At 38.3% G+C, this 72,089-nt stretch overlaps 2 protein-coding genes across 2 annotated transcripts; both read right to left on the bottom strand.

Annotated features, from left to right (window-relative positions):
• Positions 1–49,120: 49,120 nt before the first annotated feature.
• On the bottom strand, positions 49,121–50,212 carry LOC149202860 (putative disease resistance protein At1g15890). Its single transcript, XM_089401707.1, has one exon. It carries the CDS (start codon positions 50,210–50,212, stop codon positions 49,121–49,123), a length of 1,092 nt encoding a protein of 363 aa, XP_089257833.1.
• Positions 50,213–52,807: 2,595 nt separating this feature from the next.
• LOC149202859 (disease resistance RPP13-like protein 4) lies at positions 52,808–53,664 on the bottom strand. The gene is made up of 2 exons (XM_089401706.1): positions 53,235–53,664; positions 52,808–53,121 (listed from the first exon to the last, which is right to left on the bottom strand). The coding sequence occupies exons 1-2, from the start codon at positions 53,662–53,664 to the stop codon at positions 52,808–52,810; spliced, it is 744 nt and encodes a 247-aa protein (XP_089257832.1).
• Positions 53,665–72,089: the final 18,425 nt, after the last annotated feature.

Raw genomic sequence — 72,089 nt, 5'->3', positions numbered from 1 at the left:
ATCAATAGGGCTGGAGATATAGTGAAATAAAGGTCACAAAGCTACATGGACGAGAGAACGTAGATGGAGATAATGGTGTTGATCTGAAGTTAAATATTGTAGGTTTCTAGTGAAATTTTGCAAGCTAACTTATGTTTTATGGGCAATGGATCAAAATTGCAAAAGCACATAAGCTTAGTAAACTTAGTTAAGTTTTGCATATTTTAACAGTGAAAAATAGACAACATGCAACATCACAAAACAACAATTTGATCATAGAGTTTACCCCAACTGGGCTACATCTTCGAGTTCAGCTTCCAATGTTGGTCATTTATATTATATGTTCAAATTTAAAATTACATCCTCAAATTGCAAAAATAACACTCCCATTGTGTCTAGAACACCCAAAAACCCCTGTGTAGGCTCTTCTTAGGCTCAAAAGGTTGAAAAATGGCAAAGTTAGGCCTCTTCCTTCATTTCCCTGCTAACTGTCCTGCAAAAGTACCCCCTGTTAAAACTGACAACAAATTTTGCCTTTGGCGGAACCACCAAGCGACAAATTGGTGCAAGTTTGGCGACATTCCCGTCGACTTTGGTGCAAATTGTCGGATGTTTAGTCGGGCAACAAGCCCCTAAATTCCGCCCCTTGGTCTGGTTACATGGCAATCTATGTGACTGGGGGCGCAGGCCAGAGGCCATGCGCCCCGCCGGCCTTGACACTTGGTCGTGTGAGATGGTATGTGACTATGGGTTGGGTGCGAGCAGGATGCCACGCGCCTGCCCCTCCCGTTAACTCCGCTAGAGGTTTCGTGGTATTAAATGGGACCGAGGGTTGGTGGCCAACTCCCTGCCCCTCCACCTTGCGCTTTGGTCATATAACATATCATAAACCCTTGGGTTGGGTCAGTCGGGTAGCGCGCTAGCCCCCCCCCGCAAACAACGGATCGCTTAAACAATAAATATAACCATGCCATATACTTATAACAATAGGCATTATGGTGGAACGATAAGTCAGGTAGTTGTGTGCTGTGAGGTTGTGGGGTCAAACCCCCTCGAGTTCAGTGGGCCCATAACAAAATTTGCATGCCCTTCGAGGGCCACATGGTACCCTCTGATTGGCCGAAGCCAAACTTCACCAACCAATAAAAAATTGCCAATTGCCCCTGTATGATCATGCCACGTGTCAACACAAGATTGGCTTGTCTGACTACCATACTTGCACAGTAACTTGTTGATGTCAACACCATGCCATCGTACGATTTTCCTAGTCAGCGACCCAGTCAACCCTACAAATTGAGTTTTTAGTTGTTTGCCAAAAACTTCAAAACGCGATAGCTTTCTCATACAGAGTCGAATTGAGGCAATTCAAACGTCGTTGGAATCAGAATGACGAGATCTATGATTTATCAATGATTTTGGAAGAATCCGATCACTTTCTATTTTTGAGCATATTTTTGATCCCCTGGATCATTTCTCCCCACTATAAGCTTTTGGACCACCAAAAGTCTGTTTTTACTCAACAAGTAAGTGAGGGTACAACTCCCTAACTTTCCCGATCTCAATCCACTTTGCTTTACTTGGATTGGAACTTTTGAGTCCTCCTCAAAGATACTCCACATTACCTTTGCATGAAGTCCTAATCCTCCTATCAAGAATTGAGTCTTCTTGCAACTCATTTAAATATTCAGGAGCAAAATATCCTATAGATGGAATCTAAACATTCTCTTCATGATTATCAATCATTGGAGGCTCAAACAATCTCAAGTTTTCCACATTCACAACAAAATAAATTTGCATATAAGGTGGCAAATCTAATCGGAAAGCATTGTTACCATTCTCCTCCAAGATTTTGAAAAGACCATATCTGATTGGCTTGAGCTTTTTATCTTCACCTTGAAGTATTTCCTTGCTGATATACAACCAAACTTGATCTCCCACTTGGAAATCATGATCAACCCAATGCTTGTCATGGCTTGCTTTGTACTTGGCTTTGTTTTTCTCTAACTGCTCTTGTACTCTTTGATGCACTAGCTAAATTTGTTCAATGAAGTGCTTGACTTTGTCCACATCACTATGTCCATCTATTGCAACATCTTTACCAAAGATGAAATCCAAAGGAGACTTTTGCAAATAACCCAAACAATCTTCAAATGGAGATACTTGCATAGATGAGTGCTTGGCACAATTGTTGGCATGCTGGATGTAATGCAAATTCTTATCCCAAAGTTTAGGATGCTTACCACAATATCCTCGAAGACTACTATTCTGTTCACTACGTCTGTTTGGCCATTGGTTTGTGGATGAAATGCAGTGCTATTCTTCAACTTGGTGTCCATAAGTTCCCATCAACTTGACCAAAAATTCCAGACAAATCGATAATCTCGATCATAAATAATAGAAGTGGATAACCCAAAGTGAACAAAACATTTTGGAAGAACATCTTTGCAGTTTGTTCAGCTATAACTTATTTCTTACATGGCATCAACACCCACATTTTGTTGAAACGATCCACAACAACATATATATAATCATGACCTTTCTTAGACATTGGTAGTCCCCCTATAAAATCCATAAAAATACTTTACCAGGGACGAGAAGGAATAGGAAGTGGAGTGTACAAACCCAATTTCTTATTGCTAGGCTTGCTAGTAGCACACATGGAACATTCTTTTACATATCTTGAAACAATTTCATTCATGCGAGGCCAATAATAATACCTCTAAATTTGAGCAATTATTTTTCCTACCTCAAAGTGATTAGCGATAAGAGACGCGTGGGCTTCCCTTATGACATTGATTCTTTCACCCTGTGGAACACATAACTTGCCAAGATGATACAACAACTTGTTATGAACATGATAATCGAACTCTTCAACATGATGAACTTGACTCAAAGTTGCATAAACATCTTTAAAATCTTCATCTTGAGCATATTGTTCAATATAAATTTCATGCATGATTGAGTTATGCTTAAGAATAACAGATGCATTAACAATAGGCCTTGATAACATATCTGCAACTTTGTTGTATATACCTTTCTTGTACCTGATTACCAAATGAAATTGTTGTAGGAATTCCATCCACTTGAAATGTCTAGCTTGTTGTAGCTTGGTTTGTGATTGTAAATATTGCAAAGGTTGATGGTCAGTATGAATAATCGTTTATTTACCCATCAAATAATGCTTCCATTTCTTCATGCTTTGTACCAAAGCATACAAATATTTATCATAAGTTGGATAGTTAATTACTGCATTGGTAAAGGTTTCAGAATGATAACAAATTGGCTTACCATGCTGCATCAAAATTGCTCCCATAACATAATCGTTGGCATCGGTTTGAATCTCAAATTGTTGTTTAAGATCTGGAAGTGCTAGAATTGGTGTTGTATTAATTTTCTCTTTCAAAGTGTGGAAGGCTTTCTAATGTTTTCCTCCCCACTGAAAGACCCGTTTCACACTTGTCAAAGCATGTAATGGTGCTGCAATGAGTGAGAAGTTAGCGATAATTTTTTTCCAATATTGGGATGCTCCCAAAAAGATCCTAACTTATGTTACATTGTTGGGTTTAGGTCAATTCATAATAACATCAACTTGTGAGGGACCAATCTTTAATTCACCCCCTCCTACAATATGACCCAAATAAACCAAAGAGGTTTTCCCAAATTCACACTTACACAACTTCAAATACAAGTTCTCTTTTTTCAAGATATCTAAAACTTGTTTCACATGCTTGAAAATCAAAATCATCAAAGTAATGGTCGCAACATTTCTTTCATAACTCATGAATGTTGCAGGTGCATTGCAAAGTCCAAACGACATAACTAACCATTCAAACAAACGTTGTTTTGTCTTGAATTTTTTTATTTCCAAATATCATCTTCAACAATCCTTATCTGATGATAACCGCTTCTCAAATTTAACTTAGTAAAGTAAGTAATATCTTTTAACTCATCTAACAAATCATCAATGTGAGGAAGATGATAACTATTCTTTACCGTGATCTTGTTCAAAGCCAGGAAATCCACACACATGCGCCATGCACCATCTTTCTTTGGAACCAAAATAATAGGAGACCCACAAGGAGATGTGTTAGGCCTGATGATCCCTTTGTCAAGCAACTCTTGAATTTTCTTCTTGATTTATGCATTCTCCAAAATTGACATTCTATACATGCCAATATTTGGAAGTGGTGCATCCTGTTGCAAGTGAATCTCATGTTGGATTCCTCTTTTAAGAGGCAACCCTTCCGGTTCATGAAACATCTTGTCATATGTGTTAACAAATTCAACCAATTCATGTTTTAGTTTTGAATCAAATCTTGTGAAAGCTTCAGATTCAACAATATCTTTAGCTTTAATCATCAACAACACAAAATTCTTACTAGCATTTACAAGTCTTTTCATCTGACTAGCACTTATAAGAGATAAGTTCATCTTCTTGCGATGTGCTCTAACAATATACTCAAATCCATCTTTAAAAATATGACATTTGTTCTCATGATGATAGAATATGGCTTTTCAGTAAATAAGTATGGACTCCCTAAAACAATTCCACATATGTCAAGTGGTACAACATCAAGCTCTACCACATCTATAAAATTTGTAGTGATGGTGAATTTGAGTTTACATTTTCTTGTCACTTGTAATTTTGCATCATTACATACCCAACCCAAAGGGTAAGGTTTAGCATGAGGTGGTTTTTGGATTAAGTTTCTTGACAATTCCTTCAGAAATAAGATTGACCTGGTATCCACTATCAAACAATGTATCAACTTTTGTATGTTTTGTAATGACCTTGATATGAAAAAGTTCACTTCCTTCTTTATCATTTTGAGACTCAATAAGCTTACTAAAAGAACTAGTACTTGCATTAGAAGCTATACCTTTCATTCCCATGGCTATGATTTTGGTTTCATCACCTGAATCAAATCCTAGATCGTGTTGAGTTGTAACAACAATGTTTTGTTTCCCCTTGTTATTGAGCTACTAATTTGGTCTCATTTCTGGATGTAACTTCCAACAATGATCTTCATCATGGCCTTCTTTTGAATATTGTTTACAAGTAATTTTCTCTCCCTCTTTCTTGACTATAGCATTCTTTTTTCCTTTGCCTTAAAACTTCCTCTTTTCTTTGTCTCCAGATTTGGAAGGTTTCTTGCTAGTTTCTTGAGGAACATTCTTGCCTCTTGATTCTAAAACACATATTTCATCTAGAATGGTGGGATTAAACATAAATATAGTATGTCTCAAATAACTATGTAATCCACCTATGTATTTAAGGAGAGTGTCTGGTGAAGACAAATCAACACCCAAGATTAAAATTCATCTTCTAAATTCTTGTGTGTAACTTTGTACACTCTGACCTTTAGCTTGTCTAAAATTTTTCCAATCCATAATTTCTTTTTGCATGTAAGCTAATGGATAAAATTGCCTTCTTAATGCATCTATAAAATCATTCCAAGAATAGATAATTTTACCACTTTTCTTCAAACCTTTTTGAGTTATGGGCTCACACTAGATGAGGGCTGCACTTTCCAAATGAAGAGAAACAAGTTGGATCTTTGTAACATCATCATCAATCTTTTGAATCCTGCAATAGACTTCAATTTTACGACTCAATTATCCAAATTTTCAACATTTACTTCCCCATTGTACATAGGCAATTCAAACTTGACATCAAGCTTAAGCAAAGGAGACTTAGCATGTCCTTTAATAAGGAATTCTCTGTCTGGTGCCTCACTGCTCATTGCTTTTCCACTAGATGACGTTCACCATGATTTTTCCCTTGCCAATGGGTGGTGGGTGGTGATCGATGACCCCACCTTCATAAAAATAGGAGCATCACCAAAAGTATTTAACACTGAAAACCCTTGAAAAACTAGTCCCTAGAATTGATCCCAAGGCATCCATAGTTGCCATGACAAGTCCAAGTGTACCAATCAAAATGTGAAACATGTTATCTAGTTCATTCTATAAAATCAATTAGGGCTTGCCACATTTTCTCTGCTAACGTGTATCTATCATGTGTGATTCGATGTTTAACTTGACAATCGTTCATTTGGCCATCCAAAAATACTAAATCCACTTGCCACATGTCACTCTCACATGATTCCATGTCAACATCGCTACCACCTATCATCCCATGTCATTTCCACATCATCATCACTGCCACATTTCGTGCCATGTCACTGCCAGATCATCGTCACTGCCACCTATCATGCCACGTCACTACCACCTATCATGCCACGTCACTACCATGTGTAACTTAGAAAAGATCCATATGGCCACCAGAAAATGCCAAATCCACCTACCACGTGTCATGATCATGGGGTGCCAAGTCTCATCCTATACACAACACTTCCACATGTTATCTCCTCACTAGGCCATGTCATTTACGTACAACCTGCCTCTTCCACTTGGAACCTTTAAAATCATGCCAAGGATTGCCTCCTACCACCTCGTCATTTTATTCTTTGTTTCCACATCGTTAGTCCCTTGTGGTCCAATAAGCAACTTGGTGCTTAGGCCAAGTACCCTGTGACCACGAGCTATGACTGGAGGCCTTGTCTCCCCACTGCTTGCCACTCACCGCCCGCACTCGTTGCTGCTATTTGCACATCGAAAGGAATACACAATTCGATAAGTTTAGGGGTTAGGACCAATGGCTTACCACTCCAATGGTCGCCACCCGTTACTACATTCCTCCTGAGTTTGCTATTGTATTTTGGTGTTGTAGAGGTCCTTTTGGAATTAAGAGCATTTGCGAACCATCACTGATCTTCAACTAAAGTTTTCTTCTCATCCCATGGGAGTTAGGTAAAATTCCATATACTATTGGAAAAATTTATGAGAAGGATATCTACCCAAACACTTAGTTTCCTCATTTGAGCTGAGGAGCTAAAGAAGAAATTCCTTCAAAGATATTATCTTCATTCATGGCCTTAACCTAGGCATAAACACATATTAACACATCATGCAACATTGTCAACATATTAACACAACAATGATAACACACATACCAAACTCCCCCTGAACTTGACCCAATTTTTTTTTGGACATCAATGACTTAGAATGGACATTAATGAAAACAAATGCCATCATGCTCAAGAATACCCCCCTTTGGAATTTGAAGAATTCTGTAAGAAGTGTGGTATAGCACGGAAAAATACTACTCCATACACACCTGATCAAAATGGAATTGCAGAAAGAATGAACAAGATGTTGATGGAAAGGCCAAGAAGCATGCTTAGTGGTGTTGGGTTAGGACAAGAATTCTAGGCAGAGGCAGTGGAGACAACATGTTACCTGGTCAATAGATCACCTTCATCAGCATTGGAGGATAAGACTCCACAAGAGGTATGGACTGGTAAGAAACCCTCTCTTTCACATTTGAGGGTATTTGGATGTGATGCATATGTACATGTTCCAAAGGAGAAAAGAACCAAGTTGGATAGTAAATTTGAAAAGTGCATCTTTATTGGGTATAAGGATGGTTTAAAGGGTTATAAGCTTTGGAACCCAGTGACAAGGAAGGTTCTGTACAACCGAGATGTGGTGTTCAGAGAGGTGAAAGATGTTATTAAACATGAAGTCCAACCAAAGGAACTTGTGAAGATAGAGTTTGAGCTTAAGAAGGAAGAATCAGACTCTACAACAGAGGAGGAATCAGAAGATGAAGAGCCACAAACTCTGGGTGTGAGAAGATCAGTTCAAGAAAGAAGACAACCAGAAAGGTATAGTCTATCTGCTTTCTGTTCAAATTTTGCTTTATCTATTACTGATGATGATCCCAGAACTGTGAAGGAAGCAGTAGATTTAGAGGATGACAAACTCTGGAAAGAGGCCATGGTTGATGAAATGACGTCTTTGCACAAAAATGAGGCATTGGATTTGGTGGAGTTTTCGGCTGAAAGGAAACCCATTGACAGCAAATGGGTGTTCAAGAAGAAGACAAATGCAAAAGGAAAGGTGGAGAAATACAAAGCTCGGTTGGTAGCAAAAGGTTATTCCCAGGTGTCGGGAATTGATTTTGGTGATATTTTTTTTCCTGTTGCCAAGGTAGCTTCTATTAGATTACTTTTATCTGTCGTTGTTGCTTTTGATTTTGAGATAGAACAGAGGGATGTGAAGACAACATTTCTTCACGGAGACCTTGAAGAGGAGATCTACATGAAGCAACCTAAAGGCTTTGGGGTGAAGGGTAAGAAAGAACTAGTATGCAAGTTAAAGAAGTCTCTGTATGGGTTAAAACAATCACTAAGGATGTAATATCAGAAATTTGATACATTTATACGGGGACTTGGCTTCACCGGAAGAAAAGCAGATCACTGTGTGTATTTTAAATTAATTGGTGACCGTGTTATTTATCTGGTCTTGTATGTGGATGATATGTTGCTAGTTGGAAATGACAAATAAATTATCTAGGATTTGAAGACCCAAATGTCTTCCAAATTCGACATGAAAGATCTTGGTGTTGCAAACTATATTTTGGGCATGGAAATTAAAAGAGATTGTGCAAAGAGGGACCTCTGGTTAAATAAGAGGAAGTATGTCGAGACAATACTTTAGAGGTTTAATATGCAGGATAGTAAACCGGTGAAGGTTTCTATTCCTGTAGGTTTGAAGTTATCTGCTGAACAGTGTCCCAAGACACAAGAAGAGGAAGAGGACATGTCTCGTGTTCCATATGCTAGTGCAGTCGGTAGCCTGATGTATGCGATGGTCTGTACTAGACCAGACATTGCACATGCAGTGGGAGTATTGAGCAGGGTTATGTCAAAACCAGGAAAGGAGCATTGGACAACAATGAAGCGGGTTTTCAGGTATTTGTGTGGCACTAGTGATTATGGTTTGTGAACCAAGGAAGACCTGGATTGGACAGAGTGTTGGATATTTGTGGCTTTTTTGATGCAGACTGGGCTGGAGATCTGGATCAGAGAAGATCTACAAGTGGGTATGTGTTTAACCTATTTGGAGGTGTAGTCAGTTGGATGAGTAAGAAACAATCTGTAGTGGCACTATCAACTACAGAGGCAGAATACATGGCAGCCACTCATGCAAGCAAGAAAGCAGTTTGGTTGCAGAGATTGTGTTCAAGTATGGGGTTAGTATAGGGAGCTATAAGGATAGACTGTGATAACCAAAGTGCAATTTTCTTGGCAAAGAATCCTGCTTATCATTCAAAGACAAAGCACATTGATGTTTAGTATCACTTTGTGAGGGATATGATAGAAGACAAAAATGTGTTACTGGTAAAGGTGGACACTTTGAAGAATACTGCAGATGCATTGACAAAATCTGTGAGCTCTGAGTTCTCTTGGTGTAGAGGAACAATGGGCGTTGCAGGGCTGGATAAATGACTAAGCTCTCCTGTGGCCCTTTGTGGAAAGAAAACAACAAGTGGGAGAATGCTGGGTTGTGTTATATTCTTTCCACGGCTAGCCAACGTAGTTAACCGAGGGGTTAGAGGGGGGGTAGAGCCCCTCCTTTGTTGTGCCGATTGCGCAGCGGGGGGGGGTCACAGGGGGGTGGGTAGGTCTCTATGGTGTCCGGGGCAGTGCCCTGTGGAATTTTTTTTGGAACCTATATTAGGTTGGGTGGACCTACCTATGGTTTTGTGCATGGTTTTCGCACATGGTTTTGGACGCGATGATTTTTGGTCCATGGTTTTGGACGCGATGAATTTTGGTCCATGGTATTGGACGCGATGATTTTTGGTCCATGGTATTGGATGCTTTGACATGTATAAATATGTATTGTAACATTAAAAAGAATATAATGAAAAATCAAGCTGGTAGTCCCAGTTTTGGAATCCAGGGGAAAATCTCTGTGTATATGTGTTTTATGTGTTATGCTCTCGCATTGTTTATTTTTTGTGTTTTAGAATTAATATGCAGGTAATTTCTGTACAGGTTTAAAACCTACAACATAAACACATATTAACACATCATGCAACATTTTCAACATATTAACACAACAATGATAACACACATACCAAACTCCCCCTAAACTTGACCCAATTGTTTTTTGGACATCAATGGCTTAGAATGGACATTAATGAAAACAAATGCCACCATGCTCAAGCATATCCCCCTTTGGCCTTGATAGAAACACCACCAAACATTGTTGGTAATTGATGGAAACACGTACCCTGTCAGGCTAAAGAAACTATTAGTATTTGCTCATTCTCCCGCTCTGTTGTTGATACCTTTCCCTCTTTGACATTAATGGAAAAGGGCTTAGGTACTCTCTCTTTGACCATGCTCCCTTTAACTGATATAACACGATAATGGTTATTTTCTCCCTTTGACTAAAACCAAATGATATTAATATAATATTACCATGTCACTATCCTTCAATTTACACTATGTTCAACCTAAATTTTGTTGAAGAAAAGTGTAACTAGGTTCGGTATTTGTAAATGTAATTTTGATCTTTGTACTTATCAAGAAAAAGAAATATTATTTTTGTAAATTATTCGAATGAGTTTCTTGCTCATTCCATAGGTCTAGGAAAGTCAAAGAATCAAAGTCATGTTAAAGGGCTCTTCTTGAGCATGAATATGGGTCAACCTCATGTCAAGTAGCCCTCCAAGACAAGCACCATCCTCCAAAGAAGAAGACTACTAGCAAAACGATGAAGAGATCAGTTAAGTCGACCTCAAAGTATATACAAATGACATGTTGGTTCAATAAAAGAGATACATCAGTTCACATTTACATGTCGGCTTATTATGGAGGCATAACACCTATAAATAGGCGGCTAAAGTCACCACAGAAACATAGAATTTCGGATAAGTATCTTTGCAACTTCAGAGGTACAGGAACTCGGATTTCGGATGGGTACATGACTGTCTATCTTCGCATAAGGCTCAAACTTTGGATGGCATCACTGTAGCTTTAGATGAGTGCTACAAAAATAGTAACACACTCGGCATAAGTATGCTGATAAGGGTTTCGGTGCAAGAGGGGAACACTCTGTCTCATCATTCTAGACAATATCATCTTAGCATAACAGTGTGACAAGAATCTTAGAGATCCCACATCATTCTACACAGTCTCGGCATAATTCGGAAAAGAAGGTCCTATAGTAACACTCTCTGCAGTCATGATCATAAGCATAGATATGATCTCAATGGAGACTCTATCACAAGGTTATGATCACAACGAAGGAGCAACAATCATGACCTTGATGGGCCTAAGGGCATACCTTAATAATATCTCGGTGGTACAGTTAAGACCTCGATGAAAGTGCAAAGATGTTGTAGCAACATTGAAGATCATGATGATGACCTTAGTGCTACATCAACGATGATTATCTCAACAGTGACAAAGAAGAGGATTGGTGTCTTGGTCTTGGAGTGGCATAATAAGTCAAGGGTCATGGTCTTGGTGTTCATCAATAGGAATCTCTATAAGAAGAATTATGTGATGGTTTTCCTCTCTAAGAGGGAGAGGTTTTGGCCCTGGAAGAATGCCAACATCTTGTGTTCTTGGATCTTTGTTTTTGGTTGCTATTTGATGAAATAAGAAACACACATTTTAATAATGTAAAAGAGAAGATTGTGCTAATAAGAAAATTAAAAATGCCTTACAAATAGTTATCAAGTCAAGAAGAATCTCATTAACTACATGTGCCCTAGATTCTTCAACATGGTATTAGAGTTAAGGTGCTAAAGTCTAAGGGTAGAAAATAGACATTCAAGGATCATGTTTGCATCTAAGCAAATCAAAAGATGAGTTTAAAAATATGTACAATGTTGCATCTCATCTTCATATCAAGAAACAGTCTCGGATATCATAGTCTTGTTGGCAATCACAGTTTTAGGTTCATACTACAAAACTCAAATCTATGTCACAAATGCTAAAAGTAACCATGATATTACAAAACCATAGATCGATCAGCGTCTGCAATCTCAGGTCTGCTATTCTCAGGTGTCCTTCATAGTTTTGGTGCTTCCAATGATGAATGGCTTGATGAAACAACAAATGATACTTCACAATAATGCTACATGATCTCATTACACAGGGATGCTTTATGTCTTGGGCTCATAGTGATATTCTATACTACTACATGATTTAGGGATGCCACTACTGCAATAACAATACTTCAAATCAGTGGCATTATAATCTCACTTCATTATGTCAAGATCACAAAACCTCCTCAATACAAATATCTCACACAATTCAGTTTCTCATACTTACAATATATCTTGGTTTTGCAGCATGCAGTCCCGGTGACATCATAGTATGTTGGGTGTTGCATACTACCTTCGTAAAGTCACGGTTTGGAGATAATGTTGCTAAGCAAAACTAGGATAAATCTACTTGGGCTAAAGAAGTGTTAGCTCCTCTATTTCGGGAAAGCAGTGATAAGTCTCAGTGCCATAAAGAGATGATCAATATCTACACACTAGTGCTAATACTCCATATTCTATTTATGTGTCAACAATACAATACCATATCTGATAAGGAGTCAAAGTGCCTTAGAAGTTAAGATGATGAAGCAGTTTCGAACATTATAATAACATATAGTCTGGAGCAGTTTTTGTCATGCTTGGTGCTGGATAGTGGAAGGAGTCTTGGTAAGAGGTTTTCAATAACGCTCTAGCAAGAATCTCATTTATAGAAGCATCAAGGTAAGGATATCTTATTCATGTGCCACATAAGTATCTTTCATGGTTATGATATATCTTTGATTTAAATGACTTCGTTGTACAAATCGATATGCTGGTCCTTGTATAAGGAGGATAGTCTCAATGTTTATAGATAGCTGAAGTCATTGAAATAAGTCTCCTTTGAATTCATGAGAAGAAACTTTTAAAGTCCTCTCACATAGATAATATTGGAGACTTAAAAGAAGCTAGAAGAAGAAAAGATGGTCCTTAAAGGACAATAAAAAATAGAGGAGAAAAAGAAAATTCATGCTACTGGTTAGGATGGAAGGAGCTGAATGGAAGAGGGAGTAGAATTCTTTAAGTTAGCCTCTCTCTATAAAGTCTCTTTCTAGGCTCCTAGATCATGCATAGAATGTGACTACAATATGTTATAGGATGTGGTGTAACATTATGGAAGTATTAGAAACAAGATCTTGTGACATCATCACAAGGGTGACTATGATCACGAGGATAAGTAAGATATCTCTGTCAACAACTTAGGGTTTCTATGAAAGAAGGAAAGTTGTAGGCAACAACTTTGCAAAACTCAAACATTTGAAGAATGCTCATCATGCAACAAAAGGGAAACATCTCTTGGATAGGGATCTTTAAGATCCTCAAGATTCTCTGATGGAATCTTCACTGATCCAGGGATGAAGCAAGTGTTTCAATAGAAACTCCAACCTATGGAGTTCATGAATAATGATATGATGACGTAAGAGAAGTTCAAGGGGTTGAAGATCTTTCAATCAAGGAAGTTTCTGAAAGAATCCTGGACAACCTAAAGGTAAAATGAGGTATGTATACTTGTATGTAAGTTTTATAATGTCATGGCATATGGTTGTAGATCAATACTTCTATCTTGAGAAGCATGATCGAAGGAAAATGATCTCCTCCTCTAAAAGGATGCAAAAAGACATAAGTCACACCAGATGAAATCAACATAATATGTCCTCATATGAAATATGAGGTGGTTGACTACAATTACATAACTCTGATTAGAAAACTCCAAAAGGCACCTGGGAATGGAATGTGTAAAGAAGGAAGAGATTGTGAGATATGAAACCCTGATGAAGGCAATCAACATCCAAAAAGATCAAGAAGACTTGACTAGAAAATCTCCCGGAAATATATGAAGACTCTGATGGAAAAGATGTAGACCCTTGACAATGGATATCTTTGGGAGATGTGTCAACATGAATGCAGGATGCTGATACCTACAAAAATATGTCATGATGAAGAGCCACCTAGTAAGGTACAATTTGATTTAATGATATATTTTATTTCTTGAATAATATCTGGATAAGTTCATGCAGGGCTACTTACAAGTACAACTAGCATTCATGTGATGAATGGAAGAAGCATGATGAGAAAGAAGTAGTCATATGACGAAGGTTCCAAATATGAAGAAGGCCACTTTCCATGAAGAAAGGAATGACATGACGAACTAAGGAGGAAAGTGATAAATGATTGTTGCCCTACAAGAAAAAAGCTCAAATAACTTTCATGACATTAAGGAGAAAAGTTGATCAAGCAGCTGGAGGAACCACGAAGAAGAAGTTGCTAATGTATAGAAGAGTCCCTAGCTAAGAGGGAGCTCTGACAGGTCCCTGATCAAGAGGGAGCTTGGATTAGATCACCCTTGATTGAAAAGGAGTGACAATTGTTTTTTTCTATCTCATGTGTGATGCAATAGACCAGGACTAACAACCTGTAATAACCCCGAAATAAAAAAATGTAATCAATTAGATTAATCATATGATTTATAATCAACACGTAATTTATCAACTAATTAACATCAAATTACAAAAATATACGAGTAGAGACAACTTACCTGGGGAACGCTAGTTTAATTCTTCTGCTAATTGCAACAAAGTCTTGGGGATGACTCTCCACCCAACCGTAGGTTCAGTTGCACAAAATCTTGCTACAACTGGCCACCCCCGAGCCCTCAATCAACGTACCACTGCCAGGGAATCCTTTGTCTCACAACACTATTCTCCCAAGAGAATGGATGGTGGAATCATGGAATGATGGAATGCCTCTCATCTTCCTCACCATCTATTAAATAGAGCAAACATTGGAAGGGGAACCACATGCACACACTCCATGTGTTTACATGCACCTTTATTGCTTTCTTGTTTTATTTATTTTGTTTTTACTTTTTGATAGCTTTACTGATTTTTACTGCTTTCTTGTTTTATTTCTTTTTATATTTATTTAGAGCTTTAGTATTGTTATTTATTATTTATTTACTATTACTATTTTTTATTTATTGTTTATTATTTATTTTCTTGTATTTTAATATTATATTATATTATTTATTATTTATTATTAAGGGACATTACACAATCGTAAGTCTAGGTGAAGGCCATGAATCAAAATGTAGACACATGATAGACAAAACATTCTTGTCTTCACCTCGGAAGAAAGAATGGAGGATTGGGTAATCATCTAGCAGCCGATGCTCTTTGAGGATGTGTATGGCATCCAAGATAAGAGTAGACAGGAGGACCGATATTCTTTGAGGTCTGGGAACGCAAGATACAAATAATCCTAGAAGGTCATACTCAGCGAACACTCGGGTGGGTATGTACCTTAAGAGACAATGATAAAGGTGTCTATAAATCATTGGTCTCACCAACATTTTGCTTTGATCTTATGAGAGGTAGAGTTGTTAGTGAAGGCCTTGCTATAAAAAATGTTGGTTACTATGATGTTATAACATATGGGTTACCAATCCTTCTTATGAGAAATTATTTAGATTGAGAATGACCAAGTACCATTGTAAATACCTCCCTAGTTAAGAGGGAGTGTTGAAGAGAAGTGTAACTTGGTTTGGTATTTGTAACTGTAATTTTGATCTTTGTACTTATCAAAAAAAAAAAATATTATTTTTGTAGATTATTTGAAAGAGTTTCTTGCTCATTCCAAAGGTCTAGGAAAGTCAAAGAATCAAAGTCATGTTAAAGAGATATTCTTGAGCATGAATATGGGTCAACCTAGTGTCAAGTATTCCTCCGAGACAAGCACCATCCTCCAAAGAAGAAGATTACCAGCAAAATCATGAAGAGATCAGTTAAGTCAGCGTCAGAGTATATAAAAATGACATGTTGGCTCAATAAAAGAGATACATCAGTTCACATTTACATGTCGGCTTATTATGGAGGCATAACACCTATAAATAGGCGGCTAAAGTCACCACAGAAACATAGAATTTCGGATAAAGTATCTTTGCAACTTCAGAGGTACATGAACTCGGATTTCGGATGGGTACATCACTGTCTATCTTCGCATAAGGCTCAGAGTTTGGATGGCATCACTGTAGCTTTAGATGAGTGATACAAAAATAGTAACACACTCGGCATAAGTATGTTGATAAGGGTTTCGATGCAAGAGGGGAACACTCTATCTCATCATTCTAGACAATATCATGTTGGCATAGTAGTGTGACAAGAATCTCAGAGATCCCACATCATTCTACACAGCCTTGACATAATTCGGAAAAGAAGGTCCTATAGTAACACTCTCTGTGGTCATGATCATAAGCATAGATATGATCTCAATGGAGACTTTGTCAGAAGGTTATGATCACAACGAAGGAGCAACAATCATGACCTCGACGGGCCTAGGTGCAGACCTTAAGAAGATCTCAGTGGTAAATTTAAGACCTCAATGAAAGTGCAGAGATGTTGCAGCGACAGTGAAGATCTTGATGATGACCTCAGTGGTGCAACAATAATGATTATCTCAACAGTGACAAAGAAGAGGATTGGTGTCTTGGTCTTGGAGTGGCATAGTAAGTCAAGGTTCATGGTCTTGGTGTTCTTTAATTGGAATCTCTATAAGAAGAATTATGTGCGGGTTTTCCTCTCCAAGAGGGAGAGGTTTTGGCCTTGGCAGAATGCCAACATCTTCTGTTCTTGTCTTTGTTTTTGGTTGCTATTTGATGAAATAAGAAACACAAACTCTAATAATTTCAAAGAGAAGATTGTGCTAATAAGAAAATTAAAAATTCCTCACAAATAGTTATCAAGTCAAGAAGAATCTCATTAACTACATGTGACAGAGCCTCCATCAAGATCATATCTATGCTTATGATCATGACCATAGAGAGTGTTACTATAGGACCTTCTTTTCCGAATTATGCAGAGACTGTGTAGACTAATGTGGGATCTCTGAGATTCTTGTCATCATTGCTATGCCACTATGATACTGTCTAGAATGATGAGACAAAGTGTTCCCCTCTTGCACTGAAATCCTTATCATCATACTTATGCCAAGAATGTTACTATTTCTATAGCACTCATATGAAGCTACAATGATGCCATCCGAAGTTTGAGCCTTATGTGAAGATAGACAGTCCAGTAGTAATCTGAAATCTGAGTTCCTGTACCTCCGAAGTTGCAGAGATACTTATATGAAATTATATGTTTCTTTGGTGATTCTATATGCCTATTTATAGGTGTTATGCCTTCGTAATAAGCCGACATGTCAATGTGAATTGATGTGTCTCTTTTATTGAGCACCACCAAACATTGTTGGTAATTGATGGAAAAACGCACCCTGTCAGGCTAAAGAAGCTACTAGTATTTTCTCATTCTCCCCCTTTGTTGTTGATGATTAATCACTCACCAATACTTGATAACTCTCCCTATTTGACATCAATGGAAAAGGGCTTAGGTACTCTCTCTTTGACCATGCTCCCTCTAACTGATATAACAAGATAATGATTATTTTCTCCCTTTGACTAAAACCAAATGATATTAACATAAGATTACCATGTCACTATCCTTGAATTTACACTATGTTCAACCTAAATTTGTACCCCTCCTGCTAATTTGAAAACCCCCCTGAGGTTTTTCTTGGTTCAAAAAATTACAACCATCCTTTTATATGTTTAAACAATTTCCCTCTTTGCTTGTGATGAAATATAGTGAAGAGAAGGATGAGATATCACTCCCAGCTTCTACATCAAATACTCAGAAGGTTCTCGGGAAAGAGGTTTGTTGAAGATATCAAGAACTTTGCTTTGTTGATATATATTCCAACCTCATGATCTGATCAACCACCCGCTTTCTAAGAAAATGGTACTTAATGGGGATATGCTTGGTCACTGAATGAAGAACAAGATCCTTGGATATATTGATAGCACTTGTATTATCATACATAATTGGAATATGTTTACCATACATTACCTTCATGTCTTGTAATGTTTGCTTCACCCATAAGATCTCTGTGCAACTTACTGCAACTGCTATGTATTCAACTTCAACAATAGAAAGGGAGATAGACATTTGCTTTTTGCGAAACCAATCCACTAAGCAATTTCCAAGAAAGAAAGCACAACCACTTATTCTTTTCCTATCATTTACACTTCCAGCCCAATCAACATATGTGTATTCCATGTTAATGAAATTTTTTGACCCTTTGGATACCATATACCATAGTCCATTGTGGCTCTTAAATATCTAAAAATCCTCTTGGAAACTAAAAGGTGACTTTGTTTGGGGGCTGATTGATACCTTGCAACTATGCTAATAGCTTGCATAATGCCTAACCAAGAAGTTGTTAGACACAAAAGACTACCAATTATTGATCTATACATTGTTTGATTTACCTCTGGTGAGTCATCATTTTTTCTTAGCTTACATCTAGTGACCATAGGAGTACTGGAAAGAGAACACTTTTCAATCCCAAATCTATTCAACATTTCTTTGAGATACTTTCTCTAGGAGATCAATTTACCCTTTTTTGATTGGGCGATCTACAATCTAAGAAAAATGATATTTCCCCAAGCATGGACATCTTGAATTCATTTTGCATATGCTTTGTAAATCTTTGGCTAAGTAAATCTACATCACTACCAAAAATGATGTCATCAACATTAAAAAAATAAAATATTATCATTCTCAGATATGATATACAAATTACTCTCAATTGTTCCTCTTTTGAATCCTTGCTTCTGTAGGTATTTGTCTAATCTGGAATACCGTTCCCTAAGTGCTTGTTTAAGTCCATACAATGCCTTTTTCAGCCTGCATACTTCCTTAGGAATTTCTAACAGCTAAAAACCTTTAGGTTGTTCTATGTAAACCTCTTTTGCATGCTCTCCATTCAAGAAAGTTTATTTTACATGCATTTAATATACTTTAATTTTTTTGTCACATGCAAATGCTAGGAACATCCTTAATGTCTCTGATCTTGCTACAGAAGAAAAAGACTCTTCAAAATCTACTCCCTCAACTTGAGCATAGCCTTTGCATACCAATCTGGACTTATTTCTTACAAATTGACCATTCTCATCCAATTTGTTCTTGAAGACCCATTTAGCGCCAACGGCATTTTTATCTAATGGTCTTGGAACCAATTCCCAAGTCTGTTTTTTCTGAACTTGATCATGTTCCTCATTCATAGCTTTTATCTAATGCTTATCTTAGCTTGCCTAAGATAAGCATTTTGGTTTAATCATAAACAACATAGCAATATGTGCTTGACTAGAAGTATTTATTAATCCTCTTCGAGTTTGAAATGCTACTTCCTTATCACCAACAATCTGATTTGTAGGGTGATGTTTTTGCATGCATGTTTAGGGAGTTTTTGGGTGAGCGCCTTTTGTCTAATCTTAATCTTCTTCTCCCGATTCCTCAAGTTGTTTTGCTTCATCTTCAATATTGGTATGATTAGATGGAATGATAAATCCAATTGCTAGATTTTGATAGGTAACTCCCCATCTACCTTTACATAAATGTAGTCAATTATTTTCCATAGCTTTTTGTTATAGCATATGTAGTCCTTGCTTTTATTAGAATATCCTAAAAATATTCCTTCATCATCCCTTGTATCGAACTTGCCCAAATTTTTAAATTTTATTATTAATGTAGCATTCGCTGCTAAAGACTCTGAAGTGTTTATTATGGCCAGTTTTCCATACCACATTTTGTATGGATTCTTGTCACTGTTTGGCCTAAGGTGAGCTTTAGTTAAAATTTGGACTATTGTATGAACAACTTCAGCGCAATTTTTTTTGGCATATTTCTTTCATCCATAATTTCCCTTGCCAATTACTGCATTGACCTATTTTGTCTTTCAACCACACCATTTTGTTATGGGGTGTTAGCAATAGTGAATTTTATTCTTATGCCAAGTTCTTTATAAAAGTTGTTAAACTCATTTGAAGTCAACTCCCCACCCTTATCTAATCTTACACACTTTATTTTGCAATTATTTCGATTCTCATCCAAGCCTTTGAAGACCTTGAACTTTTCAAATGCTTCAAACTTCTCCTTTAGAAATGCAACCCATGCAATATTGGTGTAATCATAAATAATCAACATGAAGTATATCTCTCCAATCGCAATCTCAGTTCTTTCGAGCCCACATAAGTCCATATGACTTAGTTTTAGTGGTCTAATGGATGAATTTTATTTGATTTTGAAAGGAAATCAGATTTGCTTGCAAATATGACATGATTTACAGATTGTGTTACTTGGATTAGAAATTTTTGTTTGTGCCCCTTAAGCTCCCTTTTTGTTGAGCCTCAAAATATGATTGAAATTCTAGTGTCCTAGTATTCTATGCCACAACTAGCTCTCATCAAGCTTCCCTAGATAGTAGTTCTCATTTTCTTCTTTGAGTATGTACACATTATTTGAGGTTCTCACACCCTTTTCTATTACTTTCCCTATGTTTTCTAACTTTATATCACAACCTTTGGAATGAAAGGTAACATCATACCATTGGTCACACATTTGGCTTACACTTAATATATTGTGCTTGATCCCATCTACAAAGAGAATGTTATGAGCATTACCCTTTCCATTGTCCAAGCTCATTGTTCCTTTTCCCTTGATGTTTTATTTGGAATCATTGCAAAAAATGACACTTCCTATCTTGCTTTCATTCAATGATTAGAATGTACTTCTATCACTAGTCATATTCTTGGAGCATCCACTTTCCACATACCAATGGTTGCCTTGGTTATGGGAATATAAGAAAGTCCCACATTCTTCTTTCTTTTTAGCCTTTTCCTTCCTTTAGGTCTTGGGTTCTTCTTGTGTTTTTTTAATCCAAGAAGTTGATTTGAATTTTCTAGTTTTACACAACTTCTTTATGACATCCATAATTATTACATTTATAGTATTAAACATCATCAAATAAGGGAGCAAAAGGATTGTTGTCCTCGATATTATTTCCATGTGAATTTACAAATATGTTTTCTGTTTGATTGATAATATTCATTTCTTTTATTTCTTATATGATTGTTTCCAATATATGGTCTATAGTCTATAACTTTATGTTCAAAATTTGTACATGAAAAAAAATAACCATTGAAAATATTCTGGTACCTAGGAAAAATTGCCTTTGAGGGTGTGCTTTGCTTATTCTTTAATGTCTTTCTCTTGGAGAGGAACAAGGCCTTTGTTGATTCACTTGATCTCTATGGTTTTTTTATTTTTGTAATAAGTTTTTTGTTGCTACTGTCGATTCCCTTCATTTCCTTTGATGCATTGTTGGTTGGTTCTTCAACTGCTTCAACATAGCTGATTGCTCCTTTATCTTCAACTTTCATAGTACTTGATTCTCCTTCATATCCTAGACTAGTTTTGATGATAGGGGATCTCTGAATTCTCATAACATCATCCAACATTTTAGATCCTTTAATAAAATTTAGGTCCTTGTTTAGCTAAGTCTTGGTTTACTCTAGTTCCTTTCTATGAGAGACTATTTCGTCTTCTCATTTTACACACTGATTTCTCTTCTCCTTTGGTTGTTGTAATAAGGTGTCTCCAATTTTCTTTGCTTCTGCCAACTTAACTTTAAGAAGTAGTGATGAATCTTTAGATTTATCCTTTTCCTCTTTAATTTTTGCAAGCATCTCCTTCTACTTCTTATTATTTTTCCTGATCCTTTGAATTTGTACTAAGGCACTGAACAATTCACCTTTCGGGTCTACTTCAACCTCTTCATCAAAATCATTTTGTCCTTCAACAAGAGTTTTTAAGGCCATGAGCATAAAATCCTTAGTTATTTCTTTCTTTCTTTATTCATTAGAGGATTTCTCATCTTCATCTTTTGTGAAATTACTATCTTCTTGGGCATATAAACTCTTCTTTTTGAACTTCTTTTCCTTATTTATTTTCCTATATTTATTATTTTCTTTATGATCATAGTCATTCTTTTCTTCCTTGTATGGGAATTTAGATGCATAATGCCCTACTTTTCCACAATTAAAGAATTTTAAGGGTAACTTACCTTTGTACTTTCCAAATCCTCTCCTTAATCTTTTGACAAAATTTTCCTCTTCTTCATTAGATCCACAACTCTAGTTTTATAGATATTCTTTTCTCTTCCTATTAGCTTTGAAATCAGCCTCTCTTGATGTAGATTTTCCTTTTGAAGTTATCATTTCATAGGTTGTTAGTATTCCATGCAATTGATCCATTGCAATGTGTTGAGATCTTGCATCTCCTTAATGGTTGATACTTTTACATCAAATCTGGTTGGAAGAGATATCAACATCTTTTGGACTATAAAGGAGTCATCCACAGTTTTGTGTTGACTATTTCATTAACTCAGAGAAAGAATTTGGATGTCCTTGTCCTCTTTCATTTTTAATGATTCAAATTGCATTCTATAGCCTTGAAGTTTGGATTTATTTACTTTACTATCAACTTCATAACAAATCATCACCTTATCCCATATATCTTTGGTTTTTTTGTAGTGCATGACTTTAACCATATCGGATTTAGTGAAACCACTTAGGATTGCATTCATTGGTTTAGCATTGTGAGTGAACTCTTGCTTATCATCTTTACTAACTAATGCATCTAGATTTTTATAGCCATTCTATATGATGTCCTAGACATTTGAACTAAGAGATATTATGTAAGTTCTCATTTGTACGTTCCAAACTGCATAATTTTCTATAGTGAACATGGGGGATTTGTTGGTGGAATTTCAATCCTGGTTAGACATGGTCCTTGGAAATCTACCTTCCAGTGGTTAAATTGTTCCTAAAGGAACCTAGTTCTGATACCAGTTGTTAGAAACCAGGATAATATTGAGAGAACGAGTGAATTAGTATTATGGAAAATTTTAAAAAGTATTAACAATATCTCATTTCTCAATTCATTCAACAAACAATCATGTAAACAACTCATAGAAACACTTAGAAACACCATATGTATGTGGAAACCCATGAAGGGAGAAAACCAAAAAAATTATGTCTGAATATTGTTGTAGGATACAACCTACTGTTACATCAAATTTTCTGGCACCAACCAAAAGGAGACACCCATCTTGTGAATTTTCAAGTACCCACTTGAAGGAAGTACCAACTCCTTGATATTTATAGGCACTAACCTGAAGGAAGCACCCACTCCTTGATATGAAAGAACCAAACTAATTTTCATAGTAGATCCCTCTTTCATCCATTTTCAAACTCAGACCCACATGATTTTTTCTTTTTAGTCTTGAGGATTATTTGTGCTTCTCACACTACTTCAGCCCCTAGTCAGCTAGATATTCTACTGTGACACAAACATGCTCAGACCAACAATTCAAATATGCTGTCTTCTTTGCAATTCTTCTACTGATACTTTACTACAACTCATAGAATTATTTTCTCATTCATACACATAGGCGCACATTACTGCATTGATGCAACTCACACACATAAGTTCATCTCACACAACACATTCATATTTGTTACTATTATTAATTTAGCCTCAATTTCTCATAAGAGTGTTGAACCTATGTTTATTTTCATATTCTTTTATAAGTTTGGCCCCTCACTTACCATGGGTATACATCCATGATATTTACCCATGGAAATCCTATTTGATTGTATCAACAAACCAAGCTATTTTATTGCACCAATAGATAACATCCAGTTATTTCTGAACTCATCAATGACATAGGGGTTCTATAGCTTCTTTTATTTGATGTCTAACTTCATATGTCCATTGGCTAGAACCTCGACCTAAACTCCACAAGTGGCTATCGGTATGTCAGACTATCAGCCTTTTCTCCATGTACTACCACATCTTGATGGTTGATAGCCGATAGGCTCCTAGGGCACTTACTCCTTAACCCAATGTAACCGAGGGCTACTTCTCCATCGACGTACTGCATCACTAATTGTCAACCTTTGTTGCTCCAATCATCCATGGCTGATAGGCCCCTTAGGCGATTTCCCATCTAGCACATATAACCAGGGTTATGATCACTTCCCTTCTATTCATCACTCAATGCTCGTAGCTGGATGACATTCACATCTAGTGCAATATTCCTCTATCTGGGTGGTGAGTGATAGACATGATTGTCAGTGCTGCACTTTAATGGGGAATTCTCTTTCTAGTGCCTCACCGCTTGCCACTTTTCCACTGGATGATTTTCACCATGATTTTTCCCCTGCTAATGGATGGTGGGTAGATGTTGATGGTCCCACCTTCGTAAAAACAAGAAAATACCAAAATATATTTAAAACTAAAAACCCTTAAAAAACAAGTCCCTGGTGCAGATCCCAAGGCATCCAAATCTACCATGTCAAGTCCATGTGTAAAAATCAAAATGTTCTACATGTCATCCATGTCATCTTGTAAAACCAGTTAGAGTTTTCCATGTGTTCTCTGCTGATGTGTACCAACCATATGTGCTGCCATGTGTCACTTTCCAACCATTCATTTGGCCATCCAAAAAAATCGAATCCACTTGCCACATGTCACTCTCACACGCGTCCACGTCAATATCACTACCACTTGTCATGCCACATCACTGCCATGTCATCATCACTACCACCTATCATGCCACATCACTATCACTTCATCATCATGGCCCCCTGTGGTGCCATGTTACTACCACGTGTCACTCGAAAAAGGTCCACGTGGCAACCCAAAATGTCCAAATCCACTTGCCATGTGTGATGACCATGGAATTCCACATCTTATCTTATACACATGATTGTAATGTGTTATCTCTTTAGTAGGCCACGCCATTGACCTACCACTTGGTACCTCGAAAGCCATGTGAAGGCTTGCCTTTTGCTGCCCTTCCATTGTTTTCTTTGTGTGGACATATTTAGTTCCTAGTGGTATGATAGTAAACTTGGTGCTTAGGTCAAGCACCCTATAACCAAGGGATATGAATTGGGGCCTTTCCACCCCACTCCCTACCACTCATCACTTGTTGTCGGTTGCTGTTGTTTATGCATTGAAAGGACCAGGATGTCCGATAAGCACATAACCGCTTTAGCCCAACTCTTTGGATCAGGGAATAGGACCAGCGCTTGCTGCGCCATCGCTCACCACCTGTCACTGTGTTTCTCTTGAGTTTTCTATTGTATTTTGGTAGCACAATGACCTTTTGGATTGAAAATCCTTTGAGAACCATGAATGATTTCCAATTGAAGTTTTCTTCTCATCCCTTAGCAGTTAGGAAACATGTCATATATTTTTGGAAAGATTTCTAAGAAGGATATCTACCCAAACACTTAGTTTCTTAATTTTATCTAAGGAGTCGGAGAAGAAATTCCTTCAAAGATATTATCTTCATTCATGACCTCAAGCTAGGCATCAACACATATTAACACAACATACAACATTTTCAACATATTAACACATCAATGATAACACACTTACCAATCTCCCCCTAAACTTGACACAAACAATGTTTTGACATCAATGGCTTAGAATTGACATCAATGAAAACAATTACTAATTGCTCAAAATGGATAAATTGTGAACTATGAGGCAAGAAACTCTTGTTGAGCAGGCTAGCAATTGTTTTCATTAATGTCAAATCTAGTCATTGATTTCAAGTGATGTCTAGATAAGAGGGAGCTTATAATGACTTGGTTGTTTGCTGAGTAGCCTAACTTTGAGGCCATCTTCTCTATTGGTAACTTGTTTTAAAGCACATGAAAAGTGTTTGCATGGATAGTCCTCTTAGAGAGCTTTCCAATTGTATATGGTACTTGATGAAACTCCAAAGGAATGAATATAGTTTTTTTTTTTGAAGTGAATGAAGTTTATCAAGGAGAAATGACTTCAAGACATCTAGGCATTCGAACTCATTCTGGGATGCACTGAGGTGTTCAGGGATTTGGTCATATGGGATGCATTAGACTATTGATTGGGTGAAACAATATAAATGTTAGATCACTTAGATTTATCTGGGATTTGAGGTCATCTAAGCATCCGAGCCTTAGAGGGTGTGCTCACTAGCCACGTAGTTGGAATAGGCAGATCACAAATCAACTAAATTTATCTAAGCTTCAAGGACTCGAGAAAAATGGAAAAATGAGGTGGCATCCAAGTGGCAGGTTGATGACATGGCATTAGGAGGACGGTACAAGTGACATAGCCTTAAGACTTGTGCCAGGGAGTGGTTTTGCAAGGCTCCATAATGTTAGGCATAAATGGTGAAGTGCCAGTTGGAGATCAAGCTATAGGTGATGACCGACAAAGATAAGAGTTCATGTCATGATAGTTTTATACATCAAATCACCAGCTAAGAGAAGACATGTCACAAGCTTGAGTGATGAGTAGTGAGTGGAAAACAAATATTTCCCCATCATAAGAAATAGGAAAATTTGATGATAGGTAATGACTCCATCTATCAGAAGACTCGATTGGAAGGCCATGCACACCAATAAGTGATGAGTGGGGAGCAGCAAGCAGGAAGTCAACATGAAGAGGTAGCACACAACGAAAATGACATGGATCAATTGATGACATGGTAGCACATGAAGGGGACACACGCTAGGTAGATTTGGACTTTTTGGGTGGCCAAGTGGCCCATTTTTGAGTGACATGTGGCAGTGACATGGAATAACTCGTGGCTAAAATATGATGTAGCACATTTCATTTGGCTAGAATAGGTGAAATGGTAGTTGAGTTGGGTGACCATGTTGCATGATAGAACCTAGGGCACAGGTGGCACAGGAACTGGGTTAGGTGATCACACTGTATGGATATGCACGTGGCACAGGTTATATGCCAATCGATTTGGATGACCACATCGCATGACAACACCCAGGTCATACTTTGGATCCCCCCTCATTAAAGCTTAGACATGTTGTCTTGATCATTAGATATGATCATAGTATGAGATCATTGGGTGCACACCAAAAAATTGGGGGTCATCTAAATCATATCCAAGAAATTGCATACATGACCCCCCTCATTAAAGCTTAAACAAGAAGGGGGCGTGGAAGTGATGTCTTTTTCTTCAATTTCAATTGGGTCACTTAGCATGTTGCAGAACGTGTTGGACAATTTACCATTGAAATATTTGTAGCGGTTTAGGGCTAAACACCATTAGGTCTCAAGCCCTTGGTTTGGGCTTGCAGTCATATGTACCTATGAGCTAACCACCAGGGGCTATAGGATAGAAATTTGGCAATCAGGGGCCAAATTTTCATTTGAGGGAAAAATCTTATTTTGGATGCCAAATTTAGTGAAAGAGGATGAAATGAATTAAATTTGGTATCGAAACATCTATAAGAAAAAAGAAGATGACATAAAACTATGGTATTCCCATGCAAAATAAAGAGTAAGAACTAAAATCAACCGATAGAAGCACAAAAGCTTGATTTGTATGAAGAGAGGAAGGGGGAACCAAACTATAGAACTTGAAGAGAATAATATCTAAGATAGAGTGGTAAAGAGGTGTTTTGCAATATGCTTTGTGTGAAGATTAGTGAGATCTAGAGCTGAGGTGAAGTTGAAGATTGTAGATCTAAACCAGAAATAATTGAATCAATGAATTGAAGGAAGCAAGGTTGATGCATCGGAGAATGTTGTAGATATGAGAATTAAATAATTGGTTCAATGACATTTTAATTAAAATGGCCATGAATTTATGTTTGAAAATGATATGGAAAAGGGATTTGATGGGAACAACAAGTAGGTGCTTCTAAATCAGGGGATTAGAGTCTCCTTCACGTTTGTGCCTCCAACAAGTTGGTGCTTGAAAATATGAGGGGGTTTGTGCGTACAAAAGTTGATGTAAATTGAAGTTGTGGCTTGCATTTACTGGAGAAATTATGATGTATATTTGCAACTGCTCATGAGGTTTGAATCAAAATCACAAGACAAAAACCTACTCTACTGCTCTGCGGAAGTTAATTCACAATCTAGAACAAAAAATCTAGGCATGCAATAAGAAATAACACACATGCAACAAGTGTTTTTCCTAGGGAAAGCAAACTACTAAAAACACCAATGCTTGCTTGCATTAAATCAAAAGAATATAAATGTATTACAATTTCTTTGTTCAACTGAGCATAACCTGCAAGTGCATAACCTATCTCTCTACTCATTGAAAGGCTCTGACCTGGACTTAGTCAATTTTTCCCCTGCTTGAGCACCTATTTCCTTGCACTTTTCCTTGAGAAGTTAGGCCCCTATTATTTAGGAAATTCCTCAAGTTGATTACACAATTCCTTTAGGCTAATCCTCTGATTGCATGCAACACTTGTACACTCAATACTAGTTTACAACTGACGTTACACTGCCTTGGGATCTCCACCTCAACTGGGTAACTCAAATTCTATGCATGCACTAGCTATTTTGGTTTGATTGATCAATTAACCGGATGATCACTGAGTTTGACTGAAGTCCCAGTTCTTAACTAACCTTCCTGTAGTTCCTCAAAAAGTTGGAACTAGTTTAACTGAAAACAACATGAGATAACTAACATTGATTGCTACAAATTAGCAATCACACATGCTGAAATGAACTCTAACTCCTCCAAATTGAATTTAATGAGTAAATTGGGTGACACAAGCCATGTCACACAAGTTAAAATCATCCAAGTTGTCTATTGATGTGGAGATTCAAATTTTCTCAATTTAATCAAGGTAAAATCAAATTGAGAATTTCTTGTCGCATTTTTCAACACTCCCTCTTTGCAAGAAAGGGATTATCAACCACCCCTATCCTACACCTGTGGAACTCGAACTTACCTCTTGACAAGGCCTTTATCAAAATTTCAGCATCTTATTCCTCTGTCAGAGTGTACAACAACAACATTATCCGCCTGTTACAGATCCATTTGGGCACATCAACCCCAACTTACAGATCAGTACTATTAGGGCCCATCAAACCCTAATTCAGTTGTTACATGCCCTAAAGAAGTCAACCATTAGAATGCCTAGCTTCCCAAGAAGTTCCATGACTGAAATCATCTAGAAATTGCCTCTAAGAAGATCAGCGCAGGCAAGCCTTCATTAGGGTGCGCTGCAGTGCAGCCAATACACTGTCAGTGTGCATTGCAGCACACTTGGTCTCTCTTTGGCCTGCGCTAGGCAAATTTGAGCGAATTTCCATGAGGGTTTGAAAGATTCCTTATCCATTGGATGCCTCTAGAAGTTTCTCAAGGCTATCCACTCCTTTGGGTTCGTATTTGGATGAGGGAGGGAGTTAAGGAACATCAATCCCTTTATCCCTTCCTCCATGGAACTAAATTCTAAGTTTGGGAGGGCATTCATTATCACTGTTTATGGCATAACTCCTTTCATTCACCTATAAAAGGACCACTCATCTAAGTGATCAGGGGCTGGCTGGCTGGCTGGGCTGGAAATCATTGAATTATAGGGAGACGCTGTTAGTATGAGACTTGAGTTGATTTCAAGTATTGTAATGATGTAAAAATTTCTTGCTTGTTATGAGGAGAGGATGGGATTGAACTGGAGGAGTGATGCTGAATCAACAAAATTGGGTTGTAACTCTTCCTTTTACTAATAAAGTGTTCAAAGCTTTCTACATATGCTTGTATTGTCCATTGATGCTTTCATATGTGTATCATGTACTTAATTCCATGCTATGTTTAATCAATAGATCATTATCATATGCTTTGATCGGTTTTTGTCTTCTGTTTATGTGCAGGTACTCTTCAATCGAATTAAGTACGGAGAGGAGTGACAAAATTGGTCAAGGGAGATAAGGAGTAAGAGAAAACTTCAGGTAGGCTTCTTTACCTCTTATTTAATCTATTGGTCATAGAAAAAGTAGAGAATGCTTTGCACCGTTGTTCTAGACTTAGTCACTAGTCTAGGGGTTTAAGCGTTTATCCGTAGACACTAAAACTTACAAAAACAAATTGGCAACCATACTGGGGAGCGATTATCCATCTTAGTAGCTTATCTACCTCCTTAGACACCTTGACATACTTTACTACTTGCAATTTATCCTTTTGCATTGAATTTTGGTCAAAATTTGAGGTTAGATGACTCTTGAGTGGCCTCACAGGAATCAGCGCAGGCTAACCTTAGAGACAGTGCACTGCAATGCACCCTCTAGTTAGAGACAATGCATTGCAGCGCAGTTACTCCCTCTATGGCATGTGCTGATCTTCCTAGGGTCAGATTCCCACCCTTGGAATTAAATTTTTTGCCATAATTCTTCTGATTTCTTGTTTGCTAATTGTAAATGGGTGTTATGTCTCTAAAAATAGTTTTTCATCTCCTTAGCTAGCCCTACTTTGATTGGATTGATTAATGTTTCTTTAATGTTTTCTTTGTCATTATCAGTCTATAGTCAAAGTTAGAATATGGTTGATTGATCTTTGTCGAAAGAAAGTGTCGTAAAATCGTCTTTTCCTTCGAAAATTAAACTGTCGTAAAATGTTCATTGATGAAAATCGATTGATTGATGTGTGCATATGATTAGTCTTTTCGTTGAAAGTGTTGTAATTCCTCATTTCTTTGAAAACAAAAGTGTCGTAAAGTCTTCCTTTCCTTGAAAAGAAATTGTCACAAAATCATCATTTTTATGAAAAGAGTTTATTGATCGATTGTGCATTAGTTTTCCTTTTTGTTCATTCACATTAAGGGAAATCGAAAAGAAATACATGCATGTGCATATTAAAGTTTGTGACTGCTTGATAGGAATAGCTAGGGAAATTGCATTAGATATGCTCTTTGCTCTTTGTCAAAGATCTGATTGCTCTATCCCTACTAGCTAAGGATTTTCATTGTTAAATTGAATGGAAAGAATGCTTATCATATTAGTTGCATTTTAGGAATTGAAAACATACATCACGTGGTGAACCTTAAAAGGAAAATTATAAAGAAGATCAACTCAAAATTTATCTGAATTAACCTAATGGAGCATTGTCACCTAACGAAAAACATTTAGAGGTCTAGGCTAGAGACGTGTTTCGGCGTCGTAAAACAAAGCAGCTATCGCTAACTTATATAGGGCGGTGTTACAGTACGTAAAGTATATGGGAATGCTCTCACTGTGCGGTTTTTCATTAGACAACGCTTATACGGATTGGGCCTCCACATACTTTCGGGTATATATGGGAGGACAACACTAGGTTGCTATCCATCCTTAGGTAACTAAGTCAGCCGCCTTGTACACTGTGATACATTGAACACAACATTCGGGGAGATTGCCTGCCCATACTTCTCAGTTCGCTGAGAGGTATTCTGCAGTTCACAGTTGCTTGGTAAACCTTTTGCCTAGATTATCCCTCTTTTGTTTTGTTATGTTACTTTGATTAAAATAAAATTAATTGACCACGGATAACATCCTCCACGCTCACTCCTTAGTTGATCTTAGGTTGAAACATATGGCGACAAATCCGAGTCCATCGATCAAGGAATTCCTTTTGATGGGAATCCTAGTCCTTTTCCTTCTTTCGAAAATATTGGTGCTCCTTACATGGCTACATTATCCCTACCGAGACTTACCATTGGTTTGCCAGTATGGTTGTTTTCAACCTCCTTGGTTCAAAATGTCGTGATTTCTCCGTAATCGAGTATGCTTCCAACTGGACAAAATTAACCTGCAGTTGATCCTAAGGTTGGCCCTTTGCCTTCTTCCTCAGTTGTTTCTACCTCCCCTTCTTCCACTTTGCCTGGTGAAAGTATTGGTACTAGTAACCAAGTGGCTAAGAAGAAGAAGAAAGGGAAGAAGAAGAAGAAGAAGCAAATTCAGCAGAAGGGCAATCAAGCAACCATTGCTTTGAATGCAACATATGATGAGAAACCATCCATCAAGCTTCACAAAGTTCGATATCCATGCAAAATTTGTGTGGGAGACCATCTTCTTCGAAATTGTCCTGATATTCCTCAGATCTTAGAAGAATGGTCTTCTCGTTCACATCATCCTGTGTCATCAAATTTTCGAGATCATGTTGGTGACACACCATCAACTAGTGGTAGTAAAGTTCATGGAAAGAAGGGTAAAGTTAAGTTTCCATGTAGGTTATGTGAAGGGAATCATCCCATTCACCTTTGTCCCTATTTCGATGAAGCCAAAAAAGTGTTGGATAATCATCCTGCTTCACCGCAACAACTTCCATCTGGTTACAGGAAACTCTCCCTAATTCCTTCACTAGTTGATGAATTGACTGACCAAAATCAACCGTCGGTCAAACCCACACTCTCTGAAAGTGAATCCTTTGAGTCTATACCTAACCCAAATCAACATGTCAAGGAAACAGTTGACCTGATTTCACCTTCAGTTAATTGTACCTTTCCCGAAGAGAGAGAATATGATACCACTCAAGTTATTTTTGTTTCTTCAAATTCTAATGAGCTTGGGGGCAGTGCTCCTGTTACATCAAGACAGGAGGAAAATCCTCTAGTTCTTGTAACTCAAGGGGCTAATTCTCCTGTTTATACGGTAGCCCCTCCAAGTAGTCTAGTCACTTCCTTTGATTGGAATTGACTTGCAGGATTCCGTCTTCCTTCTTATGTGTCTTTCCAGATCATAGTACAGGTTTGTAATATGATTGTATCTGGCACTATTATAGATGAAGGTGCATCTGTGAGTATCCTTTCCTCAACTGCTTGGCAAGCACTTGGTTCGCTGTTGCTTGTGCCAGTTACCCAGAATCTGTTGGCTTTTAACAGAGGAACCAATCAACCATTAGGGATCCTTCCTCAGTTACCTATTACTTTGGGAAGAAAAATTGTTTATTTAAATGTGATGGTAGTCCCAGGACCTTTAGATTACAATTTATTTCTTGGGCACGACTATGTTTATGACATGGGAGCTATTGTTTTGACACTCTTTTGAGTGATTTGTTTCCCGCATGAAGGCAGAATTGTCATCGTTGACCAGCTTTCATTTCCCGGTCCAAATATGGCTTGCAGTCAACCATCTTGATTTGTTTCCCGCATGAAGGCATAATTGTCATCGTTGACCAGCTTTCATTTCCCGGTCCAAATATGGCTTGCAGTCAACCATCTTCCCTAAGTGGTCCTTTTGTACCAATGGTATCATCCCCGCTACGGGTTAATTATGTGACAACCTGTTCCATACATCAACTGACGATCAATTCAGTGATGTTGTACAACATGTACTGGGGGCATTGGTACCAGATCTCTCCTTCATGACCTGTTATGAGTTGTGATCAAGGAATTTGAGGATAGTTCTTGGTCTTGTGACAACCTCGTTAAAAAATGAAACAAGGAATATGAGGATAGTTCCTTTACTGTGTCAACCTCGTTAAAAAATGAAACAGGTCCATGAGGATAGTTCTTTTACTGTGTCAACCTCACTAAAAAATGAGACAACTCCCATGAGGATACTTCCAGGTCTTGTGTTAACCTCGTTAAAAAATGAAACAAGGAATATGAGGATACTTCCTGGTCTTGTGTTAACCTCGTTAAAAAATGAAACAAGGAGTCCGAGGATAGTTCGTTGTCTTGTGTCAACCTCGTTAAAAAATGAAAGAAGGGCCTATGAGGATAGTTCTTTTACTGTGTCAACTTCGTTAAAAAATGAAACGGGCCCATGAGGATAGTTATTTTACTGTGTCAATTTCGTTAAAAAATGAAACAGGCCCATGAGCATAGTTCTTTTATTGTGTCAAGTTCGTTAAAAAATGAAAAAAGGAATATGAGTAGAGTTCCTTGTCTTGTGTCAAGCTCATTAAAAAATGAAACAAGGTCCCAAGTTCCAAGTCGAGGCTTTGATTAGATCTCGTAAAATCCCAGTCGAGTCTTTCACTTGATCTCGTAAAATAACATTCATTCCATCCACCTGATAGCCAAAAGTAGTCTACTTAGGTGAATGTAATGAAGCTTGGGGGGCATGCACCTCATGTTAAAGTTAAGTTTCCTTGTAGGTTATGTGAAGGGAATCACCCTATTCACCTTTGTTCCTATCTAGACGAAGCCAAAAAGTGTTGGATAACCGTCCTACTTCACTGCAGCGACTTCCATCTGGTTACATAAGACTCTCCCTTTCATCATGTAGGAGGCATGTAAACCAATCTCAAGCATAGTTTTTCATTTCAAGCTTGTGTAAAAATGAACCCATTTCCATTTTTAATCCTCGTGATTGCCATTCTATCAGTCTCTTTCGTCATATGAGCCTTGGTTTTTTTCATCCCATCGCCACCATCCCTTTGGCCGATCATACGCTTTCACTTGGTTGTTTTACCCTTTTTGAGGAACAATTGCAATGAGTGGTCCTATTAACCAGACTCTTCACATAAATCAACATGTTTTGAGAAGTTCCAACATCACTGGAACCGGTTGCTACCCTAGACACCACTCGTTCCTCAAAATGGAGTCCTCTTTAAGCTCTTTTTAGACTCATTAAACATGAAAAGATTGTCGAGCGCTTGTCCTTTCCAGCTCGTTAAAGGAATGGAAACGATATCTCTCTTGTATTATTTTACGCTTTTTCAGACTTGAGATATTAATTTACGAAAAAGAACTTGTGGAGTTTTCCTTTTTGTCCATTTTCAAACTCTCTAAACATGCAAAAGGACCGACTTATCTTTGTCATTAAACTCATTAAAAACATAAAATAGCGACAAACTTGTCCATCTAGACAAGATCGAGTTTCACCTTTGCTAGACTCGTTAAAACATCAAATAGCGATGGATTCACCCGAAGGGTGAAATTATACAAGCAACATATGTTATCCTCCTCAAGCTTGATTAAAAATAAAGAGGTACTCGTCAACAATGACTTGGGAAAATTGGAAAAAGGGGAAAACATTTTATGGTAAAAAGTCGTTCTTGAAAATGACACTTTCACCTCATCACCGTGACTATGTGGGTTAGGTCATTCAGCTTGATGGTTATCACATCGTTGGTCTATCATACCATCCATTACTTTGTTTTGGGTCAATGCTATTGGAAATAATACTGAGAGGGGGGGTGAATCAGTATTATCAGATCAATAATTTAATTTTCAAAACTGATTTGTATACGCTACTTCAACTCAGTGAACTAGCGTGTATAAGCAATTGTACTTAACGGAACCAACATATATGGAGATATCTTTTGATTTACCCAAATTATCATGTATTGAACTTTAATCAGTATATCAAGAATTCATTAGACAATGCAGTAAAAGTAGAATAGAGCATCACACATAAGAAACAAACATGAACACCAAGATATAAGGTGGAAACCCAATGTGGGTGAAAACCTCTTGTTACTGTCGTCTTTGTCTTCTTTTAATAATAAGAAAATTCTGTTTACAATTTTTGTACTGGTGCAGTCTTATACCAGTACGCAGGTTTCTACCTATAGAGGCTACAACCTTCTCTCATTCTCCAGCTTCTACTGGAAGGGAGCTGCAACCCCCTAGCTCTTGTACTAGCCGATATGTTTGCTAGTACATAGGCGCCGACCTACAAAAGGCTACGACCTTCTTTCTTCCTTTAGGGACCTCGTTTCATAAATTTTCAGACTGGATCCATCAACAACATCATTCAATCATCAAATATATCTGCATCAACCAATCTCCTTTTCAACCAACCACAACTGAATCAATCAATCACTTTGACAACCCATCAATCTGATCATTCAGAATGTTGTCACTAGAATGCAGTAACCAGAACCCAAGCCAGAACCCAAGCCAGAACCCAGAACACTGCAATAGCAAACATAAGCAACTAAAACATATTTTATAAGGTATACGCTACTTCCATGTGTCGAACCTGCGTGTATACGCGCTTTCCTTAAAGCCAACCAGAGTATATATCTGTAAATATAAATTCATAATTCTGCAACTATTCCAGACTTTAGTTATACCCAGATCATATCATTTATAGAATAATATATGCGCCAGAATTCAGATCTAGGATATACGTGAGCAAAAACACCTAATGATAATTCATTTTACGCCTTAAGATCCTGATCTATCATTAGATCTGATCCCTCATCATCAGCTAAGGTTCATCCTTGGTTCAGATCCAGCAATGCACCATAACCCAATAACTTGCATACTAGATCTCACACTTCATCAGATATTTGATACTTGCACCCCTTGGCCTAATGATCTTCTCCTCCTTTTATAGTTTTAGGCCTTTCTCAATACCATGGACCAAAACCACTTAGGACCAATACCTTGGACCTAATACCTGGGGTCAATACCTCGGACCAAATACCTTGGACCAATACCATGGATCAAAATACGATGGACCAAATACTTCGGACCAAAAATTTAGTTTTCCAAGGTATACACGCTTTTCTTTCCATGAAAGTGTGTGTGTACATATACGTGACTTGTATACAGTGAACCTGCGTGTATACACAGCTTGGTCAATGGTGAACTTGCGTGTATACACAGTTTGGTCAATGGTGAACCTGCATGTATACACAGTTTGGTCAATGGTGAACCTGCGTATACCTCTCTTTCTTCATTCTGTAATTCTTTATTGTTTACCTGCTATACTATGATCTTTCATCTGAGTGAGATGCCTTTTGAATTGATTCCTTGAAGCTGCCCTACATTTCATCACATTTGTAAACACTACTGTCATGCATTCTGTCACATCTGATATATCTTTTGTAGATTCATCTAGTTACCATCTACAAGTGAGTTGTTCTGCTACAAGTGGGCTGCCATCAAGTACAACACATACATCATAATGCCAACAATCTCCCCCTTTGGACTTGATGGCAACAACAACCACACCAAGTCACTCTCCCCCTTTGACATCAAGGGCAAAGGGTCATGCTCCCCCTGAGTGCATGCTGAAGTGTGCTGATTGAGCTCCCATGATCGAGTTCATGATCCCCTTGAGCATAAGAAAACTCTGCAAAAATATGTTTTAAAAGAACATGACTCTATACATACATCATGAATGACCTTCCTATCACTAATGAATCATACATACATCCATCTCCCAACCAAGTGGGGATATACCAAATGTGACTCATCCACCTAACCAAGTGGGGATATACCAATTGTTTATACATGTCAAAAACAAGAAATATTACATCATCCATCCCATGCATAGTGGGGTTACAAATTAGGTCTTTTCATGACCTTTACAAACAGAGACCAAATATTTTAAACAAGACCATGATAGTCATCAGCAACTATCATATGATCTGCACCATCAACAACATTATCCAGACCAGCAACCTGTATATGTCCATTATTAGTTCTCAAAATATCATCAACCCTGTTCTCCCCCTGAACCTGTCCCATCTGTCCATTGTCAGATTTGATATATGTCAGTAAGATATATCAGAGCATCTGATCTGAATCAGATCCATAAACGACTGTCAAAGAACCCTGACTGTATCGGGATGAAACAAATCCTTGAAGAATCCAAAACAACAATCGAAACACCCTGAACCAGTGGCCATGGCAGCCGGCGCGGAACGACGAGGACTTCGGTCAAAGCGCGTTGACCGAGGCCATGGAGACTACGGAAGAGGTTGATGTAGCCCCTGGGAACCTCGGAACGGGAAAATGAGCTAATTTTCGATGCGAAATGGAGGGGCCTTAAGCCCTTGGTCACGTTGGGAGCCGGAGAACCGCGGGCGGAGAAATGAAAAGCGCCAATGAACGAAGGTGGGACCCATGACCTAGAAACCAGCAGTTTTGATCGGGGCGCCCTTGAACGGTAAGAGGTTTTGGAGGAGAGCGGAGCGATCCCACTCAGCGATCAACGTGTGGCAGCAGAGGTGAGAGAAAAACTGTCGTGATCACGCATTATCAGTCGAGCAAGTCAACCGCGCTCGACATGTGTATGACGTCGGATCTTGAGGAGCCCAGATCGGACGGCTGAGATTGTGCCTGAGAGACAGAAGCGGAATCGACATTTAATTAAGCCGCGATTTAAGGGGATTTGGAATCCGTTGACCACCACGGTGGAGAAAGAATGTATACATGACATAACCGAAGAAACGAATCGACGAGCAGGTTGGCGCTGTTCCGATGGGGGCGCGTGGCTACTTCCCTAGCGTTCATGCTGATGCCAAACAGGGAACTCCAAGCACGCATGCGGTAGGCGAATCGACGTAGGTGGGAGAGGAACCGAACAGGCATGGAGATCGAATGGCTAAAGCCATGAACAGAGACAGTCGAATAGAGATTGAGAGAGGAGGAATAGAGAGGAGTCCAAGCGACCAAGAGAGACAGTGAATAGTGAACCCTGAGAGGAGGACTGAGCACAGAGAGCAATAAAGCCAAGCAGAGGAGACAGAGGGCTGAGCTGACCACAGGCAGCATCAAGCACTAGAGAGCTTGAAGAATCAAGCCTTCCCATAGAGGAATCTGTCCGGATTGAGCATCATAGTTGGCTCTTTCCACTGTAGACCAAGGGTCACAGAGCTGGTAGGAAGAGCAAGAATCGGTGTACTCCGAGTGGCTTGGGGAATCCAAGAACCACCCTGCCAAGCAAAATCTGCTTCAGGAGAACTCATATTGAATCCCTGTATTGTAATTTCTTTGCTGAAAGACACAATAAAACAAGGCCACCACTGAAGCTGGACAGGGGACGTAGCCCTGGAGAATAGGGTGAACTCCTTATTAAAAACTGCTTGTGTCTTTGTGTTGCTTACTGTATTTCTCTGCTGTCTTTCCATTTATTTTCTATGTATTGGCAATCTGATCGATTCGTTGTTTCAATAACACAGAACACACACACCAGCACATGGGTCCGTAATACCTTTTTTTTAATAAATCTTCAACTGTGGTCACTCATAGGGTGATTATCAGATCAAGTGGTATCAGAGCTCTAGGCTGTAAGGTTAGACAAGCTTGTGTTGGTTTAACTGTGAATGCTCACTAGATCAAAGCTCAAATTATTAGAAGGAGAGTTGGTGGAAACTAATCCTGAAATTGGGAGAGTCTATTCTCGGAAGACAATGTTAGAGGAAGGTTCTATAGGGCCAGACCCTCAATTCATAGAAAGTTTCCTAGCTATAAAGTGTATGGTAGAAGAAATGTATAGGGACTTTAGAAAGCATAAGGGTGAATATTCATCAAGCTCTAAGCAAGATAAAGAAGAAGATGAATCTCATTCCCATGACCACTCCAAAGGAAAGGGGAAAGAAGAAAGCTTCCCTACACCACCTAGTAGCCCTATGCATAATAAGAAGGCATCTTTGATTAAGTTAGATGTTAAATTTGATTTGCCTATATATGATGGAGAGCTAAATGCTGAAAAGTTGGAAAATTGGATTAGACAAATTGATGTGTATTGCAGAGTACAAAATATAGACTCAGACAAGAGCAAGATTCAGTTGGCAAGCCTTCGCCTAGGGGGCATTGCCTTGGTTTGGTGGGAAGGCAGAACCCAAGCTGATATGAGGAAGCATGGTAAGACCATCTTTGTCTGGAGTGAATTTGTTACTGCAATCAAAAAGCAGTTCTATCCATTGGCCTACATGCAACAAGCCATGATGAGTTGGCAAACTCTTCGGCAGTTGAAAGGGAAAAGTGTGCAAGGGTATACTAAAGAGTTCAGAAAGAGAGCATTGATGTTGGGTATCTCATTAGATTCACCAGAAACTCTTTTGAAGTACATTGGTGGTCTACACAGCTACATGAGGCATACCATCCTCATGTTTAATCCCACTAGTATAGATGAGGTATCTGTACAAGCTACTCATCTAGAAGCTAGAGGAAAGAATGGAAATCCAGAAGTTGGGGGACCGTCCCAACCCACTGTAAGCAAGAGAAAGGAGAAAAGAAAGCAGAAGTGGAAAGCAAGGAAGGCTAACACTACACAGAAAGGCAAAGCTTCATGCACTTACTGTAAAAAGGAGGGGCATGATGATGAGCACTGTTGGATTCTGCATCCAGAGTTGAGACCTAAGAAGTTCGAGGGCAAGAAGAAGAAGACTGCTGCAGCTATTCAGAAAGATTTGGGGTCAGACTCGGGAGATGGAACAATCATTGCAGCCACAGGTATAAAAGATAAGAATTCTGAAGCATCTACTAGTAATTCTGCTCAATCTGTCATTGATGAAGAACATGAGAGAAAAAGGCATGAGCTTTTCCATATTCGAGTTGTTTCCAAAAATCAAAAGATTGATACTTTGTTTGATAGTGGCTCACAAGTAAATCTGACTTCTAAAGCAATTGTCAAAAAATTGGGATTAGCAACTACACCTCATAAGAAGCCATACCCATTAGGATGGTTGAATGATAAAGCACAACTACAAGTGACTAGACAGTGCAAACTCAAGTTTTCTTTTGGGTTAGCATTTGTAGATGAGGTTGAGTTAGATGTAATTCCTTTGGATATATGTGGAATTGTTTTAGGAAGTCCTTACTTGTATGATAGAAAGGCTATTTTCTATAGAGTCGAGAAGAAGTATCTACTTGTTAAAGATGGAATCAAATACTTTGTAAGAGCTCATAAGCTCAAGAATAATTATACTCTCATAAACTCAGGACAGATGAAAAGAATGATAAATTCCTGCAAATAGTTCTTACTAATGGTTGTAAAGGAAAAGAAAACTGATAAAACCAATGTATTTGAGCGCTGTAATTCTGATCAGCAAGCTGATATAGAAAAGATTGTTTCAGAGTATGATGTCTTGTTTCAAGAAACTCAAGGTCTGCCACCCAAAAAGAGAATAGTAGATGATATTATTTTGCAGCAAGATGTTCCTTTGCCTAACATTGGGATGTACAGGTAATCTGCTTTAGAGAATGCTGAAATCAAGAAGCAGGTGCAGGAGTTGCTCGAGAAAGGGTTCATCATGCCTAGCACATCACCATGTGGGTCACCAATCGTTTTGGTGAGAAAGAAAGATGGCTCGTGGAGAATGTGCATTGATTATCGAGCACTGAATAAGATAACAATAAAATATCGTTATCCCCTTCCTCGCATAGATGATCTTTTAGATCAACTGGAGGAAGCTGTTTATTTCACCAAGCTGGATTTGCACAGTGGATACCATCAGGTCAGAGTTGCAGAGCAAGATGCATGGAAGACTGCTTTCAAAACAAAGCAGGGATTGTATGAATGGCTGGTTATGCCTTTTGGCTTGACCAATGCCCCTGCTACTTTCATGAGATTAATGAATGGTGTACTCAAACCTTTTCTTGATGATTTTGTTATTGTGTACCTGAATGACATTTTGATTTTTAGTAAAACGTGGGAAGAACATTTAAAACATGTTAAGCAGACATTAGATGTTTTGAAAAGAGAAAAACTTTATGTTAAACTCTCGAAATGTGAATTTGGAAAAACCTCTCTAAATTATTTGGGTCATATAGTAGGGGGAGGTGAATTGAAAATAGATCCCTCTAAAGTGGCAGTCATTGTAAACTGGCCTAAACCCAAGTCTGCTACAGAAGTGAGAAGCTTCTTAGGAGCAGCACAGTATTGGAGGAAGTTCATTTCAAATTTTTCCTCAATTGCAGCTCCCTTACATGCTTTGATAGGATTGAACAAGGTGTTTCAGTGGGGAGGAAAACAGCAGAAAGCCTTCGACACCTTGAAAGAAAAAATTAGTACAGCACCTGTACTAGCACTGCCAGATCTACAAAGACCATTTGAGATCCAAACTGATGCCAGTGACTATGCCATGGGAGCAGTGTTGACACAGCACGGTAAACCCATATGTTATCATTCTGAGACTTTTAATCCTGTAGTAGTCAACTATCCTACATATGATAAGGAATTGTATGCATTAGTTCAGAGTGTGAAAAAGTGGAAACATTACTTAATGGGCAAAGAAACAGTAATACATACTGATCATCAGCCACTTCAATACCTACACTCCCAAACTAAGTTGCAACAATCAAGACATTATAGATGGATGGGTTTTCTACAACAGTTTCATTTAGTCATCAGATATAAGAAGGGCATACATAACAAGGTTGCAAACATGTTATCTAGACCCATTATAAATGCATCTACCATACTTAAGCATAATTCTGTGCTGCATGAAAGCTACATAGAACAATATGCTCAAGACATGGACTTTAAAGATGTATATGAAACTTTGAGTCAAGGCAAAAGAGTAGAAGACTTGGACTATCATGTGAAGGACCGACTCTTATATCATTGTGGGAAACTCTGCATTCCACAAATTGAGAGAGCAAAGATAATTAGGGAAGCACACACTTCTCTGATATCAGGTCACTTTGGGGTAAGTAAAACAGTGGCACAGCTGCAAAGGTTCTGCTATTGGCCAAGAATGAGCGAGACAGTTTCTAGATATGTAAAGGGGTGTGCTATGTGTGCTAAAAGCAAGCCCAGCAACAGAAAACTAGGCTTGTACACTCCATTTCCAGTTCCTTCTCACCCTTGGGAAAGCATTTCCATGGATTTTGTTGGAGGACTGCCCAAATCTAGGAAAGGTCATGATTATCTATATGTTGTTGTGGATAGGTTCAGCAAAATGTGTATTTTGATACCCTGTAGTAAACAGATTACAGCTGAACAAACTGCAAAATTATTCTTTGAACATGTATGGGTTCATTTTGGATTACCCACTTCTATTATATCTGATCGAGACACCCGATTTGTGGGAAAGTTTTGGTCCAGTCTGTGGGAACTAATGGACACCAAATTAAAGAAAATCACAGCTTTTCATCCACAAACAGATGGCCAGACAGAAGTAGTTAACAGGACAGTGATCCAGTTACTGAGAGGATATTGCAGCAAACACCCTAAGCTTTGGGATGAACACTTGTGTTATGTGCAACATGCTTACAATAGAGCCAAACACTCTTCTACCCAGAGATCTCCTTTTGAGACCTGCTTTGGTTTTATACCAAGTTCTCCCCTTGATTTTGTCTTTGGTAAGGATACCATGGTTGATAGACACATTGATGTGGACAGGGAAACTAGGTTCATTGAACAGATCGAAGAGATCCACCAGGCAGTATAGAAACAGCTGGAAAAGAGCCAGGCCAAGTACAAGGCTAGGCATGATAAGCATCGGATGGAGCATAGCTTTCAAGTTGGAGACCAAGTCTGGCTGTATATCAGCAAGGACAGGATGCAAGGTGAAGGTAAAAAGCTAAAACCTATCAGGTATGGACCCTTCAGGATACTTTAGAAGATTGCTGAAAATGCTTTTTGCCTTGATCTACCAGCTTACATGCACATCTACTCAGTCGTGAATGCAGATTGAGGACCCTGAAGAGCAGAGTCAATTGCCTTCTGTTGATGACCTGCTACCTGAATATCTTAATGAGTTGCAGGAAGATATAGTGTTGGACAGGAAGGTAAGGACGACGCGTAGTGGACAGGTGGAATACCTCAGGATTGGGCTTAAAGGTTAGCCGAGCAATGCGAAGTGGATTGAGATTGGACAAGTGAGACAACAGTTTCCTCACTTAGTCGTGCTTGAAGAAAACCAACTTTTGGTGGTCCAAAAGATGAACAGTTTCCTCACTTAGTCAATGCTTGAAGAAAACCAACTTTTGGTGGTCCAAAAGCTTTTAAGTAGGGAGGCCGTGATCCGAATCGGATCCATAAACGACTGTCAAAGAACCCTGACTGTATCGGGACGAAACAAATCCTTGAATAATCCAAAATAGTAATCGAAACACCCTGAACTAGTGGCCATGGCAGCCGGCACGGAACGACGAGGACCTCGGTGAAAACGCGATGACCGAGGCCCATGGAGACTGCGCAGGAGGTCGATGTAGCCCTTGCGAACCTCCGAACGGGAAAAGGAGCAGCGCTAGGCAAACAGGGCCGAAATGGAGGGGCCCTAAGCCCTTGGTCACGTTGGGAGCCGGAGAATCGCGGGCGGAGAAATGAAAAGTGCCAATGAACGAAGGTGGGACCCACGACCTGGAAACCGATGGTTTTGATCGGGGCGCCCTTGAACGGTAAGAGGTTTTGGAGGAGAGCGGAGCGATCCCACTCAACGATCAATGCGTGGCAGCAGAGGTGAGAGAAAAACCGCCGTGATCGCGCATTATCGGTCGAGCAAGTCAACCGCGCTCGACACGCGTATGACGTTGGATCTTGAGGAGCTCAGATCGGACGGCTGAGATTGCGCCCGATAGACAGAAGCGGAATCAACAGGGAATTAAGCCGCGATTTAAGGGGATTTGGAATTCGTTGACTGCCACGGTGGAGAAAGAACGTATCCACGACATAACTGAAGAAACAAATCGATGAGCAGGCTGGCGCTGTTCCGATGGGGACACGTGGCTACTTCCCAAGCATTCATGCTGACGCCGAACAGGGAACTCCAAGCATGCAGGCGGTAGGCAAATCGACGTAGGCAGGAGAGGAACTGAACAGGCATGGAGATCGAATGGCTAAAGCCATGAACAGAGACAGTCGAATAGAGATTGAGAGAGGAGGAATAGAGAGGAGTCTAAGTGACCAAGAGAGACAATGAATAGTGAACCCTGAGAGGAGGACTGAGCACAGAGAGCAGTAAAGCCAAGCAGAGGAGACAGAGGGCCGAGCTGACCACAGGCAACATCGAGCACCAGAGAGCTTGAAGAATCAAGCCTTCCCATAGAGGAATCTATCTGGATTGAGCATCATAGTTGGCTCTTTCCACTGTAGACCAAGTGTCACAGCGCTGGTAGGAAGAACAAGAGTCGGTGTACTCCGAGTGGCTTGGGGAATCCAAGAACCACCCTGCCAAGCAAAATCTGCTTCAGGAGAACTCATATTGAGTCCCTGTATTGTAATTTCTCTGCTGAAAGACACAATAAAACAAGGCCACCACTGAAGCTGGATCAGAGACGTAGCCCTGGAGAATAGGGTGAACTCCTTATTAAAAACTGCTTGTGTCTTTGTGTTGCTTACTGTATTTCTTTGTTGTCTTTCCATTTATTTTCTGTGTATTGGCAATCTGATCGATCCGTTGTTTCAATAACACAGAACACACACACCAGCACATGGGTTTGTAATACCTTTTGTTTAATAAATCTTCAACTGAGGTCACTCATAGGGTGATTATCAGATCAGCATCATCATCAAACAGATATACATCAAGTGATCAACAACTTTATGAGGACCAATATATCAGCAAATTGAAACCATCATCAAGCAGAGCAGAGAATTGACAGAACCATAACAGACCCCTTTTTTTTGAGTCTAGCCCACTGCTTTTCTTCAAACCAACATATACGCGACTGTGCCCAAAGAAACTCACGTATGTACGCGACAATGCTTCATGAAACTCGCGTATAACCACATTTCTTTGAAAAATAGGATTTAACAACAGGATGATGCAGAAACTACTCCTAGCTTTTGTCTGAGATATTCAAATGTCTCTCTGGGCAGTGGTTTAGTGAATATATCAACAACCTATTCTTTGGAGGAAACATACTCCAATTTGACCTTTTGTTCAAGCACTTGCTCACGTAGGAAATGATATTTGATGGGTATGTGCTTGGTCTTGGAGTACATGACTGGATTCTTTGAAATACTGATGGCACTTGTATTATCACATAGAATGGAGATGGGTGGAGTACATGTGATCTGAATATCTTGCAAGGTTTGCATCATCCAAAGTAGTTATGTGCAGTAAGATGCAGCAACAATGTATTTTTCTTCAGCTGTAGATAATGCAATTGAAATTTGTTTCTTGCTGAACCAAGACACTAACCTGGAACCCATATAGAATGCACCACCACTAGTGCTTTTTCTGTCATCAATACTTCCTGCCCAATCCGCATTTGTATATGCATGAAGTGTAAGATCTGTATCTCTAGGATACCATAAACCAAAGTTCTATGTTCCTTGAAGATATTTGAAAATCCTTTTGACTGCCTGAAGGTGTGATTCCTTTGGATTTTCTTGGAATCTTCCAACTATTCCCACTGCATGCATGATGCCCGGTCCGGCACCTATTAGATAAAACAGACTGCCAATCATGGATCTGTAAGTTGGTTGATGTACTGCTGTTGATTCATCGTTTGAGCTAACAATGCATCTTGTTACCATTGGGGTACATACTGGTTTAGAATCTTCCATGCTGTACGTTTTCAAGATCTGTTTGAGATATTTGGTTTGTGAGGGAAAAATACCATCTTTATTTTGTTGAACTTGTAGACTAAGAAAATAGGTAAACTCACTAAGCAAGGACATCTCAAATTCTTTCTGCATTATTGAAGAAAAATTCTGACTCATGGATTCTTCATTGCTACCAAAAATGATATCATCAACATAAACAACAATTATTAGCAATTTACCAGTGTCAATCTTTGTATATAGATTGCTATCTGCTGACCCCTTTGAAAAACCCTGTTGATGGAGATATTTGTCAAGACGGTAATACCAAGCCCTTGGAGCTTGTTTTAGACTATAGAGAGCCTTTTTGAGTTTGCATACAAGTTTTGCATCATTTCCACGAGTGAATCCTTTTGGTTGTTCAATATAGACTTCTTCTTCTAAGTCTCCATTAAGAAAGGTAGATTTTACATCCATTTGGTATACTTTGAGTTTCTGAAAACTAGAAAGAGCAAGAAACATTCTTATGGCTTCAAGTCTAGCAACAGGTGCAAAAGTTTCTTCAAAATCTATAAACAATGTAAACTTTGAAACGGGAACTATAAACTCAAAACGGGAACTCTGGCCAAAAAACCCCGAAAAAACATAAAAAATAGTGCTAAAAACGAAAAGTGTGTATACTGGAACGATGATTTTATTTTTTAGGGGTCAATTTTGAACATGTTTTAAAAATGGTAGTGACTACGAGATTTACTACGAAATTTTCGTGAAAAATATAGCTTCAAAACGAAAAAGTGATGATACTAGAACGATGATTTTTTTTTTTAGGGTCAATTTTCAAACTTTTTAAAAAATGCTAGTAAAACCAAATTTTTATGTGCCAAACAAAGTTGTTTATGAGGAAAAAAAACACATTAATGTTTTTGGTAGAATATCATTTTTCTTTCCTAAGTATACATTCAACATGTTTTCAACCATTACATGCCATGGTTATTTCACCTAAACATAGATGGACAAATTTATCATATCACATCAAGCACGTTTTCCTGATTATCCTTATTTTAATTTTGAGCATGAAAAATTCATAGGAGGCCAGGATTTCACCAAAAAGAGGAATTGGAGTCAGATTATAGTGAATCTCCTCTAATGACCCTCGCTAAATTGATCACCCTCTCCATAAAATATGTTCACAAAAAGTTCACAAGGAATCCCAGAAGCAAGTTTCATTTGTTCTAAAGCAACTCAGTTACACCTCAAGAACCTTGTTACTCACTCATAAATGTGTTCCCGAGAAATGAAGGTAGCATAACTTCATTTGCTATCAATAAATCCCAAACCTAGATGCCAGAGGATTTTCTCTCAAGAATGAAATAATTGGAAAAAACAAGCAAGTTCCCAGAAGATAACTCTAGTGTCAATCACAATCCTAATAATGCATCATCAGTGAAATCATACCCCACATGTAGGGAGAATATGATGAGCTACCTATGACCACTTGATTTACTTTGATTAGAGTATCTAAGGCCATAATAATAATCTATTTTAATTTCCTTCCAAATCTTTAAAGGAAGGTCACTGTCACTGTTATCTTATGAACCACTATAATAACTTTGATGGCGTTTTAAATATAGTTACATGGTATTTTGTGTTTGTCTTATTTTGTTGCAAGTGACTCATGAGGAGCACATGGACACTAATACCACAATGGGAAACACAACCAAAATGAGAAAACTAAGTTTGGACCTCCATTAGCATCAATTACCACTGAGAAAGGATTACATTTATCAAATTCAATGTGAATATCTTAACTACAGCATAAAAACATCCCCCTTGGCAACAATTCTAAAATGTCAATTAGGTCAAGAATTTACACCCAATATAAGGAGACACCCCTATTAATATGGTTATTCAATGCATTGCTTCCCCCACTATTATCAATTAGATGTTACCCATCCTCATATCTAAATAAAAGAAAATGGAGAAATAAAATAAATGAAAAGCACCCCAATGGGGGAAGTAACGAGGGATATAAAAACCTTTTATGGGGCTATGAACATCTAGTTGGTAGTAAATGCTTATTATTTCATTGTGGTGATTACATTGTAGACATAGAAACTCATTAATATTGGAAGAATACTTTTAGAAATCCTTGAGTCATATTTAAGGAGTCTATTACCTCGAGATCTATACAAACCCATTGGATCAAAAACCAAACCTAAAGTGAAAGTAACAAAATTTATTTTTTAAAAAGTAAATGACCTTTATGGATAAATTAATATAATAAAGAATTATTTCTTAATCCTCGATAAAAGGCTTTCAATGTTAAATGAATATATCTAATCTCTCGTGAATTCCTAATAAAATTAACTAAAAATATATTATTATACCATAACTATAACAATATATTTCATCAAGTTCATCGCAAATAGATAGTACATTCATTTGTGAATAATCATGTTCCTCTTAAAATAGATATACTATTTAGTTTCTTAAGATAGATATACTATTTACTTTCTATTTGTACCTATATAGTTTCTTTCTTATATAGAGATACACATAATTATATGAAGACACAAAAAGAGAGAGAGATATTTACATTGTTACAATAGATAAAAAAAATAAGACAAATTACATTAGCCCTGTGATGTGAACTTTTTATGAAAATAAGGCACAACACATTCATATTATCATTGCAATAAATTGAAGAGGTTGAAAAACAAATCTAAAATAGCATCTATGCTCAACAATATGTCGGTTGAGCCCTGTGATGTGAACTGCTTGTTTGTTGTCAATGCCCTGTAAAAGAGTTGGATTAAAGATGTTTTAGAACTTCATTTCCAAAAAGGGAAAAATTTTATTGTAATTTTTTACTTCATTAAATAGATCGTATTTTGTCAACATTAAATGGATTGGATTTTGTCAACATTGTTAGCAAAATGTACGCCATGAAATCAAATGAAAAACGCGCCAATGAAATGAATAAGATGTGCAGATTCTCATGCATTGAATGAGATGATGAAATGAATAAGTTGGGATATTGGTTTTATGATCCTCTCGAGGCGTTGTAGATGTTTGCATTCTGAGGCTTTCCAAAACATTACTGCTTCTCTTTATTATCTGGCCTGTATAGTGTACCGTCTGTTGTTTCTCTTCTACAAGCGAGCGAGTCCATCTTCAAGCGAGCATGAGATTGCCATCGAAGTGCCTCTGCAAGCGAGCGAGTTCGTGTTTTATTTGGTTCTCTTGCGAGCGTTCAACTCAAGTTGCTTATAACCTGGAATCACTGCTGGGAATTGAAGAATTGCCGGGTGGTGGGGCGATTCTGAGAATCGCCCCACCACCTGGCGATTCTCAGAATCGCCCCAAACAATGCTTACATGAAATGAATATCGACCATACTCCCCAGCGTCCCATCAGTAATAACTGCTCCATAGTTGTGTAGATGTAAACTTTTGAGTTGCGTTAAACTGCACAAACTGTTGATTGAAGCCGCTTTTTGGGATCTCTTCTGACCTGTTGTCCACGTCATACTCTCGCAGTCGCTAATGTGCAAACGCTGCAAAGACGTGAGGCTGGAAATACTACTTGGTACACATTTCAAATCACGACACTTGTCAAGGTTCAGATACCTTAATGATCTTAACTTGTGAAGGTCAGATGGTAATTCCGTGATTTCAGAGCCTTCCAGATCAAGGATTTGGAAGGTTGCGAGATTTGTAAAAGATGCAAGCAACCTTTTAATGGGAACCCATGCTAAGCTCAGGTATACCAGCTGTTTCAAACACCCCACACTCTCTGGCAATGACTGGATGTCCGTGGCGGTCAAATCCAAAACCTTAAGGGAGATCATACTCCCAATCACCTTTCTGGGAATTTCATTAAATGCTTTGTTTCTAGACAATAGCAATGAAGATATTTCTGGAGCTCTCAATGACTCGGAAAGTGAGCTCAAATTGTCGCCGCCCAAAGCAATGCGAGTGCAGGCTGAAAATTCATTTTCATTCACAGCTGTTAGACCCTTCCCTTGGCGGCAGCAGAAGTTTTCTTCAGCCTCAGCAATCTGTATTGCCAGTCCACGTAGGACGTCGTGCATCCGGAAACACATAATGCGCCCATCCACGTCTTTCATGGTCGGTTCGATCAAACACCGATCCGCCAGAATGTTGACGTACATTCTTCCCATCTCGAATGGGTCGTGGCCACCCTCATCTTCCACCTTCTTCTTTCCGAGGAGTCCTTCTCCCATCCATAACAAAATCGCCTCTGCTTCGACATGAACAACCTCGTCTTCTAAGAAGGCAGCACCTAAGTAAAGAAAGGCCAATTGGAGATGAACGCCGTAGCTGGCAAGTGCGTCGTAGCTCAACCTTAGGCGATCATGTACAGCTTCATCGCCTTTGCTGTTGGCGTTTGGCAACCTTTGAACTGCAAATTTCCACTCATTTGCATCAGTAGTGCGTGCCATTGCCCTCCACACTTGTGACACACAACCTTGGCTGTTTCCTCATTGATGCCCTCGACCACATTTCCATTATTATATGGAAATGCATAATAGCGAAATAAATGCTAACTATCATTCTCCATCAAATCGCCCACTGTGATTGTGGACTGCTTTGCAACTCCCATCTGCAAGAGCACGCTGGAATTCCTGGAGCTGACAATAATTTTGGAGTTGGAGAGTTGAATTAGGCGGAGTACACCCAATTCCTCCAGCAATTCAGCACCCTGCTCCCACATATCGTCTAAGAAGAGGGCGAACCTCTTCCCCTGTAGAGCCTCATTCAACGGACCTATGGTTATAGCTTCTTCGATCATATTTGTGTTGGGATCTATAACCTTTCTCTGCATGATTATTTGTGTGAACAGTTCTTTCCTAAGACTTGAAATAGAAGGAGACCCAGAAATGGTAAGCAAAAGCAAGAAACCATCGCGGAAGAGATCCCTCACCTTATGTCTGTTAAAAATCGTTTTCAGAAGCAGACTCTTGCCGGAACCACCCTTCCCAACCACGCCAATTCGGGAGAAGGAAGAGTTGGACTCGGCATCGGTCACTAATTCCTCTAGCCTTTCAACAGCACTGTCTTGTCCAGATTCTCATGCATTGAATGAGATGATGAAATGAATAAGTTGGGATATTGGTTTTATGATCCTCTCGAGGCGTTGTAGATGTTTGCATTCTGAGGCTTTCCAAAACATTACTGCTTCTCTTTATTATTTGGCCTGTATAGTGTACTGTCTTTTGTTTCTCTTCTGCAAGCGAGCGAGTCCATCTTCAAGCCAGCGTGAGATTGCCATCAGAATTGCATCTGCAAGCGAGCGAGTTCGTGTTTTATCTGGTTTTCTTGCAAGCGTTCGACTCAAGTTGCTTATAACCTGGAATCACTGCTAGGAATTGAAGAATCACCGGGTGGTGGGGCAATTCTCAGAATCGCCCCCCCACCCGACGATTCTCAGAATCGCCCCAAATAGTGTTTACATCTACACAACTATGGAGCAGCTATTACTGATGGGACGCTGGGGAGTATGGTCGATATTCATTTCATCATCCCATTCATTTCATGTAAGCACTGTTTGGGGCGATTCTAAGAATCGCTGGGTGGGGGGGGCGATTCTGAGAATCGCCCCGCCACTAGTGGTGGTGGCGGGGCGATTCTCAGAATCACCCCCCCCCCCACCCGGCGATTCTCAGAATTGCCCCAAACAGTGATTACATGAAATGAATGGGATGATGAAATGAATATCGACCATACTCCCCAGCGTCCCATCAGTAATAACTGCTCCATAGTTGTGTAGATGTAAACTTTTGAGTTGCGTTAAATTGCACAAACTGTTGATTGAAGTCGCTTTTTGGGATCTCTTCTGACCTGTTGTCCACGTCATACTCTCGCAGTCGCTAATGTGCAAACGCTGCAAAGACGTGAGGCTGGAAATACTACTTGGTACACATTTCAAATCATGACACTTGTCAAGGTTCAGATACCTTAATGATCTTAACTTGTGAAGGTCAGATGGTAATTCCGTGATTTCAGAGCCTTCTAGATCAAGGATTTGGAGGGCTGCGAGATTTGTAAAAGATGCACGCAACCTTTTAATGGGCACCCATCCTAAGCTCAGGTATACCAGCTGTTTCAAACACCCCACACTCACCGGGTGGTGGGGGCGATTCTGAGAATCGCCCCGCCACTGCCCCGCCAGTGGTGGTGGTGGGGCAATTCTCAGAATCGCCCCCCCACCTGGCGATTCTCAGAATCGCCCCAAACAGTGTTTACATCTACACAACTATGGAGCAGCTATTACTGATGGGACGCTGGGGAGTATGGTCGATATTCATTTCATCATCCCATTCATTTCATGTAAGCACTGTTTGGGGCGATTCTGAGAATCGCCGGGTGGGGGGCAATTCTCAGAATCACCCCAACCAGTGCTTACATGAAATGAATGGGATGATGAAATGAATATCGACCATACTCCCCAGCGTCCCATCAGTAATAGCTGCTCCATAGTTGTGTAGATGTAAACTTTTGAGTTGCGTTAAACTGCACAAACTGTTGATTGAAGCCGCTTTTTGGGATCTCTTCTGACCTGTTGTCCACGTCATACTCTCGCAGTCGCTTATGTGCAAACACTACAAAGACGTGAGGTTGGAAATACTACTTGGTACACATTTCAAATCACGACACTTGTCAAGGTTCAGATACCTTAATGATCTTAACTTGTGAAGGTCAAATGGTAATTCCGTGATTTCAGAGCCTTCCAGATCAAGGATTTGGAGGGCTGCGAGATTTGTAAAAGATGCAGGCAACCTTTTAATGGGCACCCATGCTAAGCTCAGGTATACCAGCTGTTTCAAACACCCCACACTCTCTGGAAATGACTGGATGTCCCTGGCGGTCAAATCCAAAACCTTAAGGGAGATCATACTCCCAATCACCTTTCTGGGAATTTCATTAAATGCTTTGTTTCTAGCCAATAATAATGAAGATATTTCTGGAGCTCTCAATGACTCGGAAAGTGAGCTCAAATTGTTGCCGCCCAAAGCAATGCGAGTGCGGGCTGAAAATTAATTTTCATTCATAGCTGTTAGACCCTTCCCTTGGCGGCAGCAGAAGTTTTCTTCAGCCTCAGCAATCTGTATTACCAGTCCACGTAGGACGTTGTGCATCCGGAAACACATAATGCGCCCATCCACGTCTTTCATGGTCTGTTCGATCAAACACCGATCCGCCAAAATGTTGACGTACATTCTTCCCATCTCGAATGGGTCGTGGCCACCCTCATCTTCCACCTTCTTCTTTCCGAGGAGTCCTTCTCCCATCCATAACAAAATCGCCTCTACTTCGACATGAACAACCTCATCTTCTAAGAAGGCAGCACCTAAGTAAAGAAAGGCCAATTAGAGATGAATGCCATAGCTGGCAAGTGCGTCGTAGCTCAACCTTAGGCGACCATGTACAACTTCATTGCCTTTGCTGTTGGCGTTTGGCAACCTTTGAACTGCAAATTTCCACTCATTTGCATCAGTAGTGCGTGCCATTGCCCTCCACACTTGTGACACACAACCTTGGCCGTTTCCTCATCGATGCCCTCGACCACATTTCCATTATTATATGGAAATGCATAATAGTGAAATAAATGCCAACTATCATTCTCCATCAAATCGCCCACTGTGATTGTGGACTCCTTTGCAACTCCCATCTGCAAGAGCACGCTGGAATTCTTGGAGCTGACAATAATTTTGGAGTTGGAGAGTTGAATTAGGTGGAGTACACCCAATTCCTCCAGCAATTCAGCACCCTGCTCCCACACATCGTCTAAGAAGAGGGCGAACCTCTTCCCCTGCAGAGCCTCATTCAACGGACCTATGGTTATAGCTTCTTCGTTCATATTTGTGTTGGGATCTATAACCTTTCTCTGCATGATTATTTGTGTGAACAGTTCTTTCCTAAGACTTGAAATAGAAGGAGACCCATAAATGGTAAGCCAAAGCAAGAAACCATTGAGGAAGAGATCCCTCACCTTATGTCTGTTGAAAACCGTTTTCAGAAGCAGACTCTTGCCGGAACCACCCTTCCCAACCACGCCAATTCGGGAGAAGGAAGAGTTGGACTCGGCATCGGTCACTAATTCCTCTAGCCTTTCAACAGCGTTGTCTTGTCCAGATTCTCATGCATTGAATGAGATGATGAAATGAATAAGTTGGGATATTGGTTTTATGATCCTCTCGAGGCGTTGTAGATGTTTGCATTCTGAGGCTTTCCAAAACATTACTGCTTCTCTTTATTATCTGGCCTGTATAGTGTACCGTCTGTTGTTTCTCTTCTGCAAGCGAGCGAGTCCATCTTCAAGCGAGCGTGAGATTGCCATCAGAAGTGCATCTGCAAGCGAGCGAGTTCGTGTTTTATCTGGTTCTCTTGCGAGCGTTCGACTCAAGTTGCTTATAACCTGGAATCACTGCTGGGAATTGAAGAATCGCCGGGTGGTGGGGCGATTCTGAGAATTGCCCCGCCACCGCCCCGCCACCAGGTGGTGGCGGGGCGGTGGCGGGGCGATTCTCAGAATCGCCCCACCACCCGGCGATTCTCAGAATCGCTTTAATTCAGTTTTGCTGCATCGGATTTGTCTTTTGTTAAATCTGAGGAAGTCATTTTTTTAAATCGTCCTTCCACTGGTGGCGAGGCGGTGGCGGGGCGATTCTGAGAATCGCCCCACCACCCGGCGATTCTTAGAATCGCTTTAATTCAGTTTTGCTGCATCAGATTTGTCTTTTGTTAAATCTGAGGAAGTCATTTTTTAAAATCGTCCTTCTACTTTTTGTCATGCAATTTTGTTGGCAGTTCAATTCATTTTTACTTTTTGTATGACAATTCAATTGGGTTACATTCCTTCCTTTGCTCGGTAAGAAATGGAATTGAATGAAAAGACAGGCCGATAATATTGTTAACCATCATTTCAATTCATCAACTAAGCTATAATCCTACATTCTCTAGGTAGGATATGGAATTGAATGGAAAGCTAGGCAGTGCGAATAAAAAAAGCAGGGACCCAAGTTAATCTTCAACCAAATGGCTGGTTCCTTTTTGGGAGATTTTGCCCTATATATAATGTATATAAAATTTATCGCCATTATTTGTATCATGAATTATAATGTTGTGTAGGTTTTATTAACAAAAATATTTGATATTGTTGACCTAAATCAATTAATTCATATTTTTGGATTATAATGTTGTGTAGGTTTTATTAACAAAAATATTTGATATTGTTGACCTAAATCAATTAATTCATATTTTTGGCTTTGGCGTTTGAAATACAAGATAAATAAATACAGATATTCGATGATTGTAACAATATTTATAACTGTGCATTCAGAACTTGATACTCTGTAGTTGTAGTAGTATTTATAACTGTAATTTCTTATTTTTACCTAGGATATATCATCCAGTTCATCGCAAATAGATAGTACATTCATTTGTGAATAATCATGTTCCTCTTAAAATAGATATATTATTTAGTTTCTTAAGATAGATGTACTATTTACTTTCTATTTGTACCTATATAGTTTCTTTCTTACATAGAGATACACATAATTATATGAAGACACAAAAAGAGAGATAGATATTTACGTTGTTACAATAGATTAAAAAAAAATAAGACAAATTACATTAGCCCTGTGATGTGAACTTTTTATGAAAATAAGGCACAACACATTCATATTATCATTGCAAGAAATTGAAGAGGTTAAAAAACAAATCTAAAATAGCATCTATGCTCAACAATATGTTGGTTGAGCCCTGTGATGTGCACTGCTTGTTTGTTGTCAATGCCCTGTAAAAGAGTTGGATTAAAGACATTTTAGAACTTCATTTCCAAAAAGGCAAAAATTTTATTGTAATTTTTTACTTCATTAAATAGATCGTATTTTGTCAACATTAAATGGATTGGATTTTGTCAACATTGTTAGCAAAATGTACGCCATGAAATCAAATGAAAAACGCGCCAATCGATGTACAGTTGTACAATATGAAAAACTGATCTCAATAAGCCATTTATGTGAAAAATGATTTTATTCGTTTTGATTAGGTCTATTGAATCAAATTGGTTTTCAATAGGTTTGTTTTGAGTATGTGAGGTTTCTATTGTCTTATTAATTCAAGTGGAAGAGATCTTTCTTACATATCATTAGATTATGAAGTGACATTGGACATAATTAAGCTTTGGGCCATACCCTTTTAGAAACAACAACCCAAACTAAATGATTAGTTATAAAGAATTAGAAATTTCACAAATATAGTAAACCAATATTAAGTGTGATTTATGGCCTTAAATGAGTTTTGGAGGGTAAACTTTGAAATGCCACAGAATTCAAATTAGAGGTCAACAGAGTGTGTGAGGTCCAATTATTGGATAGAGTTCTTGAGAAAATGCTCCTATAACATTAGAGTTAAACATGAGGCATCTCAGGTCAAGTGCCTAATGGTTAAGAGCATGTGTTTCCTCCTAAGAGGTCATAGGTTCAAAAACCAGAAGGGGTTAGAGTAGGTATGCCTTCGTAGACAATAATCAAATCGTTGCGTGGAGGTGGGTTTCTTATCCCACAAACAAGGGGGTTTCATACACCAATTTGGTGTCTGGCTTGGCTATGACCTTAAAATTGGATAATAATAATAATTAAGATATAGATTGTTAGAAATTCATAATCTATAAGGGTGAAAGCATGGAGCTGGGTTACACTTTTTGGCAAGAGATGGCATGTTTGGGTGGAAAAAATGATTACTCAATTGAGCCCTTTTTAAGCGCTCGATCGAGCTGTTTGAGCACTTAAACAATGTAACCCAATGTTATTTAGGAGCTCGATTTAGCCATGTCTTTGCGGCAGTCAAATGAAGGAGATTGGGTTTTGGATTTATTTTCTGGCTCAGGTAAGTTTTATTATATGGAATTGAATTTCAATATGTTATTTATTAATTTATATGTCATTGTACTAATTTATTTCATTATTTCTTTTGTGCTTGATAATTAGGTACAACACTAGCATGCTGCCTTCAAAAAGGAAGAAATTGCACTGCAATTGAAAAAGATCCAATACAGTGCAATTTCATTCAGCAAAGAATTAATGCTCTTCAATTTCTTCCAGATGAAATGCAAGAAATTGGGTTGAAGAAAGAGGACTTTAGTGAATCACGTGTGGCAAAAAAGGCAAAGGAACCCCAACCACCATTACATGGAATGTTTGAAAAGACATACATTGGGAGATTCGTAGACATCAAAGATCCATTAGAAGAGGAAAATGAGCAAAAGGAAGTAGAAAATATTATGGAAGAAGACAATGATAAAACCCTAGAGGATGAAGAGTTTGGATTACGTGACATTGTTGATTAAATTTAAGTTATGCTTGGAAATCAAGCTTTGCAATATTTTGACTTTGACATTTTATGAGAAGAATAAACACTCAATTAAGTTTGTTATGCGTTTAATATTTTTAAGATGTGATTTTGGCATTAATTTTTAAGTTAATCATTATTTTTGAAAAAAAAAGTGATTATTATTATTTTTTTGACATGAAATTCATTAAAAAAATTATTATTTAACCATTTTTAGTTAAAATTATCGTATAAAAATTGTGATTTTGACATGTCAATTCTAGCAAAAAATTATCAAAATGTGTAGTTTTTTAGTTATATTTGTGTTAAAAATGGTTATTTTTATGTCCATTGTTAAAAAATATTGTTTTTTAGAAACAATTATTTCATGTGGATTGAAAAATTAATTAAGGATGTATAAATATGTAAAATATCGAAAATTATAAATATCGACCTCCTAATTTAAAAATGCAAAACAATAAAAACCTCACTAAAAAAAATGTTAAAATTAAAATAAAAAACAAGAAAATGTGAAGAAAACGACCACTTCAAAAACGATCAAATTTATAAAATAGTTATTTACATTTTATACATTAGAAAATTTGAAGCCAAAAAACAGGTCTTTTAAAAAAAGGGGGTGATGTAGAATACTCACTTTTTTAAATCAGCATGAAAATCACTACCATTCTAAAATGTAATGTACATAAAAAAAATTAAAGTGCCAAAAACTATGCTCTAAAAAAAACATGTGCGTTCTGCATCACCCATTTTCAAAATCAGATTACTTTTTTGCTATCTCTACGAAACAAGTAACAGTATCAGTTCCTGTTTCAAAGTTTACATTGTTTATACCTTCTTGTTGAGCATATCCTTTGCAAATGAGTCTGGCCTTGTTTCTAATAACTTCTCCATTTTCGTTCAGCTTGTTTTTGAATATTCATTTGGTTCCTATGATATTCTTATCATGAGGTCTAGGAATTAATTCCCAAGTATTATTCTTTTCAATTTGCTCAAGTTCTTCATTCATGGGCTTGACCCAACATTCATCTCTACATGCTTCATTTACATTTTGAGGTTCAATGGAAGATAGTAATGCTAGATAGCTTGAGGCTTCGGCAATGGTTCTTCTTGTCTGCACACCTGCCCCTTTTCTCCTAAAATTTGAGTTTCTGGATGATTTTTCTGAACATACCTGGATGAAGTCTTTTCTTCTATTGTTATCTCTTCTTCTGGTGCTTCATTGGTTTCTTCTTCAGAATCAGTGTGATTTGATGTGGGAAAATGATCCTCATCTTCTTCATTGTCATAATCTTCGGTTTTTATCTATTTTGGATTTTTGCATGCTTCATCAACCACAACATCAATACTTTCAATAATTTTCCCAAGTATTTTATTATAACATTTATATCCTTTACTTCAGGAAGAGTAGCCAAGAAGAATACCTTCATCTGCTCTGGGTTCAAACTTACCAAGTTTTTCATCAGTCCTTTTGATGTAACATTTGCTTCCAAAATTTTTGAAGTATTTTACAGTAAGAGTCTTACCATACCAAAGTTAATGTGGAGTTTGAGCGTTGTTTACCTGAACATTTGCTTGGTTGAGAATAGTGACGGTGGAAAATGCAGCTTCACCCCAGAAGGTTGCAGGAGTTCCAAATTCATCTAGCATAGCACGAGCCATTTGTTGAACAGTTCTGTTTATCCTTTCTACCACTCCATTTTGCTGAGGAGTCCTTGTTGTGGAGAACTGCCTTTTTATTCCATGTTGTTCAAAAAAGTCAAAGAATTCATCCGAGGTAAATTCCCCTCCTCGATCAGATCTGAGGCATTTGATTTTGCGATCTGATTCATTTTCAACCAAAGCTTTGAAGGCTTTGAATTTTTCAAATGCTTCATCTTTATGCTTTAGAATACCTATCCAACACATTCTGAAAAAATCATCAATGAACAATATAAAGTATTCTTCTCCAAGAGGTGAGTTTTTCCTTGATGGTCCACATAAATCAATATGAACAAGTTCAAGAGGCTTACTAGCTGACCCTTCCTTTTCGATGAAGTGAGATTTGGTTTGCTTACCGAATTGACATGATTTGCATATAGTATTTTTAGGAATGTTGATATCTAGAAGATCACGAATAGCTTGGAATCTGCATGCTTTTCTTATTTGAGAGAAGCTTAGATGTCCCAATCTTCTGTGCCATAGCAAGTGTTCATCATTTTTTCTTAGATAGCACTGTTGTTGTCCTCCCTTGAGTATGTATAGGTTGTTTGGAGTTCTTGTACCTTTGATCACGGTTTCTCCTGTATCAAGCTCATGAACAACACATCCATTTGATTGAAACACTACTTCATTTCCTTGATCACACATTTGACTCACACTCAACATGTTATGCTTTAAGCCATCAACATACATAACAATCCCAGCTTTAACTTCTTCTCTCAAGAAAATAGAGCCTTTACCTTCTATGACAGCAGGAGTGTTGTTTCCAAATGAGACACTCTTTTCCTTTTCTAAGGCATTATATGAGTGTAGTTTTTCTTTGTCCCCTGTCATGTGTTTTGTGCATCCACTGTTGATATACCACTGGTTTTCTTGCCCTTCTGCATACAGGGCTATACCACATCTTTCTGTTTGCGGTTCTTTCTTTCTCCATATTTTGGGATTTAATGGAGTTTGCTCCTTTTGAGATATTTGCTGAAATTTAATCCTGCATTCAGATTCTTCATGGCCAAAGTTGTTACAGATTGAGCATTCTATTTCATTTTCAAGAAGAGAAAAGTTATTATAGGAACTTTTCTTGATCCCTGTCACATTCCTTTGATTTTTTGCTTCTCTAGTCATGATGGTTTTGTAAGCAACACATTGAGCAGGTTTGTGTCCAAAATTATGACATGAGAAACATTGACCATTAAAGAAGTTCCTGCGATTATCGAATCTACTGACCTGATGATTGTAGTTTCTATTGATATTTATCTTTGAAGCAAATTGAGTACGATTTACTTGAGGTTGATTGTGGCTTCTGTTCATCCTTGAAGTAAATTGAGCCTAATTTACTCAGTGATCTGCTTTATGCCTTTGCTGCCAATTGTCAAAATGTTCACTGCTCTTTGCTGCATCAAGATAGCTTTTTAGTGGAGGTTGACGGCTTCTGAGATTGAGATGCTTCTTCAGTATATCCAAGACCTGTATTTATTAGAGGAGAACAATGCACTTTGATAATTTCATTTAAGGTTTCTGATCCTTTAGCAAATCTAAGATTGAGAGCTTTTGTTTTCTCATGATCCTTTCTTAGACCCACAATTGCACATTCTAGTTTTTCATTGTTTTTTTCTCTTTCAGCAAGTTGGTATGTCAAGGTATCTATAATCATATTCTTTTCTTTTAAACAGATTTTGAGTTTAGAGATTTCTTCATAAAGGTCATCTTCATCTAAAGCATCCAAAAAATCATCATCTTCATAAGCCATCAGAAGTCTATGGTCATTAATATTTGCATCTTCATCACTATTTGATAAACCATCGCTATCTTCATGAGTATAGTAGCTCTTTTTACTTACACTTTGTTTTCTATTCTATTTTCCAGATTCCTTCCCTTTATCATATTTATCTTTATGAGGACATTTGGTAGCATAATGACCGACTCTACCACAGGCAAAACATTTGAAGGGTAGTTTACCTCTGAATATTCCGGAACCTTGTTGAAGCTTCTTGACAAAGTTTACTTCCTCTTCTTCTTCTGAAATATGTCCTGATTCATTGAGTTCTTCTTTTCCTTTTGCTGAAGCTTTAAATGCGGCTTCTCTCATATCTGATGGACCTCCTTTTCTCATCTCAAAGGCAGTTAAGATTCCGTGAAACTATGTCATAGTAATAGTTTGTAGATCTTGCTTTTCTTCTATGGCAGATACTTTTGATTCAAATTTAGCAGATAAGGATTTAAAATTTTTTTCAACTAAGGTAACTTCCTTTATCTCTTCACCTTGATTCTTCATGCAATTAACAACCTCATCTATACGTAAGAAGTAACTAGCTATACTTTCATCATTGTGCATCTTGAGAGTTTCATATTGAATTATGAGAGTTTGCAGTTTAGCATGTTTTACCTGAGAATCTCCTTCGTAGCTTAGAACGATTTTGTCCCATATTTCTTTGGCTGATTTGAGCTGCATAACTTTGACAAACTTTGATTGTGACAGACTTCCCAATAATGTATTGGTAGCCTTGGCATTGGTTTCATATTGCTTTTTACCTGCCATATTTGTAGGAATTGCTGATGGAAATGTATATCCTCCTTCCACGATTTCCCAAACATCTGTTCCAAGAGATTGAAGATAGGCTGTGGTTCTTACCTTCCAATAAACAAAGTTGCTCCCATCAAAGATTGGTGGTCTGATGGATCCCCCGCTTTCTTGATTACTCATGATGATGGATCTTCCTTCAAGCGATCAAGCTTCTTCTGAAGGACCTGCTCTAATACCAGTTGTTGGAAATAATATTAAGAGGTGGGTGAATCAGTGTTATCAGATCAATAATTTATTTTTCAAAATTGATTTGTATACGCTACTTCATCTCAGTGAACTAACATGTATACACAATTGTACTTAATGAAACTAGCATATATGCAGAGATCTTTTGATTTACCCAAATTATCATGTATTAAACTTTAATCAGTATATCAGGAATTCATTAGATAGTGCAGTAAATGAAGAATAAAGCATCACACATAAGAAACACACATGAACACCAAGATATAAGGTGGAAACCCAATGTGGGTGAAAACCACCTGCTGCTGTCATCTCTATCTTCTTTTAATAATAAGAAAATTTTGTTTACAATTTTTGTACTAGTGCAGTCTTATACATGTACACAGGGTTCTACCTGCAGAATGCTACAACCTTCTCTCGTTCTCTAGCTTCTATTGCAAGGGAGTTGTAACCCCCTAGCTCTTGTACTAGCCGATATGTTTGCTAGTACGTAGGCGCCGACCTACAGAAGGCTACTACCTTCTTTCTTCCTTCATGGACCTCATTTCATAAATTTTCAAACTGGATCCATCAACAACATCATTCAATCATCAAATATATCTGCATCAACCAATCTCCTTTTGAACCAACCACAACCGAATCAATCAATCACTTTGACAACCCATCAATCTGATCATTCAAAATGCTGTCACCAAAATACAGTAACCAGAACCCAAGCCAGAACCCAAAACACTGCAACAACAAACAGAAGAAACTAAAACATATTTTATAAGGTATACGCTACTTCCATGTGTCGAACCTACGTGTATACGTGCTTGCCTCAAAGCCAACTAGAGTATATATCTGTAATATAAATTCAGAATTCTGCAGCTATTCCAGACTTTAGTTATACCCAGATCATATCATTTATAGAATAATGTATGTGTCAGAATTCAAATCTAGAATATACATGAGCAAAAACACCTAATGATAATTCATTTTACACCTTAAGATCCTGATCTATCATTAGGTCTAATCCCTCATCATCAGTTAAGGTTCATCCTTGGTTCAAATCCAGCAATGCACCATAACCCAATAACTTGCATACTAGATCTCACACTTCATCAGATATTCGATACTTGCACCCCTTGCCCTAATGATCTTTTTCTCCTTTTATAGTTTTAGGCCTTTTTCAATACCATGGACCAAAACCACTTAGGACCAATACCTTGGACCCAATACCTGGGGTCAATACCTCGGACCAGATACCTTGGACCAATACCATGGATCAAAATACCATGGACCAAATACTTCAGACCAAAAATTTAGTTTTCCAAGGTATACGCGCTTTTCCTTCTGTGAAAGTGCGTGTGTACGTATACGCGACTTGTATACAGTGAACCTGCGTGTATACGCAGCTTGGTCAATGCTGAACCTGCGTATACCTCTCTTTCTTCATTTTTTAATTCTTCGTTGTTTACCTACTATACTATGATCTTTCATCTGAGTGAGATGCCTTCTGAACTGATTCCTTGAAGCTGCCCTGCATTTCATCACATCTGTAAACACTACTGTCATGCATTCTGTCACATTTGATATCTCTTTTGTAGATTCATCTAGTTACCATATACAAGTGAGTTGTTCTGCTACAAGTGGGTTGCCATCAAGTACAACACATACGTCACAATGCCAACAAATGCTACTAATTCATCTTAGTTTTGCCGACATGTTCAAGAGAAGTCATTCAGTCAAACTTCATCCTTTGCAATACCATAAACTTTCATTTTCATGATCGCCATTCCTAAACTTTCTGTCATTAGTCAATTTTTCATCTCCAAAATAATTTACCTTGTTTCGTGTCGTTAATGTGGAATACATCAAGGCCCTCCTGCGACGAGTTGCTTCTTGTCGACATCAGTACATTATCCAAGAAGTTGACTTAGAAACACCCTTCAGTATCTTGAGGCTTGCATACATCAATGACAGGTTTCTCACTTCCCCCGATAGGTTGACATCACTAGCCTTCGATCGAAAGACTTTGTATGGTGTTCGACATCAAAACATTTATTCACAGCATGCGAAATGTACTGTAGTACCTTGAGGGTCATTATCATTATCGGTGATTCCTATCGCGTTTGTTAACGACTTATATCATTGGCTAGTAATCAGACGATGTCTTCCCATGTTCGACTTCAGATCATCTATTCACATGGTTAGACTTGTACTTGAGCGAAACATTGAATGAGAATGAAGACCCTGGATCTAGTTTCATCCATCCGGGCTGTGATATTTTAAGGCGTACTAAATCAAATGTACAATGGCCTTACATTCATAGTCATCCATTCATGGGTCTATATCTTTAGACGACTATATTTGTACATGTAATGAAAGTTTATAAGCTGAGCATGGGTATTCCTTCCCTTAGCAAGTTCATGAGAAAAAGATAAATTATCATGATATATGTATTGTAATTGATCCAGGTCACCTTCCACTTCGAAACCTCCTCTTCACATAGTAAAGCATTTCACTCGACATACATATTTACGACTTCATGCTTTAGGGGGCAACTGTTACAGATCCATTTGGGCACATTAACCCCAACTTACAGATTAGTACTACTAGGGCCCATCAAACCCTAATTCCGTTGTTACATGCCCTAAAGAAGTCAACCATCAGAATGCCTAGCTTCCCAAGAAGTTCCATGACTGAAATCATTCAGAAACTGCCTCTAAGAAGATCAACGCAGGAAAACCTTCATTAAGGTGTGCTGCAGTGCAGCCAATACACTGTCAGTGTGCATTGTAGCACACTTGGTTTCTCTTTGGCCCGCGTTGGGCGAATTTGAGCGAATTTCCTTGAGGGTTTAAAATATTCTTTATCCATTGGATGCCTCTAGAAGTTTCTCAAGGCTATCCACTCCTTTTGGGTTCGTATTTGGATGGAGGGAGTTAAGGAACATCAATCCCTTTATCCCTTCCTCCATGGAACTAAATTCTAAGTTTGGGAGGGCATTCATTATCATCATTTATGGCATAACTTCCTTCATTGACCTATAAAAAGACCACTCATCTAAGTGATTAGGGGCTGACTGGTTGGTTGGGCTTGAAATCATTGAATTATAGGGAGATGTTGTTAGTATGAGACTTGAGTTGATTTCAAGTATTGCAACGATGTCAAAATGTCTTGCATGTTATGAAGAGAGGATGGGATTGAACTGGAGGAGTGATGCTGAATAAAACAAATTGGGTTGTAACTCTTCCTTTTACTAATAAAGTGTTCTAAGGTTTTTCCATATGCTTGTATTGTCCATTGATTCTTTCATATGTGTATCATGTACCTGATTCCATGCTATGTTTAATCAATAGATCATTATCATATGCTTTGATCAGTTTTTGTCTTCTGTCTGTGTGCAGGTACTCTTTAAGCGAATTAATTACAGAGAGGAGCGACAGAATTTTTCAAGGGAGATAAGGAGTAAGCGAAAGCTTTAGGTAGACTTCTTTATCTCTTATTTAATCTATTGGTCATAGAAAAAGTAGAGAATGCTTTGCACTGTTGTTCTAGACTTAGATACTAGTCTAGGGGTTTAAGCGTTTATCCGTAGACACTAAAACTTCCCAAAACAAACTGGCGACCATACTAGGGAGCGATTATCCATCTTAGTAGCTTCTCCACCTCCTTAGACACCTTGACATACTTTACTTGTTGTAATTTAGCCTTTTGCATTGAATTTTGGTCAAAATTTGAGGTTAGATGACTCTTGAGTGGCCTCACAAGAATCAGCGCAGGCTAACCTTAGAGACAGTGCGCTGCAATGCACCCTCCAATTAGAGACAATGCACTGCAGCGCAGTTACTCCCTCTATGGCCAGCGCTAATCTTCCTAGGGTCATATCCCACCCTTGGAAATAAATTTTTTGCCAAAATTCTTCTGATTGCTTGTTTGTTGATTGTAAATGGATGTCATGTCTCTGAAAATAGTTTTTCATCTCCTTAGCTAGCCCTACTTTGATTGGATTGATTAATGTTTCTTCAATGTTTTCTTTGTCATTATCAGTCTATAATCAAAGTTAGAATATGGTTGATTGATATTTGTCAAAAGAAAGTGTCGTAAAATCGTATTTTCCTTCGAAAATTGAATTGTCGTAAAATGTTAATTGATGAAAGATCGATCGATTGATGTGTGCATATGATTAGTATTTTCGTTGAAAGTGTCGTAATTCCTCATTTATTTGAAAACGAAAGTGTCGTAAAGTCTTCCTTTCCTTGAAAAGAAATTGTCGCAAAATCGACATTTTTATTAAAAGAGTTTATTGATCGATTGTGCATTAGTTTTCCTTTTTGTTCATTCACATTAAGGGAAATCGAAAAGAAATACATGCATTGTGCATATTAAATTTTGTGAATGCTTGATAGGAATAGCTAGGGAAATTGCATTAGATATGCTCTTTGCTCTTTGTCAAAAATCTGGTTGCTCTATCCCTACTAGCTAAGGATTTTCATTGTCAAATTGAATGGAAAGAATGCTTATCATATTAGTTGCATTTTATGAATTGCAAACATACATCACAAGGTGAACCTTGAAAGGAAAATTCTAAAGAAGATCAACTTAAAATTTATCTGAATTTACCTAATGGAGCATTGTCACCTAACGAAAAACATTTAGAGGTATAGGCTAGAGATGTGTTCTGGCGTCGTAAAACAAAGCAGCTGTCGCTAACTTGTCTGCAATACATTCCGAGTGTGATACCTCATTCCACGTACGTGAATAGATCGTAGCTCATCCACGTACCTTCGGGTATATAAGGCGGTGTTACAGTACGTAAAGTATATGGGAATGCTCTCACTATGCGGTTTTGCATTAGACAACACTTATACGGATTAGGCCTCCACGTACTTTCGGGTATATATGGGAGGAAAACACTAGGTTGCTATCCATCCTTAGGTAACCGAGTCGGCCGCCTTGTACACTATGATACACCGAACACAACATTCGAGGAGATTGCCTGCCCGTACTTCTCGGTTCGCCGGGAGGTATTTTGCAGTTCACAGTTGCTTGGTAAACCCTTTGCCTAGATTATTCGTCCTTTGTTTTGTTATGTTACTTTGATTAAAATAAAATTAATTGACCGTGGATAACATCCTCCATGCTCACTCCTTAGTTGATCTTAGGTTGAAACATATGGCGACAAATCCAGAGTCCACTGATCAAGGAATTCCTTTTAATGGGAATCGTAATCCTTTTCCTTCTTTTGGAAATATTGGTACTCCTTACATGGCTACATTATCCCTACTAGGACTTACCATTCGTTTTCCAGTATGGTTGTTTTCAACCTCCTTGGTTCAAAATGTCGTGATTTCTCTGTAATCAAGTACGCCTCCAACTGGACAAAATCAACCCCCAGTTGATCCTAAGGTTGGCCCTTTGCCTTCTTCCTAGGTTGTTTCTACCTCCCCTTCTTCCTGTTCACTTGGTGAAAGTATTGGTACTAGTAACCAGGTGGTTAAGAAGAAGAAGAAAGGGAAGAAGAAGAAGAAGAAGCAAATTCAGCAGAAGGGCAATCAAGAAACCATTGCTTTGAATGCAACATTTGATGAGAAACCATCCATCAAGCCTCACAAAGTTCGATATCCATGCAAACTTTGTGTGGGAGACCATATTCTTCGAGATTGTCGTGTTATTCCTAAGATCTTAGAAGAATTGTCTTCTTGTTCACATCATCCTATGTCATCAACTTTTCGAGATCATGTTGGTGACACACCATCAACTAGTGGTAGTAAAGTTTATGGAAAGAAGGGTAAAGTATAGTTTCCATGTAGGTTATGTGAAGGGAATCATCCCATTCACCTTTGTCCCTCTCTGGATGAATCCAAAAAAGTGTTGGATAACCGTCCTACTTCACCGCAACGACTTCCATCTGGTTACAGGAAATTCTCCCTAAATCCTTCACTAGTTAATGAATTGACTGACCAAAATCAACCGTCGGTCAAACCCACTCTCTCTGAAAGTGAATCCTTTGAGTCTATACCTGGCCCAAATCAACAGGTCAAGGAAACAGTTGACCCGATTTCACCTTCAGTTAATCATACTTTTCCCAAAGAGAGTGAATATGATACCACTAAAGTTCTTTTTGTTTCTTCAGATTCTAATGAGCTTGGGGGCAGTCCTCCTGTTACATCAAGATAGGAGGAAAATCCTCCAGTTCTCGTAACTCACGGGGTTAATTCTCTCGTTTATACAGTACCCCCTCCAAGTAGTCTAGTCGCTTCCTTTAATTGGAATCGACTTGCAGGATTCTGTCTTCCTTCTTATTTGCCTTTCCAGATCATAGTATAGGTTTGTAATATGATTGTATCTAGCACTATTATAGATGAAGGTGCATTTGTGAGTATCCTTTCCTCAACTGCTTGGCAAGCGCTCGGTTCGCTGTCGCTTGTGCCAGTTACCCAGAATCTGTTGGCTTTTAACAGAGGAACCAGTCAACCATTAGGGATCCTTCCTCAATTACCTATTACTTTGGGAGGAAAAATCATTTATCTGAACGTGATGGTAGTCCCAGGACCTTTAGATTACAATTTAATTCTTGGGCGTGACTATGTTTATGACATGGGAGCTATTGTTTCAACACTCTTTCGAGTGATTTGTTTCCCGTATGAAGGAAAAATTGTCACCGTTGACCAGCTTTTATTTCCTGGTCCAAATATGGCTTCCAGTCAACCATCTTCCCTAAGTGGTCCTTTTTTACCAATGGTATCATCCCCGCCATGGGTTAATTATGTGGCACCCTGTTCCATACTTACATCAACTGACGATCAATTTAGTGATGTTGTACAACATGTATTGGGGGCATTGGAACCGGATCTCTCCTTCATGACCTGTTATGAATTGTGATAAAGGAATTTGAGGATAGTTCTTGGTCTTGTGACAACCTCGTTAAAAAATGAAACAAGGAATATGAGGATAGTTCTTTTACTGTGTCAACCTCGTTAAAAAATGAAACAGGTCCATGAGGATAGTTCTTTTACTGTGTCAACCTCATTAAAAAATGAAATAGCTCCCATGAGGATACTTCATGGACTTGTGTTAACCTCATTAAAAAATGAAACAAGGAATATGAGGATACTTCCTGGTCTTGTTTTAACCTCGTTAAAAAATGAAACAAGAAGTCCGAGGATAGTTCGTTGTCTTGTGTCAACCTCGTTAAAAAATGAAACAAGGGTCTATGAGGATAGTTCTTTTATTGTGTCAACCTCGTTAAAAAATGAAACAGGCCCATGAGGATAGTTCTTTTACTTTGTCAACCTTGTTAAAAAATGAAACAGGCCCATGAGCATAGTTCTTTTATTGTGTCAAGCTCGTTAAAAAATGAAACAAGGAATATGAGCAGAGTTCCTTATCTCGTGTCAAGCTCATTAAAAAATGAAACAAGGTCCCAAGTTCCAAGTTGAGTCTTTGATTAGATCTCGTAAAATTCCATTCAAGTCTTTCACTTGACTTCGTAAAATAACCGTCATTCCATCCACCTAATAGCCACGAATAGTCTACTTAGGTGAATGTAATTAAGCTTGGGGGGCATGCACCTCGTGTTAAAGTTAAGTTTCCCTGTAGGTTATGTGAAGGGAATCACCCCATTCACCTTTGTCCCTATCTGGACGAAGCCAAAAGGTGTTGGATAACTGTCCTGCTTCACTGCAGTGACTTCCATCTGGTTACAGAAGACTCTCCCTTTTATCATGTAGGGGGCATGTAAACCAATCTCAAGCATAGTTTTTCATTTCAAGCTTGTGTAAAAATGAACCCATTTCCATTTTTAATCCTCGTGATTTCCATTCTATCAGCCTCTTTTGTCAGATGAGCCTTGGTTGGTTTCATCCCATCGCCACCATCCCTTTGGCCAATCATACGCTTTCACTTGGTTGTTTTACCCTTTTTGAGGAACAGTTGCAATGAGTGGTCTTATTAGCCAGACTCTTCACATAAATCAACATGTTTTGAGAAGTTCCAACATCACCAGAACTGGTTGCTACCCTAGACACCACTCGTTCCTCAAAATGGAGTCCTCTTTAAGCTCTTTTCAGACTCTCTAAACATGAAAAGATTGCTGAGCACTTGTCCTTTCTAGCTCGTTAAAGGATAGGAAACAATATCTATTTTGTATTATTTTACGTTTTTTCGTACTTGAGAGATTAATTTACGAAAAAGAACTTGTGGAGTTTTCCTTTTTTTCCCTTTTCAAACGCACTAAACATGCAAAAGGACCAAGTTATCTTTGTCGTTAAACTCGTTAAAAACATCAAATAGTGACAAACTTGTCCATCTAGACAAGACCGAGTTTCACCTTCGCTAGACTCGTTAAAACATCAAATAGCGATGGATTCACCTGAATGGTGAAATTATACAACAAGCATATGTTATCCTCCTCAAGCTTGACTAAAAATAAAGAGGTACTCGTCAGCAATGACTTGGGAAAATTGGAAAAAGGGGAAAACACTTTATGGTAGTAAGTCGCTCTTGAACATGACACTTTCACCTCATTACCGTGACTTGTGGGTTGGGTCATTCAGCTTGATGGTTATCACACCGTTGGTCTATTATACCATCCATTACTTTGTTTTGGGTCAATGCTACCAATTCATATTAGTGTTGCCGACATGTTAAAGAGAAGTCATTCAGTCAAAATTCATCCTTTGCAATACCGTAAACCTTCATTTTCATGATTGCCATTCCCAAACTTTCTGTCGTCAATCGATTTTTCATCTCCAAAATCATTTACCTCGTTTCATGTCGTTGATGTGGGATACATCAAGGCCCTTCTGCGACGAGTTGTTTCTTGTCGACATCAACACATTATCCAAGATGTTGACTTAGAAACACCCCTTCAGTACCTTGAGGCTTACATACAACAATGACAGGTTTCTCGCTTCCGACGATAGGTTGACATCACTGGCCTTCGACCGAAAGACTTTGTATGGTGTTCGACATCAAATCATTTATTGACACCATGTGAAATGTACTGTAGTACCTTGAGAGTCATTATCATTATCGGTGATTCCTCTCGTGTCTGTTAACGGCTTACATCATTGGCTGGTAATCAGACGATGTCTTCCCATTTTCAACTTCAGATCATCTATTCACATGGTTAGACTTGTACTTGAGTGAAAGATTGAACGAGAATGAAGACCCCAGATCTAGTTTCATCCATCCGGGCTGCGGTATTTTCATGAGTACTAGATCAAATGTACAATGGCCTTACATTCATGGGTCTATATCTGTAGACGACTATATTTTTACATGTAATGAAAGTTTATAAGTTGATCATGGGTATGCCTTCTCTCAGCAAGTTCATGAGAAAAAATCAAATTATCATGATATATGTATTGTAATTGATCCAGGTCACCTTCTACTTCGAAACCTCCTCTACACATAGTAAAGCATTTCACTCGACATACATATTTACGACTTCATGCTTTAGGGAGCAACTGTTACAGATCCATTTGGGCACATCAACCCCAACTTACAAATTAGTACTATTAGGGCCCTTCAAACCATAATTCAATTGTTACGTGTCCAAATGAAGTCAACCATCAGAATGCCTAGCTTCCCAAGAAGTTCCATTACTGAAATCATCCAGAAACTGCCGCTAAGAAGATCAACGCATGCATGCCTTCATTAGGTGCGTTGTAGTGCAGCCAATACACTGTCAGTGTGCATTGCAACGCACTTCGTCTCTCTTTGGTCTGCGCTGGGCGAATTTGAGCGAATTTCCATGAGGGTTTGAAAGATTCCTTATCCATTGGATGCCTCTAGAAGTTTTTCAAGGCTATCCACTCCTTTGGGTTCGTATTTGGATGAGGGAGGGAGTTAAGGAACATCAATCCCTTTATCCCTTCCTCCATGGAACTAAATTCTAAGTTTGGGAGGGAATTCATTATCACCATTTATGGCATAACTTCCTTCATTCACCTATAAAAAGACCACTCATCTAAGTGATCAGGGGCTGGCTGGCTGGCTGGACTAGAAATCATTGAATTATAGGGAGATGTTGTTAGTATGAGACTTGAGTTGATTTCAAGTATTGTAATGATGTCAAAATGTCTTTCTTGTTATGAGAGGATGGGATTTAACTAGAGGAGTGATGCTGAATCAAGAAAATTGGGTTGTAACTCTTCCTTTTACTAATAAAGTGTTCAAAGCTTTTTCCATATGCTTGTATTGTCCATTGATGCTTTCATATGTATATCATGTACTTGATTCCATGATATGTTTAATCAATAGATCATTATCATATTCTTTGATCGATTTTTGTCTTCTGTCTGTGTGCAGGTACGGAGAGGAGCGACAGAATTGGTCAAGGGTGATAAGGAGTAAGCAAAAGCTTCAAGTAGGCTTCTTTACCTCTTATTTAATCTATTGGTCATAGAAAAAGTAGAGAATTCTTTACACTGTTGTTCTAGACTTAGCTACTAGTCTAGGGGTTTAAGCATTTATCTGTAGACACTAAAACTTCCCAAAACATCACCTCT

This window comes from Pinus tabuliformis, chromosome 2_1 (genome assembly GCF_031772625.1).
Source record: "Pinus tabuliformis cultivar Carrire ecotype Pingquan chromosome 2_1, CPIR1, whole genome shotgun sequence".
NCBI classification, from domain to species: Eukaryota; Viridiplantae; Streptophyta; class Pinopsida; order Pinales; family Pinaceae; genus Pinus; species Pinus tabuliformis.
This window is presented reverse-complemented; position numbering and strand designations above follow the sequence as displayed.

Excerpts from the sequence above, each read along its gene's own strand:
- LOC149202860 (XM_089401707.1), bottom strand. The coding sequence starts at position 50,212 with ATGGCACGCACTACTGATGCAAATGAGTGGAAATTTGCAGTTCAAAGG.
- LOC149202859 (XM_089401706.1), bottom strand. The coding sequence starts at position 53,664 with ATGCAGAGAAAGGTTATAGATCCCAACACAAATATGAACGAAGAAGCT. Across the intron at positions 53,122-53,234 it reads TGGAAATTTGCAGTTCAAAG|GTGCTGCCTTCTTAGAAGAT; the intron begins GTTGCCAAACGC and ends TTCTTTACTTAG.